Source organism: Salvelinus fontinalis, chromosome 6 (genome assembly GCF_029448725.1).
Source record: "Salvelinus fontinalis isolate EN_2023a chromosome 6, ASM2944872v1, whole genome shotgun sequence".
Lineage (NCBI taxonomy): Eukaryota > Metazoa > Chordata > Actinopteri > Salmoniformes > Salmonidae > Salvelinus > Salvelinus fontinalis.
The window spans coordinates 54,345,687-54,417,009 of NC_074670.1; the positions used below are offsets into that span (position 1 = coordinate 54,345,687).

General features: G+C 42.8%; 4 protein-coding genes across 6 annotated transcripts; 2 read left to right on the top strand and 2 right to left on the bottom strand.

Annotated features, from left to right (window-relative positions):
- Window positions 1-3,862: 3,862 nt before the first annotated feature.
- On the bottom strand, window positions 3,863-11,136 carry LOC129858152 (ADP-ribosylation factor-like protein 9). Its single transcript, XM_055927157.1, has 4 exons — window positions 10,715-11,136; window positions 8,032-8,200; window positions 5,543-5,718; window positions 3,863-5,222 (listed from the first exon to the last, which is right to left on the bottom strand). The coding sequence occupies exons 1-4, from the start codon at window positions 10,940-10,942 to the stop codon at window positions 5,043-5,045; spliced, it is 753 nt and encodes a 250-aa protein (XP_055783132.1). The 5' UTR covers window positions 10,943-11,136; the 3' UTR covers window positions 3,863-5,042.
- A 723-nt stretch (window positions 11,137-11,859) lies between these two features.
- LOC129858153 (signal recognition particle subunit SRP72-like) lies at window positions 11,860-20,538 on the bottom strand. 2 transcript variants are annotated; one of them, XM_055927158.1, is made up of 20 exons: window positions 20,483-20,538; window positions 19,321-19,492; window positions 18,205-18,325; window positions 17,932-18,055; window positions 17,647-17,790; window positions 17,388-17,499; window positions 17,233-17,264; window positions 16,989-17,113; window positions 16,818-16,875; window positions 16,547-16,678; window positions 15,888-16,016; window positions 15,697-15,769; window positions 15,169-15,233; window positions 14,966-15,061; window positions 14,733-14,836; window positions 14,532-14,609; window positions 14,110-14,247; window positions 13,972-14,009; window positions 13,096-13,255; window positions 11,860-12,918 (listed from the first exon to the last, which is right to left on the bottom strand). In XM_055927158.1, exons 2-20 carry the CDS (start codon window positions 19,418-19,420, stop codon window positions 12,726-12,728), a joined length of 2,022 nt encoding a protein of 673 aa, XP_055783133.1. In that variant the 5' UTR covers window positions 19,421-19,492; window positions 20,483-20,538; the 3' UTR covers window positions 11,860-12,725. The 2 variants fall into 2 exon arrangements, with proteins under 2 accessions (XP_055783133.1, XP_055783134.1); XM_055927159.1 differs by lacking the exon at window positions 20,483-20,538 and having other exon boundaries at window positions 19,321-19,510.
- LOC129858155 (leptin receptor overlapping transcript-like 1) lies at window positions 19,649-23,725 on the top strand. 2 transcript variants are annotated; one of them, XM_055927163.1, is made up of 5 exons: window positions 19,649-19,782; window positions 20,660-20,735; window positions 20,885-21,071; window positions 21,424-21,536; window positions 22,952-23,725. In XM_055927163.1, coding segments are annotated over exons 1-5 (393 nt in total). In that variant the 5' UTR covers window positions 19,649-19,766; the 3' UTR covers window positions 22,953-23,725. The 2 variants fall into 2 exon arrangements, with proteins under 2 accessions (XP_055783138.1, XP_055783137.1); XM_055927162.1 differs by having other exon boundaries at window positions 19,652-19,782; window positions 21,424-23,725.
- Window positions 23,726-23,824: 99 nt separating this feature from the next.
- LOC129858154 (uncharacterized) lies at window positions 23,825-30,460 on the top strand. Its single transcript, XM_055927161.1, has 7 exons — window positions 23,825-24,914; window positions 25,324-25,481; window positions 27,591-27,784; window positions 28,557-28,757; window positions 28,849-29,001; window positions 29,238-29,340; window positions 30,116-30,460. The coding sequence occupies exons 1-7, from the start codon at window positions 24,818-24,820 to the stop codon at window positions 30,152-30,154; spliced, it is 945 nt and encodes a 314-aa protein (XP_055783136.1). The 5' UTR covers window positions 23,825-24,817; the 3' UTR covers window positions 30,155-30,460.
- The last annotated feature ends 40,863 nt before the right edge of the window (window positions 30,461-71,323 follow it).

Genomic DNA, 71,323 nt, shown 5'->3' on the forward strand with positions numbered 1-71,323 from the left:
TAGTGTCTTCTTCGAGGAGCTCATCACCCCCACTTTCCTGCAGGAAAATATGAGCACTTACTGTCCATGTCTTTGGGCTAAAGGATGTCTCATCATGCCAGAGTGAAAATACATAACCTCCTCTTTCAATGGACAAATGGAAGGGTTAAATGCATCACTAATGATGCAAGTGTTTTAGAGGGGTGAATAGACAGATCTGACTCTGTTGACCCTGAACAACATGTCAATAAAGAGTTTCAGTGTTTAGCGAGATATGGATTATGACACATTGTGAGGGTGACATGCCCACCTCTCTTGCCTAGAGGCAGCACCCAGGGAACTAATCTCATTTAGACTTAATGGTTTAGTCATATCTGGTTTAGTCATACGTAATGTGGTGCAACTACAACCACTTGGAACACTTGAGAAAAGTGTTTCTCTGCAGCACATTAAGACATGAATTCAATGAGCACAGAAACAATGATGTCAGTTTGCCTGTGGCCACACTGGCCATTCAATCTCACTTACTGGCAATTGTTGCCTTTTCAATTCAATGAATGGCTTATTTAACAAGGCAGGGCTTCCTGAAAAGAACTTTGATGGGATTATTGGTCTAATGTTCCTTACACATTTAGCTTGACAGCTGAGAAACAAAAAAGTAAGTAGGAAATCTACTAATCTACTGGATACACATGGTATACAACATCCAATGAAATGATTACTTGCAGGTTCCTTCTGGACAATGCAGCAACAATAAGAAATAATCAAAGAAAAGAATAGGAACATAAAGTAAATTGCTCAGTAGAATAGAATAAATATTTTAGCATAAGTATAATACAGGAAGGCACAATTTATAGTCCAGAATGTACACTTGTTTTGTGGAAGGGGGGATTGGGGGGCAAGTGTTAAAATTGTGCAGTATTTAGCAATCCTAACAGGAGTCTGGTAGCAGCAGTTGTAATGTGTGGTAGCATGAATGTGTGTGGATGTGTGTATGTCACTTTATTTGGGAGGAGTATTTCCTGCACTTGTTAGGAGCCCAGAGCCAAATCTACTGTATCTGATGCAAGCTTTTAGAACAGACCAATATTTAGACTTAGCAAACATTTTCACATTTGTGTAGTGACACTGCACAATCAAATGGTAATGTATTGAGCACCTACATGCTTTTCTTCTTACAACAGTTGGCTCATACTTTTGATAGGGTCATCAATAATGTTCAGCCTGGGTGTAATTAGTATACAATTCCCTTAGGTGTTTCTCCCATGCTGAGAAGTCTCTTGTGCTTAGCTAGGTATTGGATTATTTCTGTTGGAACTACTTCCAGCGCTGAGTAAGACAGGGCTCGACTCCTTGTTGCCCCGGGTAAGCATTGGATTAGATCAATGAGAAAATAGACTTCCAATGTGTGAAATTCAATAGGGAAAATATCTCAAACATGTTCACTATGAATGTTGATGTAACAAAATAGTAATTGGTTGAACTTTTTTCCACTGATAGTTTTGTAAAAATACAATTTACAAGTCTATATCTAATGTCATGAGAATAAAAATATTTGCAAATACTGATACTCAAAAAGTAGCCTACTTACCAAGGTGTTGTGACCCCCAGCGTTTTGGACTCTTTGTGTTGTGCCATTTCCAGGATCTTACAAGAATGTTTCAGTTCATTATCACCTGTTCTAATTTATCCTCACAATACAAAGAAAATCAATAACAACGTAATAGTTTTTGTTCCTTGCTTTCAGTTTCATCAGGGAATTCATAAAGAATACGATGTCCCCCTTAGATGGAAGAGATCTGTATTCCAAATCCTACAAGAGAGAAAATTGCTCAGAGAATACTATGAAATTGGGTTTATGCCCTTATGATAAAAAGAAAGGGAAATTCTCCATAACATTTTGGATAACATAATGATCAGCATGCACATTTGGACAACATGCCCCGTCAAACGTACCTGTTTTTCCAGATACCATGTTTGCCTGGTGGAAAGGCTTTATAAATGCACCAGGTTGAGTTCACCTGCTGGGTCACAGTGGTCTGTGTTGTTGTTATGACATTAGGAGTCACAGGGCAGGACTGAAGTACAGTTGAAGTCGGAAGTTTACACACACCTTAGGCAAATACATTTAAACTCATTTAATCCTAGTAAAAATTCCCTGTGTTAGTAGGTCAGTTAGGATCACCACTTTATTTTAAGAATGTTAAATGTCAGAATAATAGTAGAGAATGATTTATTTCAGAATTTCTTTCTTTCATCACATTCCCAGTGGGTGAGAAGTTTACATACACTCAATTAGTATTTGGTAGCATTGCCTTTAAATTGTTTAACTTGGGTCAAATGTTTCGGGTAGCCTTCCACAAGCTTCCCACAATAAGTTGGGTGAATTTTGGTCCTATTCCTCCTGACAGAGCTGGTGTAACTGAGTCAGGTTTGTAGGCCTCCTTGCTCGAACATGCTTTTTCAGTTCTGCCCACAAAGTTTCTATAGGATTGAGGTCAGGGCTTTGTGATGGCCACTCCAATACCTTGACTTTGTTGTCCTTAAGCCAATTTGCCACAACTTTGGAAGTATGCTTGGGGTCATTGTCCATTTGGAAGAACCATTTGCGACCTAGCTTTAACTTCCTGACTGATGTCTGGAGATGTTGTTTCAATATATCCACATAATTTTCCTCCCTCATGATGCCATCTATTTTGTGAAGTGCACCAGTCCATCCTGTAGCAAAGCATCGCCACAACATGATGCTGCCACCCCCGTGCTTCACGGTTGGGATGGTGTTCTTCAACTTGCAAGCCTCCCCCTTTTTCTTCCAAACATAACGATGGGGTTATGGCCAAACAGTTATATTTTTGTTTCATCAGACCAGAGGACATTTCACCAAAAAGAACAATCTTTGTCCCCATGTGCAGTTGCAAACCGTAGTCTGGCTTTTCCTGGCGGTTTTGGGGCAGTGGCTTCTTCCTTGCTGAGCGGCCTTTCAGGTTATGTCGATATTGGAGTCGTTTTACTGTGGATATAGATACTTTTGTACCCATTTCCTCCAGTGTCTTCACGAGGTCCTTTGCTGTTGTTCTGGGATTGATTTGCACTTTTCCACCAAAGTACGTTAATCTCTAGGAGACAGAACGCGTCTCCATCCCGAGCGGTATGACGGCTGCGTGGTCCCATGGTGTTTATACTTGCGAACCATTGTTTGTATAGATGAACATGGTATCTTCAGGCGTTTGGAAATTGCTCCCAAGGATGAACCAGACTTGTGGAGGACTACATTTTTTTGGGCTGATTTCTTTTGATTTTCCCATGATGTCAAGCAAAGAGGCACTGAGTTTGAAGGTAGGCCTTGAAATACATCCACAGGTACACCTCCAATTGACTCAAATGATGTGAATTAGCCTATCAGAAGCTTCTAAAGCCATGACATCATTTTCTGGAATTTTCCAAGCTTTTTAAAGGCAGTCAACTTAGTGTATGTAAACTTCTGACCCACTGGAATTGTGATACAGTGAATTCTAAGTGAAATAATCTGTCTGTAAACAATTGTTGGAAAAATTACTTGTGTCATGCACAAAGTAGATTTCATAACCGACTTGCCAAAACTATAGTTTGTTAAAATGAAATTTGTGGAGTGGTTGAAAAATGAGTTTAATGACCCCAACCTAAGTGTATGTAAACTTCCGATTTCAACTGTACTTGAGTGTGGCGGGTTGAAACCGGAGTGAGTCTACCTTCTTCTCAAGACTTCCGATAAAGGAAGTCAAATTAAAAGTGATATCTGAGGTCAAAGAATGACTGAAGTATTTATGGTTAGCTGTATTTTAACTCCAAAAATAAGTTATATGTCACCATAAGCCTATATACAAAACTTTGAGCCACACAGACATTTACAACAAGGGGTTTTTATTTACATCACCGGGTGTGACAAAACAGAAAAATATTTGCAAAAAAATAGTTTTTTATGCTTAAATGACAGAAATGGTTTGGAGGTCTGTTATAGTCATGGCATACAAATGAATTGTTCAGTAGTGCACTTCAAACCTGCTTATTACTCAAGATTATACCAGTAGTTTTACCAGTGTTAAACATGAAAACGAGAAGCACTTTTTGTGCTTATATGTAGAGTTATTCCTGTAAAAGCTTCAATTAAGTCCAAGGTAAAACATTGTTAGCCAAATAAATATGCCTAGACACATGAAAAATTGTACTTTGGCATTTTTAAAATGTTTCAAAATAAATATGTGGATGGATTGCTTTGGTTACACAACAATCAAATTGGTTTTAAGAAAATATAACTATGTAGCAAGTTCCCCTTTAAGACGATATAGTCAATAATTAACTTTTATTATGCAAAATAACAAAAATAATTCTATGTACCTCGAAAGAGTCTTCAACATACTACCTAGCAGCACTGACTCTAAACATGTAACCTACATTGTGCTCTACAGTGGTAGATAGCACTAAGAGAAGATCTTTGATGACCACAAAGCATTATCAATTAAATCCCTATAGGTAAGGATGTTGAGAACATCCTTGAAATATTGTGTCAATGTGAAAAACAAGTAAACTATCAACTCTGTGCTTTTGTTCATTTGTTCTAATGCAATTAATGAATTAATGTAATTGCCAGGGAATGAGTTTGACCATAAGCACGTTGTCAGCTTTTGGCTTCTCTGGAATCATCATCATTCTACAGATGTGAATGAGGCCTTTCACTATCATGGTGTCTGTCAATATAGCTTGTAACTAGTGCTATCCAAACAAATGACGGCAAGCCAGAACAGGGGTGAAATTGAAGTAAGATATCCCCTCTCAGCCAGTCATTCATACAGATGTAGAATCTTAATTTGAGCCAGTTTGCTACAGCAGGAAAATAATAATAATAATTATACATTTTTATAGAAGTTGATATCTTTTTCATTCGGGCAAATCAAGTCAAACATTTCAATTGGAAATTACCAACTTTATAAGCCTTTTTAAAATGCAAATGCACAACAAGTTTCTCAGCAACAAAAGAGTGATCAAATTAAGATCCTACATCTGTATCTGATGACTAGATGGTGAGTTTATCTACCATCCTGCACCATTTGAATGATCAGGTCCCGTGCGTCCTGCACAGCAGAGTTCACCTCCGTGTCCCACTTCCTGACATGGGTGCCAATGAGGAAGAGCTTGCGCTGGTCCCCCACTTCCTCCAGGGACAGGGCTTCATGGAGCGTTGTGATACTGCAGGCCCCTTGGTTATCCTGGAGATGGAGGAATAACCGGAACAAACCCGAGGTAAGACACTGGAGCAGGTGCAGTATCTCATAGGGATGAAAAAAAAAGAGGCGACGAGGAAAGGAAACGCCCACAAGACTATTGAGATGCAACCCTTTGCCCTTTCTCAATTGTCTTTCCTCGATTCCTCATGTCCTTTCTGCTTATCTCGTTCTTAAAATGCATTGGAGAAGATCTAGGGTTACGCCCCTTTGCGTTTTCAATGCGTTTTGAGAAGGAGGCCAGGAGAGAGGACGTGATGAATCAAGGAAAGACACTTGAGATGGGAGTCTTATGTCAGTCTCACCTGCTTGTTGGCTAGTACCACTAAGGGAAGGTAAAGGTCGGTTTCTAGCAGCTCGTGGAGATGCTTCTTAGCCAAAGGGAACTGGGCGGCATCTGAGGAGTCCACCACAAACACCAGCACCATAGCCTTGCACATGTACCTCTTCCAATAGGGCTGCAGGTTCTCTGTGCCGCCAACTGCAAAATATGCCATGTTTTTTTATTTAATTTCTTCACCACAAGGTATCATAGAAGTCATTTTTGTACATTTGTGAAACACAAGAAAATACTATGAATGCATATTGAGTGATGAACTCATTTGACATTTTTCATATTTAACAGCTTGAATTAATGTCTCCACTAATGAGACCCATTTCTTCTTATCATGGTCATCCAGATAATTAGCAGTTACTGTACTCTGATCATTGATGCACTATAATTTAGAATTTCAATAAGCATTTCTCTACGGCTGGCCATGCGTTCCACCTGGCTACCCCTACCCCGGTCAACTGCCCGGCACCCTCCACAGCAATCTGCCAAAACCCCCACCATTTCTCCTTCACCCAAATCCAGATAGCTGATGTTCTGAAAGAGCTGCAAAATCTAGACCCCTACAAATTAGCCAGGCTAGACAATCTGGACTCTCTCTTTCTAAAATTATCTGCCGAAATTGTTGCAACCCCTATTACTAGCCTGTTCAACCTCTCTTTCGTATCATCTGAGATTCCCAAAGATTGGAAAGCTGCCGCGGTCATCCCCCTCTTCAAAGGGGGTGACACTCTAGACCCAAACTGCTACAGACCTACCCTGTCTTTCTAAGGTCTTTGAAAGCCAAGTTAACAAACAGATTACCGACCATTTTGAATCCCACCGTACCTTCTCCGCTATGCAATCTGGTTTCAGAGCTGGTCATGGGTGCACCTCAGCCACGCTCAAGGTTCTAAACGACATCATAACCGCCATCAATAAGAGACATTACTGTGCAGCCGTATTCATCGACCTGGCCAAGGCTTTTGACTCTGTCAATCACCACATTCTTATTGGCAGACTCGACAGCCTTGGTTTCTCAAATGATTGCCTCGCCTGGTTTACCAACTACTTCTCAGATAGAGTTCAGTGTGTCAAATCGGAGGGCCTGTTGTTCAGACCTCTGGCAGTCTCTATGGGGGTGCTACAGGGTTCAATCCTCGGGCCGACTCTCTTCTCTGTATACATCAATGATGTTGCTCTTGCTGCTGGTGATTCTCTGATACACCTCTACGCAGACAACACCATTCTGTATACTTCTGGCCCCTCTTTGGACACTGTGTTAACTAACCTCCAGACGAGCTTCAATGCCATACAACTCTCCTTCTGTGGCCTCAAACTGCTCTCAAATGCAAGTAAAACTAAATGCATGCTATTCAACCGATCACTGCCGCACCTGCTCGCCCGTCCAGTATCACTACTCTGGACGGCTCGGACTTAGAATACGTGGACAACTACAAATACCTAGGTGTCTGGTTAGACTGTAAACTCTCCTTCCAGACTCACATTAAGCATCTCCAATCCAAAATTAAATCTAGAATCGGCTTCCTATATCACAACAAAGCATCCTTCACTCATGCTGCCAAACATACTCTCGTAAAACTGACCATCCTACCAATCCTCGACTTCGGTGAGGTCATCTATAAAATAGCCTCCAACACTCTACTCAACAAACTGGATGCAGTCTATCACAGTGCCATCCGTTTTGTCACCAAAGCCCCATACACTACCCACCATTGCGATCTGTACGCTCTCGTTGGTTGGCCCTCGCTTCATACTCGTCGCCAAACACACTGGCTACAGGGTATCTACAAGTCTCTGCTAGGTAAAGCCCCGCCTTATCTCAGCTCACTGGTCACCCACTCGTAGCACGCGCTCCAGCAGGTATATCTCACTGGTCACCCCCAAAGCCAATTCCTCCTTTGGTCGTCTTTCCTTCCAGTTCTCTGCTGCCAATGACTGGAACGAACTGCCAAAATCTCTGAAGCTGGAGACTCATATCTCCCTCACAAGCTTTAAGCGCCAGCTGTCAGAGCAGCTCACAGATCCCTGCACCTGTACATAGCCCATCTGTAAACAGCCCATCTATCTACCTACCTCATCCCCATACTGTATTTATTTATCTTGCTCCTTTGCACCCCAGTATCTCTACTTGCACATTCATCTTCTGCACATCTACCATTCCAGCGTGTAATTGCTATTTTGTAATTACTTTGCCACCATGGCCTATTTATTGCCTTAACTCCCTTATCTTACCTCATTTGCACTCACTGTATATAGACTTTTTGTTTTCTTTTGTTGTACTGTATTATTGACTATATTTTGTTTATTCTATGTGTAGCTCTGTGTTGTTGTATGTGTCGAATTGCTATGCTTTATCTTAGCCAGGTCGCAGTTGCAAATGAGAACTTGTTCTCAACTAGCCTACCTGGTTAAATAAAGGTGAAATAAATAAAATAATTGTTATGTGCAGGTTGCATTCACTTTCTAGGAACTCGATCTGCAGGTCCTCCCTATTGATGGACACGGCGTTAAAGCCCTGTGTTGGGGTCACATCCTGCTCCAGACTCCCCGTGGCAAAGCAGTGCAGCAGGCTGGTCTTCCCTGCCCCTTCAAGGCCGAGCACCAGGACTTGCTTTCCTGTGGGCTTCACCTAGAAGGACACATAATAACAAAGAGACATCAGATGCAACCATCCAGATGTATAGAGATCACAACGTTGTATCTGTGCCATTATGGCATCAGTGAGAGCACGGGAAGTGCCATTGAGGCCATCTCCATTTTGAAGTAGTCGATTTTCTTCTTATTCTACTACTTCTATAAGTTGGTAAACAAACTGAAAGGGTGCACACTGCCACCTGGAGTGTGTTGTTTGAACAGGTATAAAGCCAAGGTTGGCGATTTACTGCCACCTCCAGTTATGGAATGTTTGCTCACAAGTATAATTGAGTTATTCCTTCCTTAAGCCATTGGAAGTCCCACCAAGTTGACTACTTCAAAATGGTGAAATTCCTCAATGGCAATGTCCATTCTAAAACAGGCTTTTGGGCACTAGAATCATCTATACATCTCTGTGGCTGCTAACCCATAAGCAAAGATGGAGTATATAAAAGGCAAAAATGTCACTCATGTGGAAGTATTATCTGCAAGTGCTGATCCAGAGTAATGAGTTAATGTTAATTAAAACCATGATACTGGGACATTCTAGAATCTTAACAGGTGCTTGCAAATGTCTACCCACACATACTACACTGACACTAACACACACAGCTGCTACTCTGTTTATTATATATCCTGATTGCCTAGTCACTTTTACCCCTACCTACATCCATATACTGTATTACCTCAACTGCCTCGTACCCCTGCACATTGACTCGGTACTGGTACACTTTATATATAGCCTCGTTATTGTTTATATTGTTTTACTTTTTCCTTTAGCAAATATTTGTCTTACTTTTTAACTCTGCACTGTTGGGAATGTCATAAATAAGCATTTCACTGTAAAGTCTACACCTGTTGTATTTGGCGCATGTGACCAATCAAATTTGATATGATTGTGAATAGTGGAATAATTTAGGCCTAAAACAATCACGTTTCTTGCTTTATCTTTACTTCAGCCTTTTATAGCATATAGCAGAAGTCAATGAGACTGAAGGGGGCTGAACTGAACTGTCACATCATGTGGTCAGTACAAGCTGACCCACTGCCTGAGAATAGACTATAGGGCCAGGTTACCACTGTATGATGATACAGTCTGGCAACATTATTATAATGTCAAGCTGACCAAGCGACAATAGTCGTTTCAGCCACTCGTGACTAATCTGTCACAGGAAAGAAGCTATATCGGAGTGAGGACCTTACTTATTACATATTTATAAACATTACGACAGACATATGACTAGTTTCACAATAGAAATTGTAAAGTTCTTTCAAATCTAGGGTTAGTGCAATTTTGGGATCATTGGGACGTCGCTACCCTAACGCTACCCTAAACTCTAACCTTAAGTCCTATTTTTTTAATTTATTAACAACAAATCAATACAGAAAGTACATGGGGGGAACACAAGTATATATAAATAATATACAAAGGACAATTGGGCTAGGGGCGGGGCTAGAGGGTACAATATCACATTACACACGGACCTTAAGGGACATACATACACTTAGAATTATAACAGCTTTTTTGTTAGTAATTGTCTTAAAATATAGTTCAATTTCTTTTTGTAAGGTAAGAAAATGTTGTGTTTTGTTTGGAAATGTACATTTGTGATTATGAAATTTGCCCAAAAGAATAATTAAATGAATTACATCAAATAGTTTCAACTTATTTCTATCGTGGGTAAAGAATCCAAGCAGTACATCTCTCCACAATAGTGTAAAATCTTCATAAATGTGTTCAATTATAAATCTACTGATGTCTCGCCACAGTTTTCTTACATGCATACAATGCCAAAAAAGATGCAACACTGTTTCTGGGTGGTCATTACAAAAGGAGCAATCTGAGTTTGTTTTTCTTAAACTTCTTCATATAGTGGTTGGCAGGATAATATTTATGAATAATTTTAAAGTAAACTTACTTAATTTTGTTAACAAGTAGGTATGTGTGTGGCAACATCCAAACTTTTTCCCCCCAACAGATATTATCAATAAAACCGTTCCAATAAGGCATAACATAAGGTATAGGACACACCATCCTGCTGGAACAAGGTTCGTATCGCTCTGTTGTTGAATGGACCACAAGAGATACAAATCTTTCCTACTGATGAGTCAACAGGGTTAATGGAAGGTCGTTTCTGAGGGTCAGGTCTCGACACGTTCCTGAATAATAAAGCAACACCTGAGGGAATGGCATCTAAAATAATTACAAAATCTTTAGGTGTTACAGGGATCTTGTAAAGTGATAAGAATTCATTTATAACTAAGTAAAAAGCCATCTGAACCTTAACTCCTACACTTACCATAACCATAACTTCAAATGGGCTAACGTCAGAATTGGAACCTCCCAAGAATCCCATTTCGACTTCACCAAAATCGAGACAATTTGCGGTGAGGTTATTTCCACTAGCAACCACAAACATCCGTCAAGTAGGCATGCCTCATAATCCCTGAGGTATCAAAAATAAACATTTTACAAGAACAAGCACAAGTAGAACAAAAAATAGCCTACCTCTGTTACTACGACTGTTGGTGTTTGGTTTGCGCGTTCTGGTACTTTTCGTGCAGTTTCATTTCTAGTGTCCTTTTCTATTTTCTCTGGTTCTTGCTCTGGCTTTGGCTTTGGCTTCGCCTTCTTTGCCTTTAACCCCGAAGACACAAAAGTCCAGATGACATACCCAACTCCTCCGGTTACTGCGAGAGTAAAACCTACGACCGCAGCTTCTCTGACACCAGGCATGTTAGAAACAATTTTGCGAAATGTTGAATACCTGCTTCACATGTCTTTATACATCGTGATAATGGTTATTATCTAGAAGTTTGCATCCCCGGTTACAGCCTGGTTCTAATGTCTTCGGTTATCGTTACAACAAGTGGATTAGTCAAACTACCTCAACGCGATAGGGGATATCCGGGCGTTTAGGAGCACACAGGAAGGAAGTACCAGACAAGAAAATATTATTAAAGCAGGATCTAGAATATATTGAGATATACTATATATATATATAACACCTTTAAAAAATAAACTAATATTCAACAATTTAGCCAGTTTTTGCTACATTACACACTAACTTGCTATCCTGTCCGCGGTGATTTAATCCCTTCATATACAGTCAATGTTAAATTAATCCTCATTTCGGCTCATCAATTTGATTGACATGTAGAGAAACCACCCTATGCACACTTACTTTGCGTATAAAATTGTCATGGCTAGATGGGATACAGCTAATCTCAAATTGCCGTCAAAAATTGATTTTGTGTGTGGATTTCAGCCAACCCTAACCCTTTTCCTAAATGTAACCTAATTCTCCTAACCTGCTACGAAAAGATTCTGACTAACTGTATACTATCTAGTCAAAACCATTTAACATGTCTTGGCTGGGGAGTGGGGGAATGTAGCGTCACAACTTCAAATGTAAGACTGAAAAACGACTACAATGACAGAATGGAACAGAAAATGTGCAACACCAATGATGCAGAATTGCATCTGAATGATCTTTTCTGCTTTGCACTTCCATAGTAAATCCACCAGGTGGCGCTTGATATTAAAGAGGTCACACAGCATACAATGCCGATGAGATGTTCCATGACCATAAATCCAGATAACACTTTCCAAAGCGAAATTTAAGTTTAAAAAAACCAAGAAAGGAACATCAGTTTGTCAGTTGTTAAGGAAGCCTATTTATTAAGAACAATGGGACACAAATTTTTAGCAAAAATAGTTTGCTTCCATCATTGTAAACAGTTCCTAATTATGTACTGCTAGCCAATAATTAAAAAGGTAGACTCAGCGAAATGACATTGCCACGAGCAGCAACACAGATAGAGATGAGCAAGATGCAACACTTCGCTCTCACACAGTATCTGTGCACGGGTTCACTTCACGCTGTTACAGCGTGGTAGGTAAGGGACCAAAACAGCAGAGAAGTTGAGCAACGTGCTTCAACGCTCTTAGTTGTTGCAGAAATTGATCCACTTTGCTGTGTACTTTCTGCATCTACATCATATCGCTGAGTCTACGTTTAAAAACAGACTTTTTACTTTAGCTGAAAACGATGCAGGGATTTAAAAATAAATATACTTTAACATACACAGCTTGCCTCTTAGGTTGAAAACAAGGTCAAGTGATTGAAATTGAGTGGGCAAGTCAAGGAAATTAGTTCTCGGTCAAGGAACCGTGTTCAAATACTCAGACTCAGGGAGAAGAGAAAACACAAACAGTACATGTTTTCTGCACAGAATATATGCATTACAAACTAGCAAGACCCCCCTTGCCTACAACACAAGGTCTCTTAGTTCACCGACATTTGTTTCTGCATCTTAAAAGAAAACCTAACCGTGAAGAAAGCATTGGGGCCTATTACTAAATGTATTGCAACTTATTCAACAACCAGAAATTGGACACCATTATTTGTTTGGTAAAAAAACAACTTAAAAAATGACAAAGCTCATGATTCTGTGAGTTCCGGGCCATGTGGTGGTGGTCACCAATGTGTTGCTCCATATCTGCAACGTTCTCCAGGCTACCAGCCACCCTTGCCTCCCTTTTTCTTCTTCTGAGGGGCCTTCTTGCGGGCCCCTGGCCCTGCAATGGCAGGCTTCTGCTGTCGCGGAGGGACAACGTTGCTGGCAGCGGGGGCCGAGGTGGAGGCAGAGGCTTGGGCTGACCCTGGCCGGGGGGAGGTGGGGGGACTGTTGGCTGTCTTACTGGCATCCCTGGAAACACAGCAAAATTAAGTGATTACCAACCAAATGCAACACACTACATGACAAAGGGTGCCAACTGAATGAATCTGGAGTCAGACAGATGTATTAAATGTTCAACTATTAGATTCATATACCTTTTTAAAAGTGAAAGTGACAAACGATAAGAGACAAGGATGCGTTACTCACAGGTCGGACGCGGCTCCTGACGTGGCCCCCTGCGTGCCTTTACCCACTTGTTCCTTCTTCTTGCCCTTCTTCCTGCCCCGGTAGTAGGTGCGCTCTCTCATGGGCAGCCATCTCTCCTGGTCAGGGTTCGCCGTGGGGTCGTAGTTCTTGGGCAATTTTCCTAAACAGAGGCGAGAGTAAAATAGAAATTCCCCATCCAAATCAGAGATGTTGACTTTATAAACCTCTTAAGAATCCGCCCCTTTCCCCCCCCCAATTTTCTAACTGCCTGTAGCTCAGGACCTGAAGCAAGGATATGCATGTTCTTGATACCATTTTAAAGGAAACACTTTGAAGTTTGTGGAAATGTGAAATTAATGTAGGAGAATAACACATTAGATCTGGTAAAAGATAATGCAAAGAAAAAAACATGCATATTTTTTGTTATTGTTGTACCATCTTTGAAATGCAAGAGAAAGGCCATAATGTTTTATTCCAGCCCAGGCACAATTTAGATTTTGTCCACCAGATGGCAGCAGTGCACATGCAACGTTTTAGACTGATCCAATGTGCCATTGCATATATATTCAAAATGTTTTATCAAGACTGCCCAAATGTACCGAATTGGTTTATTAATTCAAGTTCATAATGGTGCACTCTCCTCAAACAATAGCATGGTATTCTTTCACTGTAATAGCTACTGTAAATTGGACAGTGCAGTTCAATTAACATTAATTTAAGCTTTGTACCCATATCAGATATGCCTATGTCCTGGGACATTTTTTTGTTACTTTCAACCTCATGCTAATCACATTAGCTCAACCGACCCTCAGGGGGAGGGGGTACACCGATCCCATAGAGGTTAATAAGACATTCACATACAACATGACAACATACCCTTCTTTTTCTTCCTCTTCTTTTTAACATCCCCCTGGCTGTGGAGAGATAATATTGATAGTGAAAGCCTATGTATAAAACAGGTATTACACAGCTTAATTAACGCAGCCTTTAATTAAAAGCATTTGGTCTCCTTACCCTTGTTCTTTTGGTAGGTTGTCTCCGGGTACTTTAGCGGCCTTCTTTCTGACGTAGTTGGCGCCATGAGAGTTCTCCAGCTCATCTACGTCCACGTTAAACAACATGCTTTCAGGGGAAGGGAGGTGCTTGCTGAGGCTGGGACAAAGGACTAAGGATATAATAAAATATGCTTTTCCATTCACTAAACAGTTCTAGGCACTTTATGATATCCCTGGTAAAATCACCTTGACTGTGAATGAGAACTGGACCAAATCAGAGATAGTCATTCAAATACTCAAAGATTTGACATTGCAGTTCTGACAGTTGTGCTATGATAGTGGCAACGGCATGGATTGCTGGATCAATTGCAAACATTCGTTCCAAATAAAGTTATTATTTATGTGTAGTTTCAAATACAGAGAGAGAGAAAAAAAGGATACGACTTGGCTTTATCTTGATCGACCAAAGAATAGGCAGAGATGAGTTGTGCCAAAGTGTGGATGTCATTGGTGTTTTGTCTGTGGAGCAAGGGAACAGATGAGTTGTTACACTGAATACCACACGTAGAGCAAGCAGGACATACACCAGCATCACCACTGCAGAATAGTAGAAACAGAACAATCGTTAAGAGCATCACTCACTTCCACAGTTGTTCCAGGTCACTGATGGCTTCCTTTTTCCGTCCATACTTCAGCTTGAAATCGGCGGCCTCTCGTACGAGTGCCAGGTGAATAGAGGAACCAGGCTGGGATGGAGGAAGACAAAGTGGAATAGTGGACAATGCAGTGTTACTATGGAAACAAATAGTAACACACACACTCCAGGATTTAAAAAGTTAAATTGAATTCTTTATAATGTGCTTGTTGACTAATACCTGTTCAGATTGGTAGTGCTGAATAGCTTGGCTGAAGACATCAATTGCGCTGTCGATGTCCTCTTCGTGGTTGTACATCGTTACCAGAGCTGAGATCTGTGAAACAATTTCAATTTGTTAGCAGGAGTGTTATGATGTAATGTTCGTTCAGAACATTTTAAATCTATGATTATATGTAGAATAATAGAAGTGTAACAACTAACCATTCCTTGTTTGTGCTTGAAATCTTCGATCGACTTCAAGATGTCACATGCTTTGGTAACGTGACCTTTGGAGAAGACACCAATGAAGGTTTATTTATTACGAGGTTACCTTCTACTCGGTCAGGTGCTCAAACACCTGAATTCAGACAGAACAGGAGTCACTTGCTCATCAAATGACATGATAGCACAGCACTAGGTATCAATCAGTAAGTACACTGTTAAGCACTAATCTAACTTATCATCTTCAATAGGCGGCAGGTAGCCTAGTGGTTAGAGCGTTGGGCCAGTAACCAAAAGGTTAATGGATCAAATCCCCGAGCTGACAAGGTAAAAATCTGCCGTTCTGCCCCATGAACAAGGCAGTTGTTCCCTGTTGGCCGTCATTGTAAATAAGAATTTGTTCTTAACTGACTTGCCTAGTTAAAGAAAGGTTAAATAAATAAAAAAAAATAAGCCTATTTTCTGCTTGTTACCCAGCGAGCAAAAAAATAAAAAAATAAAAATGGGGATATGGAAAGACAACCTTACCTTGAGTCAAATAGAGTTGTGCCATTGTTAATTTGATGCCAGATGCACTCTCTGGGTGCTGGTCTGCAAAACACTTTACAACAGAAACACACACAGCTAGCATTATACATACAAGAGCGTTCAATAGCTATTTATGTATTTATACATCAACTACACGTATCTCAAGTTAGGATCTGGTCAACAGGTAGTACCTGAAGCAGCTCCATGGCCTTGGAGTGTTGCTTCTCTCTGCACAGCTGAGCCACCTGGATCAGAACGGGCAGCGGGTGGCCTGGGTTCTGGGACTGGAGGCCTGACGACAGCTTTCTGCACTGGTCCGCCTGTGGGGTGCACGTAACAAATCAGCAATGACCGTTGAGATTCCCAGTCTAACCTGTTCACCATTCTCCCTGGTCTGGGACCAAAAGGCTCCTGAACGGCTTCAACCCCAAAGCCATAAGACTGCTGAACAGTTCAATAAACGGCTACCCGGACGTTCTGCTTTTCACCCCCTAGCTACATGTACTTCAATCAATCACCTAACCAACTCTATATATACACATATTACCTCAATCACCGGAACTACCTCGTACCCCAGTACACTGACTCAGTACTCCCTGTATATAGCCGTGTTATTTAGTTACTATTTTCTTTTGAAATATTTGTCAATTTTCGTACTTTTTAACTACATTGCTCGTAAGTAAGCATTTCATGGTAAACGTCTACACTTGTTGTATTTAGTGCATGTGACAAATAACATTTGATTTCATTTTGATTTGACATGAGTATGTAGTGAAATTGTCAAAATAAAGCTGTGAATAAAGAGTGGAGGATAATTTTAACAATGAGTTAATGTATTCAAATCCGATACCTGGTTAGTGTACATAGCCAACAGGGCTTTGTTGAATTCGATGGCTTGCAGCTGTTTCTTGGCCAGCTTGTACTCGACACCGTCAGCATTTGTCAATTTCACCTTCTTCTTAGAGTCAAACACGTTTTGGTCCTGCAGGAGAAAAAGCATATGAGCAACAGCATCAGCCCCCATGGCTGCAACAATAAGAGAACACAGTCAATAACAGCTTAGCCTGTTTCAATGTTTAGTAGTTCCTAGTAGTACAGGGAAGGTTCATGCGTGTATCTACCTTGTTTATTGTAATGATGTTGTTCGCAGTCACAGCTAGAAGTCCCACATCCGATGGCCTAGGATTCAACAAAAAATAATGCCACTACTCTCTCGTCTTGTGCCTACAATAGCACATACTTTACAATTGAATGTAATGGCTCAATTGATCCCACTTTAGAGTAACACTCACTTGAGCTTGATGACTTGGTTATAGAGCTGCAGCGCCACTTCTGTCCGACCCTGTAACTGCATAACGTAGGCCATCTGGGAGTGGATAACGGCCAGCTCTGACTCAATATCCTCCTCGGTTATATCCTGCACAAACCAGACAAGCAAAGTACGAGTCACAATTTAAAAAAAAAAAGACATTTTTAAATCTGTACACTCGCCATGACATTGTGAACGTATTTATTTCACAGGCATAGAGCACTCACCGAATCCTCAGACAAGGAAACACGACAAAGCTCTGAAAAAAATGACGCAAACAAAAATTGTCAACATTAACCATGAAAGGGCTGGACAAAACCTACCGCACAGCATTACAAATTAAGGCCATGTCTGTAGAATTGCAATTGTCTGTAGTCCTAACCTTCTGCTTCCTGTAGTTTGTTCATAGCCTCCGTGAGTTGGCCTTGACCAATTAGAGTACAGGCAGCGTTGTAGCTCAGCTCATATGTAGTCTCTGACAGGCCAAGATCATCCTGCAAAAACAGGGTGGAATTAAATGTATTATTCAGTGTTAAATTGAGACTCAGGGAAGATGAAGGATACTAAAGGCTTCAATAACCAAGTGTCTCAGAAGATCAGTACGAATAGAAGTCTGTTTTAAATGGGTGCAGATGACCCACCGGAGAAGCTTTCTCCCATGTGCTCATAGCAGCCACCACAGCTGAGAGGTTTGTCTTCCTCTCCTCTTCGTATTCATCCTGGGAGTTCCTGATCAGGTCCGTGTAGACAGCCTTGCACTCGTCATAGCGCTCCATACGGTACAGCTATGGTGAGAACAAAGGGGAGGTCAGGGATCAGTACATTGGGCCAGTTTACTGTGGCTGGCAGGATCATCCACTGAAGGGTAGACAGGCAAGCAGTGCAAACAACATCTAATGTCATTTCTTATTTTCATAAAGTCTTACCACTTGACCATAGAGTTCTTTGAGCTTGTCTGTTTGTTCTGAAACACCTTCAATAGTCTTCAGAGCACTTTCAACTCTGTTCAACCGGTACTCACAGTAGGCCTTTTCAAACACAATGATTTCACTGAGGAAGCACAAAGAAAGTGTTAAACATTGGCCTAAGGGTACAGCCAGGAGTTTCTCAAACCAGACCAAGTATTTATAGATTTTGCATCGCTACAAGATTATCACTATAGAACATTATGTTAAAGTCACAAGTCATTTTCAACATACCTGCCAAGTATTTTTGAATATGTGTTCATGACATTCAGTGCCTCTTTGAAGCTACCATTTTGCAGCAGGCATACTATTTTACAGCGAAGGGCTGTCACATCTTCCTTGACTTCATGCAAAACTGTGGAAGAAATGAATAATTGAGATTAAAGGGGCAAACTGCAGTTCTAACAGTAACAAAGCATACACCCCACCACTGTTTTAGTAGAGTTTAATGATGGGGCTGGAGAAATGTAACCTGTCAAATTCATAGACAGAGCTACAAATGCAAGGACTCACCCTCCATGAGATAAAAATGATACTTTCAACCATGTTGAGGTTATATACTGTACAACGTTGGTTTACAATTACATTGTTGACACACATTGGAGTAAAACAAGCTTATATTGTGGGTTCTGATGATGTATGACAGTTAAACTATGAACTAAGCTCATGAGGCATTTATATGTTCTAGTCAAGAATCACTGAGTGTATAATATTAATCTAAAAGTATTCATATAAATAAATAAAAATTAAAGTGATGTAGCAATCGCAGATTCGCCCTTAGTGTAGTTACATAAAAAATAATACTTTTCCTTCAGGTCAGTCACCACCAACGATAATTGAATCAAATCTCAATTTATGGTGTGCAATAGAGAACTCAATAATGTTCCAATGAAAGTGCAAATCTGTGAATCACACTTCCCAGCAGATACAAGGCTGATAGCTACAGGATAGATAGAGTCAAACAGGGTAGTTGCTAGCTAGCCAGCCAGCCAGCCAGCCAGCCAGCGAGCCAGCGAGCCAGCCAGCGAATTGGGACACGTCACTGTGTTTACAACTCAGATCTGACTGACAATTTTGAAATATTATCCCTAGAGTAAAAATATCCTATTACTGTTCTCAATAAAATCTACACCGTGTTCCGATCATTGGGGGGAAATTGTAATTTAACAAAAACTACCTAACTAGTGATTAGCTTGATTATAGCTGCATATTTATTTTTAACTAAGAGTTGTAACTTAACGTTAGCTCGCTAGCTAACCAGCTGGATAGTAATCATTCAGCCCTGAAACAACACAGAGCATTTATTCAGATTTGACAGCTACAAACATGTGAACAAGAGTAAAACCCTACTTTTGTTGACAGCTTTGATGGCCCGAGTAAAATCTCCATTCTGTCCACAACGATTCACTTCTGTCCACAGCGAAGCAACTGTGCCTCCTCCACTCGCCATCTTTCACTCCATGCAGACTGCCAGCGGAAGCACAATTATGTTTCTTCCGGATTGATAGAATCACAAAAATGGCTAAAGAAAAAAAGTCAAGAACCCGCATGCATTTAAAAAGACAAACATCATAATTAGCAAACGTATTTAGATACAAGGTGGGTTTCAGCATACACATTGATTAGTCAGATTATCTATTTTATATGTTCTTCTGATTGATGGGATTCCGCGCGTGCGTATTGCTAGATACAGACACAGCTCTGTGGGTGAAATCGAATTCACGGACTGTATGATGCAGTACTAGTAAGGGTGTATTGTTGTCGTGGACTGTGTGACGAGTTTATGTCCTACAGAAATGGCCGGGATTAAAGGTGAGGAAGTTGCTGTCTTACTTTTAAATAATACATTCATTGGATTACAAGAAATATAGTCAATCACACATAGCGAGCCAACTAGCTATGCTTTGACATGGTGTGCTGCTACCTAACCACTGCCTGAGTGCTAGCCAGTTAAGCGAACTATCCTCCTTTGCTAGCTAACTAATTTGATGTCGGCTTATTATCTGCTAACTATGTAACGTCAGCTAAATAACTAGCTAATTATATAACGTCAACTAGCAAGGACGTTAACTAGGCACTCTAGCTAGCTAGCTAATAACATGATTTGTATTCTAGTTAGTAACGCGTTAGGTAGCTACAGTTAACGTTAGGTTGCTAGATTAGCACCCGGCTAGTTATGGTATTGATGATGGGCCATTTAACTAGCTCATGATGCCATTACGAATCGATGAAATACACGTTAGAAACTAGCCTTGTCCTGCCAAACCTAATGTTGTATTGTTATGGCTAGGCAATTATGACAAGCTAAATTAGCTAACGTTTGACCTCGCTAACAAGTGCGTTGTCTCAATTCTCTTTTATCTAGTTAACCATCTAGATATCTATATCTAACTTCTCATGACATGCAGAAGTTTACAAATCAATGTTCTAACTAGTTAAATGAATACACTTTAATGCTAGCAACTTTCTAATAAACATCTATGATAGCTGAAAATACTCTGCATCCCCTCACCCAATCCATCCCAGCCAGGCCCTGAATGTGAAATCATCTGATTTGTCACATGATTATTTCCTCCTTGGAGCTACAGCATTAGGGTCATGGTCAGATGATCAATTATGACCTAAGGAATTAGTATTGCACACACACAAACAAACACAGTGGCTTAGTTTATTTCCCTCTCCTTTCTAGCTCTGATCAGCCTGTCCTTTGGTGGGGCTATTGGCCTCATGTTCCTGATGCTAGGATGTGCTCTTCCAGTGTATGAGTAAGTATCTTCATCATATTCATGTTTCATATGTTAATGTCACGTGCACAAGTACTGTAAAAAGCCTTTCTTGCAAGCTTTTATAATATGATGCTGCCCACATCAAGTATTTTCCAAGTCATAACCGACGGGAACTTCTCTCTTCACAGTAAATACTGGCCCTTGTTCCTCCTCTTCTTCTACATCCTCGCCCCAATCCCTTACTGCATCTCCCGGAGAATTGTTGACGACACAGACTCGGCCAGCAATGCCTGCAAAGAGCTGGCTTTATTTCTCACAACGGGCATAGTGGTTTCAGCCTTCGGCCTGCCTATCATTTTCGCAAGAGCTGATGTTGTAAGTATACATCTTGGTGATTTTACTTGTGTAGGCTAAGGGGTGTTTGACAACACTCTGCTCTCATACCTGTGCAGTAACAACATTGCATTAGCTTTGTTGTTACAAGTAATTGCTTTCTAATTGCATACATTTTTGGTGTTACACAAATGCAATAAGGACCATTTCTTATAGGACTGTTGGGCTACATCTTATAGGCTACCATTTGTGTAATAACAAGAAATGCTCAAATCCGTTACTAAACAACACTTAGAAAAGGGCTGTGATTTGCTCAGTCCAAACAGATTGAAAGTATGCAATGCAGAATTTTGTAACATATGTTGACTGAATTATTTATGTTTGTTGTTTACAGATTGCCTGGGGAGCATGTGCGCTTGTGTTAACAGGCAATGTAGTCATCTTCGCAACCATTCTGGGATTCTTTTTGGTGTTCGGCACAAACGACGACTTTAGTTGGCAGCAGTGGTAAAATTGGGGTGTGGTGGGGCTAAGTCAGAATTGTTTATTACTAGCATTGTTATTATTATTGTTATGATTGTAATTATTGTTTGTTGTTATTTATATGACTGCCCGTCCATAGACACACGAAACCAGTGCAATAATCTGTTTTAACTGTCATGCGGAATGTCAGACTGACTTCAGGTGGATGTGCTGACTTTCATTTTGACTTTTATTTTTGGCTCCATGTTTGTGAGTCTTCTCCCTTCATGTACTGTACAGGCTTATTTTTTGAGAGTTGCGATAAAATATTGTTGAGATCATAAATGCCCATTTAATCTGTGCAAATGCAAAAATGTCCACCTGGACTCAGATTGACCTATGGAAGGGGTCTTTGGCTATTGGTTTGAGATTTTTTTCCATTGTCTGAAGGTTGGAAGCTTTTGTCCTGTGACAAAGATATCTTCCTGATAAAAGATATGTAACTTTGGGAGTGAGGGTATACAGTAGCATGCTGGTCAGTTTCGAGGGGATAGTCTCCCCTTCCAAGTGCTGACATGAAGCTGAAGCACTGGATATTTTGCATGGAGTAAAGGTTGTTTTTGAAGAGCACATTGAAAGCTGAACGCCTGTGAGTTTCTCTCAGCTTGAAACCATTCAATATGAAGGTAGATACAGCATATATTGATAAAATGCATTATCCAATGCACTGTCCCCCATTGCAGTGATCAAATTCTAATGACTCGCCTATTCACCGACATTAATTTGATACAGGCCTCTTGTGTTTGGTAGTTTAGCGTAGCGTAGCATATTCTGCCCCTTTTGAAAATAGTCTAGAAGTCATTGTAACCCTGTGTCATCTTTTCTCTTTAGATAGTCATCAAAAATCTTGGTCAGACAGCCCAGGATTAAGGCTAGCCGGCGTGAAATGTGGCCAACTTAAGATCTAGGCTACTTATAACCCGGGTCACTAATACCGCTAGCCCTAGATTTACCAGGTATCCAAGAGACCAATTGGTTTCTATACCAGTAATTGGAAACCAATGCTGCACTGTAGTTATATTTCACAGATAAATGTGGATGAACCCTAGTTTTTCCCAAGGCATATCATGTTTTGTTCTATATTTAGTACATCTGCACTAAGATGTTTTCCCGTCCTCTCCCTGAAGGAAATCAATTCGCCGTATAGGTCTAAACTACTTTTATTGTGGTCCTTGTATACTTGCATTGGGTGTGCTGATACCATACATTCACTCAGTGTAGTTTGCCATTAGTTAAAGGTCTCAGAGGACTGTGTCCTGAGCTGTGAAGTTTGTTGTTACATCTAACTGAACTAGTTGTAGCTAAGCAAGGTATTAAGCATCTGTCACCCCGTGTGCACTGGCCTGTTTAGCTGGGTGGAAAGGTTGCGTGTTTAAGATCTCTTTGTTTTTATTTTGCAGATGGAGCAGTTATCTGTGAAAAGTGGTCTCTGGAAGAGGCAACAAACAAAAAAAGACTGAAATCCATCTAAAAATATTCCAGAAGTAATCGGAAGCACTGATTCATCCGGTATCTCTTTCTGTCTCACTCAGATTGTGAGTAAGTTTGTCAACTTCTTATTTCCAGTCTTCCAGAGACCACAACCTCCATGAAGATAGTGATCATAATGAAAACCCTTTTGCACCTTTTTTAAGTTTAGTTGAACTTTTTAAATAATCATTGTTACCTTGATTATCAAAGGTAATGTTACAACAAATGGTTTTTTGTGTTTTTGTTATCCTTTTCTGTAAGTAAAGTTTAAACTTTCCATACATCAAAAACAAATGATAAAATATACATTTGTGCCTACAGCAATGCACTGATGGCATACCTACAGTTTTTGGACATCCAGGGTAGGCTATTCATAGCATTTTGAACCACAATTTAAGCATTATAGACCGAGTATTGCTTAGTGAAAGTTTGAGAAATGTACAAAGAATTTCAATATAATTCTATCAAACAAATGAACACACACAAACGGCATAATCAGGTCATTCTAGTCATGGGATGGGTTTGTCACTGATCTCTTTTGTGAAAGATATGTTGTTTCACAGACCTGGAAGAAGATTTTATTTATTGGTATTAGAGGACGCTTTGTGTAGATGTCCAATTGCCACTTTCTATCTACAACTGTTGTGTTCGAAGGCAGAGGTCAGCATGGGGGTTTTCTTTTCTAAATAAAAGCCTTTTTTGAACATCCTCTCATTGAATGAATTATGCATAAAATTCTTACAGTATCAACACTTCCGAGTTGCATTTGGTCTGAGACTTTTGAAGAGACTCATTTATTTATGTGTTCTAACTTGACTACGACACCTTCAGATCTCGCAACAGGATCAAACCATTGATTCTATACAGTTGCTTTGACACATTCTGCACTGGTGTGTATAAGGTAGAGAATGACATGTTCATTAACCTTCACACCTGGAAGCGGGTAGTCAAGCACTAACAGGAGGAATGTGTTTTGTCTCCCCCACCTGGCAAGGAACTGACATGTGAAACAAGGCCATGCGTAAGCGGAGACTTCTTTATTAAAGGCCCCAGACTCAGTGCAGTGATGTCCCCATTGTTGTGCTCATATTAGCATCAGAACTGTAAATGGATCAATGGTTGTTCAGATGGGTAAAACCTCACAGCCCCCCTTGATTCAGATGAGGATAAAAACATGTCACTAGATAATTATATAGCAATTTCAGTCATGGTACAAATGCAAAGCCGAGGAGATTGTCTGCCAGGCAGACAATACTTCCTCTTTAGGAACGTTTATGGATTTTACTACCCTGAAATAAAATCCAAAATATAAATGTCAAGTAAAGAATAGGGTACCTGTTTTAAGGTTGTTTACCAGAAGGTTAGTTATGTAAGTGTATATAGCTCCAGGGTGTAGTTTAGATATGCATCCAAAGGTGCCTGCTAGCTACAACTTGTCCAATTGCCATGTTAGATTTCATAACATTCACAGCCCGAGGGGCACCATTTAGGTAGATTTGCATATAACTTTGGATCCTGTACAAACTAGGCCCTGAAAGGTTAAATCTTCAATTAAATCCTTAGTATATCCAGCGACACGCATTGTTGGTATTTTTCCAATTCCGTCTCGATGTTAAAGTGACAGAAATAGGCCTATATCGGTGTTATTGCAAACACATGAAAACGGGAGGAGTTTCTGTCTTTAGGGCGCCACGTAACTAGAAGCTAGTAAATCAGTGGCTTGCCCCTGTGCATCTGACAGTCATGGAAGCTGAACGATACAGGTGAACCACAGTAAGGGAACGAGGGAGACGGGAATGAGGAGGTTTTTCAGAGCCCATAGCTACAGCGATGAAGACAACAGTCAGATCCAGTACCTGACGGCTAAGTGTAACCGCCTGACACATGAAACAGGTAGGTATTGGTAGTTATTGGGTCATTATGGGACTGGGAGGACTTATAGATCAACTACTTTGGATTATTAGTCTGTTGGCTATTCACTCAAAGAAGAATCTGCCTGTCATTGATCAATGTACTGTACACATGTCACCATCATAATCAATTTCAAGATAGATAAAGTGTAGTTCTACAAGAAAAACAGCAATACACTAACAAAGTTAGCTATTCTCAGGGTGAATGATGCCATGATTTCACTGTTTCTAGTTAAGCCATATAACAGGCACCAATGATTTTACAGGGTTCAAAGTCCAAACCTACTGTACAGTGACAGAGAATCATTTGAATAGGTAAGGGCAAGTTGTCCTCTGATGTGGGAACAATATAACCATTCCAGTCACAGGGCTGTTGTCTTCTTTTGGTATAGCAGTGCTGGAGAGGGAATGCCTGGGGGCCAGGGAGAGAGAGAGGAGCCTGCAGAATGAGCTGGAGGCTCTGTCCACACAGCTCTGCCAACAGGAGCAGGTTAACATAGATTTGATGTACAAACACGATGAACTGCTCGGCAGGGTCCATCATGAACAGGTACTGACGTCTTGTTTCCATCTTTTCACTGGTCAACCACAGACGGCTCTTGTCACTCTGTGAAGCTGTGTACCGACAGTATAATTACAGTGTACGTGCTAATGTAATATTGTGTAATTGCATGGATCGAAGTCATGCAATTTTCTACATCTTTCTAATGTTCTACTTTCAATTGGCAGAATGTAGAATCTCAATGCAAAAAACTCAATACATTCCAATGCTAGTGAAGCTAAGCAAAATTGCCTTGAGACATTCCTTGTCAAATCCTAATTCTGTTCAACTACTCTCACGTGTGGGCTTGCTAGCCACATTTATCTACACAGTGCCTTGCAAACCTGTAAACCTGTTTTGCTGCCTGTAATTAAACCTGTAATTTAAACCTGTAATTTAAATGTATTTTTATTTCATGTAATGGACATACACAAAATAGTCCAAATTGGTGAAGTGAAATGAAAAACATTACTTGTTTAAAAAAGGTATTTAAAACAGTAAACTGAAAAGTGTTGCGCACATATGTATTCACCCCCTTTGCTATGAAGCCCCCAAATAAGATCTGGTGCAACCAATTACCTTCAGAAGTCACATAACTAGTTAAATAAAGTCCACGTGTGTGCAATTTAAGTGTCACGTGATCTGTCACATGATCTCAGTATATATACACCTGTTCTGAAAGGCCCCAGAGTCTGCAACACCACTAAGCAAGGGGCACCACCAAGCAAGGGGCACCATGAAGACCATGGATCTCTCCAAACAGGTCAGGGACAAAGTTGTGGAGAAGTACAGATCAGGGTTGTGTTATAAAAACATATCCGAAACTTTGAACATCCCACGGAACACCATTAAATCCATTATTAAAAAATTTAAAGAATATGGCACCACAACAAACCTGCCAAGAGAGGGCCGCCCACCAAAACTCACGGACCAGGCAAGGAGGGCATTAATCAGAGGGGCAACAAAGAGACAAAAGATAACCTTGAAGGAGCTGCAAAGCTCCACAATGGAGATGGGAGTATCTGTCCATAGGACCACTTTAAGCCTACACTCCACAAAGCTGGGCTTTACAGAAGAGTGGCCAGAAAAAAGCCATTGCGTTTGGTGTTCGCCAATAGGCACGTGGGAGACTCCCCAAACATATGGAAGAACCCCGAGAACACCATCCCCACAGTGACGCATGGTGGTGGCAGCATCATGCTGTGGGGATGTTTTTCATCGGCAGAGACTGGGAAACTGGTCGGGATTGAAGGAATGATGGCTGGAGCTAAATACAGGGAAATTCTCGAGGGATACCTGTTTCAGTCTTCCAGAGATTTGAGACTGGGACGGCGGTTCACCTTCCAGCAGGACAATGACCCTAAGCATACTGCTAAAGCAACACTCGAGTGGTTTAAGGGGAAACATTTAAATGTCTTGGAATGGCCTAGTCAAAGCACCGACCTCAATCCAATTGAGAATCTGTGGTATGACTTAAAGATTGCTATACACCAGCGGAACCCATCCAACTTGAAGGAGCTGGAGCAGTTTTACCTTGAATGGGCAAAAATCCCAGTGGCTAGACGTGCCAAGCTTATAGAGACATACCCCAAGAGACTTTCAGCTGTAATTGCTGCAAAAGGTGGGTCTACAAAGTATTGACTTTTGGGGGGGGGGGGGGGGGGGGGGTGACTAGTTATGCACGCTCAAGCTTTCAGTTTTTTGGGGTCATATTTCTTGTTTGTTTCACAATAAATAAAAAAATTGCATCTTCAAAGTGGTAGGTATGTTGTGTAAATCAAATGATACAATCTGGAATTAAATTAGATTTTTTTTTGGGGGGGGGGGGGTTGTAAGGCAACAAAATAGGAAAAATGCCAAAGGGGGTGAATACTTTCGCAAGCCACTGTAGGTGTTTTTGGAAATGACACTTGTAAAATCTCCAGAGTTTGTCAACTGGATGACATGAATACTAACAGTATAATAGAGGGAATGTCATGAAAATTCCTCCCATTTCTGAGGGAAGTCTTACAATAGCATGTGCTGAATACATACAGCATCTGTGTCCTTGTGTTTACCCATGTGTTTCTGTTTGTGTGGACTGTGGCCCTCACCAAGGATCTGGTTGTGTTCTTGCAGCAACGGGTGCATCTTGTGGTGGAGGAGAGCTCCAGAGATGCTGCACTGCTGGGCCTACAGCTGGAACAGGTCAACTCGGAGCTACTGCACCTGCAAAGTTCTGAGGTGCAGCTGGAAGGCCTGGTGGAAGAGCTGCACACTGAGGACCTGCAGAGAGCTGTATTGACAGAGGACCTTCAGGTGCAGCTGCACAGGTAAGTCTACTGTCCTGCACTGTGGGAAGGAGAAAGTAAATGGTACTATTGTGTGTGTACCCAAAGACCCCCTTAATGTTTAAAACATAAGACATACTTTTTTTAAAAATGGCAGCAGTATTTAGCTATGGTTTATCCAGCTGTACAAATGGACATACTGTAAAAGTAAAGCCAGTCCAGAGAAGGGCGTGCACTAAGCAAATAAACATAAAAATTAATGAAACCCCTAACTTTTGATTACCATCTCCTACAAACATGAGCCAAGTGAAGCCGTCCCAACTGTTTTAAAAACACGTTGAACAGATCTCCAACGAGTCAGGTTGTCACACGTCAAATAGAAAATGTTTGGATTTGTGATTTTAAGTCTGCAAAAACACACGTGCCCTTAAGCATGCTGTGCTATAACTTGCTGACTTTGAATCCCCAGTTTGGAAAATTGGCTGACAGTCAGAATACGTTATCACATCGTGATTTCAGGGGTAGCATTGCACTAGGGGTATGATAAAGGGGAGTTTAACATGAGCTCAGCTCAAACCCTCAAGCTGAAATTCATTGTTTGCCTGTGAAAGATAAACTGGGGAATCATAGAGAAGTACGTTTTCATGATTGATTGTACACGGAAATGACCAGGAGGTTACATGTTGGTTAGATATATTGGCTGTTCATGCAACATTCAGGAGGGATGATGCATAATAGATTTTTTTAAGACCACAAATTAGAAACATTTCTAAGCACCTAAGTTCAGGGTCTCTTATGTGTCTTTGGCCGACAGTAAGGTATTGGAGTTGGAAGCGCTTCAGTGCTGCTACGCTGCCAGCACCCAGGAGCTGGAGGAGCTGCGCAGCGCCTGCCAGAGGAAGGTGCAGGGACTGCAGCGGGAGAACGAGGGCAGCCTGAAGAAGCTCCAGGAGACGGCCGAGCAGTTTGAGTGGCTGTGTGAACAGCAGCGCTACTGGATATGCTGCGTCAAGAGGTAGCTATGCTCTACCATCACTCTGTTGTCATTGGTTATTTAGAACAGACAGTGGATAACACCAGATTTAACCTCTGGATGAAACCTCCAGATTCAAAGACTGCCTGTCAGAAGAGAAGGACTCTCTGGTGCAGCAGGTGAAACGGTTGGAGAAGGAGGTAGCAGAGCTGAGGAAGAGCTCAGAGAGCACCACCCAGATGCTGTGCTGCCCCCTAGAGGACACAGTCAGCCAGCACTGTGACAGGTAACAGCAATTTGTCCTCAGTGACCCGAGGCCTCTACCTATAACAACTTGTCTCAGCTCAGTTTTTCTTCCTCAGTCATACCATTAACAGTCAGTTATGTGTGACACAGCAAAACAGGCCCCATAACAATTCTCAGACATAGCTAATGTAATTGGTAACAACGGTTACAGACACAGGCTTTTCTCAATCCCACATGTCCATGAGAACTTATTCCCTTCCCTTTCCGATTCTGCAGAATGCCCTCTTGGGAATCCGGTAAGGTGGCTGACCTGCAAACCCAGGTGGACAAATGGAGAAAGCTGTATGAGGACCTCTTCAGCCAGTTCACACCCCACCCAGTAAGCATAGCCAACACTAACTTTGACCAAACCAATGGCCATGAGTTGCACATCTCTAGTCTTCAGGGGCTACGTCTTGCTGTGTGTTGCCAATCAGTGAGTTTGTTTGCCTGCTGGATTTAGAATGACTACAGACGGGAGTTGTGCTTCACTGGCCTAAATGGACATGGCAATAGTAATATGACTGCCGAGGATCTGGAGAATCGTATGAACCTTCATTTCTTGGGGCATGGATTTCTGTCTTGTTTTCTCAGTCAGTCTGTGCTATGCATGGCTGTGTTCCAGGCAACGGGGTGCTCTTCCAAACCAAGGGAATGAGATGACTAATGACTGGAGGAGGTGTTTCCCAGAGGTCTCTGTGCTTTGTTCCCTTTTGACTAGCTCTGGAGTGCACATTTTGAGATAATTATTCTGATTGAGTGCAGATGATGCAGGCTGCAGTCTCTAGTGAGCCTGAGAGAAGAGGAAGTTAGCCGAAGCAATAGGGACTGCTGGAGGAGACGTATAGGACATGAGACAAGTGACCATGCTAAAATGCATTACCGTTTTATGAATTATATGGTTGATTCACACACCAGAGGACAGACTCATGTTATGACTCTTACATTTGAGGGAGATAAAAATATCATACTGTTCCTTACATGAAGGTTTGGGGAGGGAGCAGATGTTGAATTTTCCAGAATATTCTCACTGTAAATTGTGTAGGCCCTGTGTGTGTGGTTTATGTTCATTGCCTTTTGGCCGGACTCACCTATAGTTTATTTTGTATTCTCAGGGGGGGCACGTTGTCGACGGACACCAAAAACCTCCTTGAGGTCAGAAGACCATGAAATCCATCTATTTTTCTTCAACCCAGTGGAGGCACTCCTAACTTTTGTCTGTTTGTCTCGCTACTCAACTGTTTCTGAGAACCATACAACCTCCCCGTTCTATTGTTGTCATTGTTTAAATGTCTTGAAACCACTGCATGACTGTACTGGAGTGTGATATGCAACTTCGTTACAGTCTATTGTCTATATTTTGGTATGAGTGTTAGTGTTCTCCTATTTGGACACACTTTCCTGTCATTGTCTATTTTCAGACACACTGGTGGAACATAGTAAATCAACAAGTAAAAACACCTGGGAATGTCTGTCTTGTTGTTACTCTGCCAATCCTGATGATGACTCTAGCTGATGAGCAGAGAACCACAACACATGCTAATGTTTTGTCCTGGTGAACATTCCTGACATTAACTCCCATCATTTACAATTAACCAGATGTGGGATTAAAAACTCAACTCATGTAAAATATACTGTGTCTGTAAAATGTACATAGGTTCAGAACTTTTGTGAAACGGCACAGTTAAAAATATATGGCAAAATAGAACTCAAACTGGATGCACTTTAGCAATAGATGGTAGTTGAAGGATGGGATTAAAAACAAACAAAAGGGAACTATTGTAAAATACGTAGTCTGTAAAGTGTGTGTAGAAGCCTAAGTGGTGTTGTCCATTAGTTTACTCAAATTAGGAGAAGGCATGTTAGGTTTAGGGGGGAAATAATAAAGGAAAATATATTTTTAAAAGATATATATATATATATAGTAGCAGTCAAAAGTTTGGACACCTACTCATTCAAGGGTTTTTATTTTTTACTATTTTCTACATTGTAGAATAATAGTGAAGACAAACTATGAAATACCGCATATGGAATCATGTAGTAACCAAAAAGTGTTAAACAAATCAAAATATATTTGAGATTCTTCAAAGTAGCCACCCTTTACCTTGATAAAAGCTTTGCACACTCTTGGCATTCTCTCAACCAGCTTCACCTGGAATGCTTTTCCAACAGTCTTGAAGGAGTTCCCACATATGCTGAGCACTTGTTGGCTGCTTTTCCTTCACTCTGCGGTCCAACTCATCCCAAACCATCTCAATTGGGTTGAGGTCGGGGGATTGTGGAGGCCATGTAAACTGATGCAGCACTCCATCACTCTCCTTGGTTAAATAGCCCTTACACAGCCTAGAGGTGTGTTGGGTCATTGTCCTGTTGAAAACAAGTGATTGTCCCACTAAGTGCAAACCAGATGGGATGGCGTATCACTGCAGAATGCTGTGGTAGCCATGCTGGTTAAGTGTGCCTTGAGTTCTAAATCACTGCAGAGATCATCCGTTAACCTACTCTGCGTCTCACAAAGACACGGTGGTTGTAACAAATCTAAAATTTGGTCTCATCAGACCAAAGGACAGATTTCTACAGGTCTAATGTCCATTGCTCATGTTTCTTGGCTCAAGCAAGTCTCATATTTTTATTGGTGTCCTTTAGTAGTTTCTTTGCACCAATTTGACCATGAAGGCTTGATTCACGCAGTCTCCTCTGAACAGTTGATGTTGAGATGTGTCTTTTACTTGAGCTCTGTGAAACATTTATTTGGGCTGCAATTTCTGAGGCTGGTAACTCTAATAAACTTGTCCTCTGCAGAAGAGGTAACTCTGGGTCTTCCTTTCCTGTGGCGGTCCTCATGAGAGCCAGTTTCATCATAACGCTTGATGGTTTTTGCGACTGCACTTGAAGAAACTTTCAAACTTTCAAAGTAATGATGGAATGTATCTCTTTTCTTATTTGAGCTGTTCTTGCCATAATATGGACTTGGTCTTTTACCAAACAGGGCTATCTTCTGTATACCACCCTTACCTTGTCACAACACAACTGATTGTCTTAAATGCATTAAGAAGGAATTAAATTCCACAAATTAACTTTGAACAAGGCACATATTTTATTTGAAATGCATTCCAGGTGACTACCACATTAAGCTAGTTGAGAGAATGCCAAGAGTGTGCAAAGCTGTCATCAAGGCAAAGGATGGCTACATGTTACTACATGATTCCATATGTGTTATTTCATAGTTGTGATGTCTTCACTATTATTCTACAATGTAGAAATTAGTCAAAATAAAGAAAAACCTTTGAATGTGTAGGTGTGTTTTGACTGGTACTGTATATATTTACCCAAAAATATATATGTGGGATTGGAAATGTAATGACAATTACACTGAAGGAATCTACAATCTATCTGCATAGATTAAAGCTGATCTACCCCCTAAAAATGTTTTTGTTGAAAGACATTGTCTGATTCATTTCTATATCAACCACAACAGGATTCAACAGCTGCCGTGTGTGAAGTCAGATGACCTGAAGGTGTTCTGGAAGGCGAAGGTGTAGCCATGGATGAACTATGTGTTGCAGCTGGAAACTAGTTGAATTTGCACATAATAAATAGTTAAGAACCCAACCATGCAGAATCCAACCTGGGTTTATTAATGGTACCATTACAGGTATTACCAGAATAGCACATTTACGTTTAACCTTGGTCACAACCAGGGAAACACATTATATACATTCAACACCAGTATATATCCATTAAAAATGAGAATTTTGTTATGTGTGAAATAAATGTTTGTCTACTGACCTGCTTGTCTAAATATAAAGTCCTCACCTAGGGGTTATAAATAGAAATGGCTGAGACTAGGAGTTGTTCGATTCTTGTAAAAAGGCCACTTTATAGGTACACAGGGTCCATGTAAGGAATGCCTCTACGTGCCTCCTCAGAAAACACTCGTTCCTGAACTCTGGGTCTAACAAGCCACAGACATACGGTTTCTTGCTTACTAAAGAGAAAACATTGCCAAAATGTTGAGTCCTGTTTGATTCTGCACAATCTTACAGATGAGGTTTCACCCTACCCGAGGTGAAGGTTGTTGACTTAAAGTCCATCCATGTTCTCATGTTTGGTTAGACCAGATTGATTACTATGGATGTTTGGGAGAATTTTCTGTTGCTCTCAGAGGTAAAGAGGAACTTGTCGTTTGCTTGTTAATGCAAAACAGAGTGGAATTATGTGGTTGTTTGACACCGTGTTTAGAAGGGTATGTAAATGTTTAACGCTGACGTGAGTAAACACACACAAGGGGTTAGGTGTCAGGGTTTGGAGGGGGGCTGCAAGGCCAGACTGACGCCCATGCTCGCTACACTTCTATGAACAGGAACATCTCCGCGACACAACACTACCAAAACAAGATGTTATTCTAAATCTAAAACTCCCAGGGACATCGCACGAAGTGACAACAGTTTCCCTGGAAAAACAAGTGTGTGGCTCAGTCATGTGAGGATAGTTCTAGTGTTGATGTCGAGTGTGCTAGAAGAAGTACTCCTCCACAACCCCTCACCCTCAGTAGCTTCCTTTGTCCAGCTTCAATGAGCGCTCTCCAAATGAAGAGGACAGGGGCTCCTTCAGAGCTTCGGGGTGCAAAGGGAGAATGGGTTGGGGTTGGGGGGGACTCGTGCCTCGATGGAGGATTGTTGACACACCGTTGACCCCTCGTTGGCGAGCGACAGCAGCTTATTTTACAGCCGATGGGGTGACCAGGGGGTCCAGACGCCCGCTATGGGTCAGGCAGCCAGGCCACAGGGTGCAAAGGTGAAGTCACAGAGCTGGTTATTACAACCATCAGCTGGTGGGGAGGAAAGTCTCCCTTTACTGCTGAACAAGATGTATGTTAGCACACCTCCAACTCTTCTAGTGTGTCTGGAAGACAGATGTGCTTTCTACGTTTCACGCAGATTACCGTAGGCCTAGTTTTAGCACAATTGGGTATTTACCCTGGCAAGAAGTAGTGCGTGATATTACAGCTAACATGTTTCATTGTTATAAATTGCCAATCTCGCATATGGTCAGTAAATCACAAGAGAATGTGGTGTTATTTTCAAACTTTAAAATGCCTAACAAAAAGTCTCAGAGGTTACAACCATAGTATAATAGTAGGTTACCATAGTCTGGAATTTAGCAGGAATGTATATGACCCTCAGGAATGTATGATACATTCCCTTACTTCTGGATTTCTAGTCCTCTAATTTTAGCTTGTTATAATCCTTTTGGATTCACTATGGAGTTGTACCCATCCCTCCATATTCCATTCCAGGCATTGAGTAACATATACCCCTATGAGACACGTTTGGAACCATGTCTACTACTGTTATGTGCTATGATTTCAACGTGCATTTGAATGTGAAAACAGCAAGGTATCATTCCATCTGTCTGGCACCCATAGAGGGTACAAGGTGCACCAGGCTTGAGACATTTCCCCCTGCAACTTTAGGAGCCATCTGTAATCTATTTTCTCACAGGGCCTAAATACCTTAGTGCCAGGCAGGTTCTGAGGCATAATTTCTGCTCAGCTGTGTTTCTTTTCTTTTTATCTTCCCTAGCCTCCCACTCCTGATACCCAACTGGGATTTTTTCTCAACCATAAAAGGAGGAATGAAGGGAAAGGCTGCTAAGTATCCTGGGAAAAAAGCTGAAGTTTCTGTCTTATCGTTCCTCTCCTTCCCCTTTTCTTCCTCCCTCTCCCTCCACTTGTCCATTAAAACAAGTTGAGCTACCGCTCCTACCACCTGTCCTGTCTTTAGGAAAATCTATCATGGTGGTAGTAAGGCCTCTTCTCAGGGCCCGTTAAATCAAGATGCTAGTCCACCAACCTGTGGAGCATTGATGAAAGCAGGAGGATACTGGGTATCAACGCTTCACTGGGATGACACAGAACATTCATAAGCATTGAATAACCTTTTTTGAACACTGCACTGTTACACACGCCAAATGTAATGTTGACATAAGGTGTACAGTAGTAAACAAGGCTGCCGTTGTTGGTATACTTACGCCTCTGTCTGCCATAGGGGACGAACATTCATTTATGTGTTACTACTTGTAGAAGAGAGCCGAGAGAACAGCTGTGATAATGAGAATATGGCCAGCCAGGTCGTAAGCCTCAAAAGGGGTTCATTTGAATGGCATGTATGTGGCATAAACTCCATCTGGCTAACAGGAAAGACATCTGTACAACAACAATACTGTTCCAAAAATGGTCATGCCAGTAGAGGTCTCTCTTGCACCAGTGTTGCTGTCTGTGGCGCTCTTTGGCAGCCGTTGAGACATCTCTCAAATGTGTCTTCAATTATAGAGCTCTGCTCCACACCATCCACTGAATCGGAATGCCAGTTGAATTCAAGATAACCCAAGATACGCTTTTATTTGATCTCCCTCATAAATATCCAAAAGGTGCAAATTCTATTTGGACATCTTGATACATTTTGTTAAGCATATTCAAACTTATGAAGGCACCATTAAAACACTTTCCCCTTTAGCTTACTGATGATGTATGTGAAAACAAAGGAGTTATTTCCTTTATGGACATAAATATAGTATGACAGAACATAATATACTTATTTTCCCTGTGCACACCAGCTGCCTGATAACCTCTTAGTGAAGTTGAAGAAAAAATGAACTTTGTGCTCTGAGTGAGATTCTTCAGCAACAGGGTGCTCAGATGAAAGGAGGGTATCAGGACACACACACACACACACACACACACACACACACACACACACACACACACACACACACACACACACACCTCTCAAACCCCCATCTGCAATGTTTTTACAACATCTCCCACCTGTCTACCCCTGTCAGCGGGGTTGTCTGTCTCTCTATGGACTGACACCTTCTCAGTCTGCTATGCTCCTCTGTTCAACACACACAGTAGTCTACTCCCCAGCAGTAGAGGGGGCCTTGACTGGCCTGATGACCGTATCTTCCACCACAAGAATGAGGCCTCCCCTTTCGCTCCAAAATGAGGTATGACAACAAACCTTAAAACATTTGCTAAACAATATGAAAACTTGAGCCTCCCTGAGTCCCTGCATACTAGCACGACGCAGCCCACCCTCTCCCCGAAGGCATTCAAGGGAAGGCAAGGGAGCCCATTTCCTTTATTGGTCTCCAGAAAATGGGATTCAACAAACCTCACTTCCACGCCTTCACACGGTTTCCAAGAAGTATGTTTTAAATAAATCAAATTAGTGGCACAAAATATGGTGCGTGACACAATGACGAGGTTAACAATGTGAAAATATGCATGTCATTACAGGGGTGGAGAAGTGGGGACGGTGGGTGTGAATTCTCCTCCTGTTGCCCCTCTCTGCCACGCAGTCGGGTGACATGAGAATTGAACCATCTGTGTCTTTCTGTCTGTCGGCCTGTCGTTAAGCAGTCTGTAACTCAGCCCAGCTGTCAAGAATGGAAAAGATGCTCCAAACCGATTGGCAAGAGAGGTACAGAAGAAGAAAGAAAGAGTTAGAAAAAAAAACATGAGACAAGGCAGATGCAGATGTTACTTTCTTTAAGCCATGTTAACTCTGGCTGGATCTCTTCCATCATTCACGTCTGGTACGCGCTGCGTTGACCCAAACAAACCTCTGTAGCAGATGTCAAAATCCTGATCCTTGCTCGGACAAGACAGGACAGTGTCCAGGTTTGCGGACAGGTAGCCTAGTGGTTAGAGCGTTTGGCCAGTAACCGAAGGGTTGCTGGATTGAATCCCCGAGCTGACAAGGTAAAAAACCTGTTGTTCTGCAGTTAGCCAACCCACTGTTCCCCAGTGGGGTTGGATTAAATGTGGACTGAACATTTCAGTTGAATGCATTCAGTTGTACAACTGACTAGGTATCCCCCTTTCCCTTTCTGTCTTAGACATGTTGACGCTAACCAGGTCATCAATAGCTGAGAACATTAAAAAACATAAAACCCTCACCCCATTTACTTCTGAACAGTGTTTTGTATCAGGGACTTGGCTAGCCAGTAGTAGAGGTCTTCTCGGGTCCAAAACGTGAGACCCGGACCCGAGGACAATCAGACCCGGACCCGAGAATAATCAGCCCTGAACCCGAATAACGGGTCTGGTCTAGACCCGAGTGACAAAAAAAAGTGTTTGTCAGCCAAGTTGCTCTTCTGGTTAACAAATACGTCTTTATCAGGGCCGGACTATTGCATTTGAGACCCTGGGGCACCAGCTTACTTCCTGCATGTCAACACACGGTGCGTGACACACAGTGCAGAGAGAAAAAAAAGAATCACTGCACTTTCAACCATTTAAAACCACAGCAAAATTCTAAAATGGGAATACAATGTCTGATATTTTGTTTATTTATACATTACAACAGATTGTGATATCACTGTGCTTCATCTAATAGCAGAACCACATGACCTGGATTGCAGTTGAGATTACATTAAAAGTACTTGGTGCAAGTGATCAATACCATTCGAGATTCTGAGCAAATCTTTGCAGCAATTGTGAATATCTCCGCAGACCTGCGATGACCTATGCATGCTACTGTATCTTGAACACGCACACTTTATATGATTACATAAGAAGACATTTAAAGTTAAAAGTAACCTAAAAAGGTGGCCATTGATGTGTTACTAATTTTAAGGTTGAATGTTACGTTAGTTTGTAAGATAGCCTTAACTTCTTTGGGGTAGGGGATAAATGGCTGTGTTATTCTGTGAATAAGCACTCACCTAACATAATTGTTTGGTTTGCTTTCGTCGTAAAGCCTTTTTGAAATCGGACACCGTGGCTGGATTTACAACAAGTGCATCTTTAAAATGGTGTAAAATACATGTATGTTTGAGGAATTGTAATTATGGGATTTCTGTTGTTTTGAATTTGGCGCCCTGCAGCTTCACTGGCTGTTGAAGAGGTGGGACGCTACCGTCTCAAGTACCCCAGTTGGGATAGGGCAGTGTGCAGTGCGATGGCGATTGCATCGTCTGTGGATCTATTGGGGCGGTAAGCAAATTGAAATGGGTCTAGGGTGACAGGTAAGGTAGAGGTGATATGATCCTTGACTAGTCTCTCAAAGCACTTCATGATGACAGAAGTGAGTGCTACTGGGCGATAGTCCTTTAGTTCAGTTACCTTTGCTTTCTTGGGTACAGAAACAATGGTGGCCATCTTGAAGCATGTGGGGACAGCAGACTGGGCTAGGGAGAGATTGAATATGTCTGTAAACACACCAGCCTGCTGGTCTGCACATGCTCTGAGGGATGTTGTCTGGGCCGGCAGCCTTGCGAGGGTTAACAAGCTTAAATGTCTTACTCACGTTGGCCACGGAGGACAGCCCACAGTCCTTGTTGGCGGGCCACTTCGGTGGCACTGTGTTATCCTCAAAGCGGGCGAAGAAAAGGTGTTGGTATCCACAATGTGACCGGTTGTCCTTTTGTAGTCTGTGATTGTCTGTAGACCCTGTCACACACGCCTCGTGTCTGAGCCGTTGAATTGCGACCACCTTGTCTCTATACTAACGATTTGCTTGTTTGATTTCCTTGCGGAGGGAATAACTACACTGTTTGTATTCTGCCGTATTCCCAGTCACCTTGCCACAGTTAAATGCATTGGTTCGCGCTTTCAGTCTTGCGTGAATGCTGCCATCTATCCATCGTTTCTGGTTAGGGTAGGTTTAATAGTTACAGTGGGTACAACATCTCCTATACACTTCCTGATAAACTCAGTCACCGTATCAGTGTATTCGTCAATGTTATTATCGGAGGCTACCAGGAACATATCCGAGTCCGCAAGATCAAAACAATCTTGTAGCGCGGATTCCAATTGGTCAGACCAGAGTTGAATAGTCCTTAACATGGGTACTTCCTGTTTGAGTTTCTGCCTATAGGAAGAGAGGAGCAAAATTGAGTTGTGGTCAAATTTGTCGAAAGGAGGGCGGGGAAGGTGTCACGGATCCCCCCGGTACTAATGCTCATTCTGTTCACCAGTTCCAGAGGTCTACGTCACCGGCTTCTAGGCTTAACTGAGTGGGATTCATTATCATGAACCCCGGATTGTCTTGTCTGATTACACACACCTGCTTCTCATTTCCCCTGATTAGTATGTTATAAAAAAGAGAAGTCCTCTCACTGTCAACTGCGTTTATTTTCAGCAAACTTAACATGCGTAAATAATTGTATGAACATAACAAGATTCAACAACTGAGACATAAACTGAACAAGTTCCACAGACATGTGACTAACAGAAATGGAATAATGTGTTCCTGACCAAAGGGGGGGTCAAAATCAACAGTAACAGTCAGTATCTGGTGTGGCCACCAGCTGCATTACGTACTGCAGTGCATCTCCTCCGCATGGACTGCACCAGCTTTGCCAGTTCCTGCTGTGATATGTTACCCCACTCTTCCACCAAGGCACCTGCAAGTTCCCGGACATTTCTGGGGGGAATGACCCTAACCCTCACCCTCCAACAGGTCCCAGATGTGCTCAATGGGATTGAGATCTGGGCTCTTCGCTGGCCATGGCAGAACACTGACATTCCTGTCTTGCAGGAAATCCCGCACAGAACGAGCAGTATGGCTGGTGGCATTGTCATGCTGGACTGTCATGTCAGGATGAGCCTGCAGGAGGGGTACCACATGAGGGAGGAGGATGTCTTCCCTGTAACGCATAGCACTGAGATTGCCTGCATTGACAACAAGCTCAGTCCGATGATGCTGTGACACACCGCCCCAGACCATGACGGACCCTCCACCTCCAAATCAATCCCGCTCCAGAGTACAGGCCTCGGTGTAACGCTCATTCCTTTGACGATAAACGCAAATCCGACCATCACCCCTGGTGAGACAAAACCGCGACTCGTCAGTGAAGAGCACTTTTTGCCAGTCCTGTCTGGTCCAGCGATGGTGGGTTTGTGCCCATAGGCGACGTTGTTGCCGGTTCTTTCTGGTGAGGACCTGCCTTACAACAGGCCTACAAGCCCTTGGTCCAGCCTCTCTCAGCCTATTGCGGACAGTCTGAGCACTGATGGAGGGATTGTGCATTCCTGGTGTATCTCGGGCAGTTGTTGTTGCCATCCTGTACCTGTCCCGCAGGTGTGATGTTCGGATGTACGGTTCCTGTGCAGGTGTTGTTACACGTGTTCCGCCACTGCGAGGACGATCAGCTGTCCGTCTTGTCTCCCTGTAGCACTGTCTTATGCGTCTCACAGTACGGACATCACCTTGGCCATGTTCTGTTATAATCTCCACCCGGCACAGGCTATGAGGCTGGCCACCCCTCATAGCCTGGTTGCCCTCTAGGTTTCTTCCTAGGTTATGGCCTTTCTAGGGAGTTTTTCCTAGCCACCGTGCTTCTACACCTGCATTGCTTGCTGTTTGGGGTTTTAGGCTTGGTTTCTGTACAGCACTTTGAGATATCAGCTGATTTAAGAAGGGCTTTATAAATCTATTTGATTTGATTGCAATTTATTGCCCTGGCCACATCTGCAGTCTTCATGCCTCCTTTCAGCATGCCTAAGGCACGTTCACGCAGATGAGCAGGGACCCTGGGCATCTTTCTTTTGGTGTATTTCAGAGTCAGTAGAAAGGCCTCTTTAGGGTCTTAAGTTTTCATAACTGTGACCTTAATTACCTACCGTCTGTAAGCTGTTAGTGTCTTAATGACCGTTCCACAGGTGCATGTCATTAATTGCTTATGGTTCATTGAGCAAACATAGGAAACAGTGTATAAACCTTTTACAATGAAGATCCGTTGATCATGTGAGTACCTATGCATTGGTGCAGCTGTTATGCTGCATGCTTTATATACTGTGTATTACGGGTATTGTCTCGTGTCGTTTAGTGAGGTTTACCCTCGCTATTTTGTTTGGGTACAGCCCAGTGTTTTTGTATACGTTCTTGTTTTGGGTGTATTAAAAACCCCTATTGTGTATTCCTGCGCCTGTCTCCAAATCCTTTATACCAGCGTGACAGAATAATTGACCCGCAAAATGGAGACAAGGCCGAGCTGGCGACCATTGTAGGGACAGTACAGCACCACGAGGACTGTCTCTCCAGTCTCGGTATCACCATGGACAGTGTGCTGGCAACCATCCTGCGCTTGGAGGTGAGTGTGCAGTCCCTCCAGTCTCCAGCACCGATCCTAGCAGCTTCCACACCATGACCTACCTCCGTTCCATCGGAGCCGGTCCGTGGAATACTCCTGTCCCTCCCGGAGCGCTTCGACGGCACACCAGCAAGATGCAAGGGGTTCCTTCTACATTGCGACTTGTCCCTCGCTCGCTACACCGGGGCTGTTTCCGGAAGAAACAGGGTTGCCACCGTCATCTCGGCATTGACCAGACGGGCTCTGGACTGGGGCACCACGGTCTGAGTGCTACGAGCGCTTCACCCTCCTCTTCCGCTTGGTGTTTGATCATCCTGTGGGGGGCCGAGAGGAGGGTGAGCATCTACTCCGACTACGCCAGGGATCTAGGACCGTCTTGGAGTTCGCCCTGGAGTTCCGGACCATCCACCGGATGGAACGAGTTGGCTCTGGTCACCATTTTCCGCAGCGGTCTGCGAGAGGAGGTACAGCTGGAGTTTGCCTGCCGTGATGACAACCTGTCATTCAACCAGCTCATCAGCATGGCGATCTGGTTGGACAACCTCCTGCGATCCCGAAGAAGACCTGCGAGGAATTTGGAGCCTATGGCTACCCCTGCTCTGTGGCCAGAGCCGATGGAGGTGGGTGTGGCACGTTTTCCCGAGGCAGAACATAGGAGAAGGAGGAATCTGGGCACCTGCTTCTATTGTGGAGAAAGGGGTCATTTCTCCCCGACCTGCTCTCTATCCACTAGGAGGCGAGGAGGTAACAAGCCAGGGAATTCTCCTGCGCCAACCCAGGTAGGAGGCAAGGTCTCCTCTCATTGTCTGTCAAATCAAACAGTGTGTTTTCCCGTTTTCCCTGAGTACCCTTCACTGCCATTAGCTCTGATTGATTCCGGAACTCCTGGGAATCTCTTAGATAGCGCACTGGCCACTGCATTACGCATTCCTTTGGTTTCCCTACAGTCACCCATTCCAGTTCGAGTCCTGGACAATCGTCCAATAGGGACAGGGCTCGTACATCACATTACTGTTCCTGTTTCCTTGCTGACTCATGACACTCATTCAGAACAGATCCCTTTCTTGATTATAGACACCCCCACGCAACCCATTCTTTTAGGTCTCCCCTGGTGGAGTTTGCATAACCCGGTTATTTCCTGGTCCGAGAAGAGACTGCTGGGTTGGTCGCAGGAGTGTCAAGGGAGGTGTCTCGCGGTGTCTGTCAACACCACTATGGTGGAAAGTCCAGACTGTGCTCCTCAAGTGGATTTACCGGAGGAGTACCAGGATCTGCACCGGGTTTTCTCAAAGACCCAGGCTACGCACCTGGCCCATCGCCCCTGGGACTGTGCCATTGACCTGTTATCTGACGCAGCCCTCCAGAGAGGACATGTCTATCCCCTCTCCTATGCGGAGACCGAGGCCATGGAGACCTATGTACAGGAGAGTCTCCAGCAAAGTTTTATCCGCCCCTCTAAGTCACCAGCCTCCTCAAGCTTCTTTTTTGTCAAGAAGAAAGATGGGGGACTGTGCCCCTGCATTGATTATCGAACACTGAACAAGGTCACCGTCAAGTTCGGCTATCCTTTACCCCTCATCCCAACCATCATCGAACAAATGCATGGGGCGCAGTACCTCACGAAGCTGAACTTGAGGAGTGCCTACAATCCGGTGCACATTCATGCAGGTGATGAATGGAAGACTGCTTTTTCCACGACCACGGGTCATTACGAGTATCTCGCAATGCCCTTTGGCCTGTCTAATGCTCCTTCAGTTTTCCAGGCCTTCATCAACGAAGTGTTTCGGGACATGCTGGGACGGGGCATAGTGGTCTATATAGACAACATTTTGGTCTATTCTGCTGACCGTGTCCAGCATGTCTCGTTAGTCAGGTCTGTGCTGAGAAGACTGTTGGAGCATGATCTATATGTTAAACAGGATACATTTTTGTTTTTCCAGCGGTCCGTGTCCTTTTTGGGCTATCTCATCTCCACGGAGGCAGTGGAGATGGAGGAGCAACGCATCAGCTCAACATCCCCAACTCTGTGAAAGCAGTGTGACGATTCCTGGGGTTGGCCAGCTATTTCCAGAGTTTCATGCCTCTTACCTCCCTGCTGAGAGAAGGTGCCCAGCGGTTTCGTTGGACTGCGGAGGCGGAGAGGGCGTTCGAGACCCTGAAGGCACGTTTCACCACTGCTCCCGTGTTGACACATCCCGGCCCCTCATTCCCCTTCATCATCGAAGTGGATGCCTACGTAGTAGGAGTCAGGGCAGTGCTGTCCCAGCGTATCGGAACCCCTCCAAAGCTGCGGCCCTGTGCTTTCTACTCTAAGCAGCTGAGCCCCGCCCAGAGGAACCACGACGTAGGGGACCGGGAATTCTTGGCATTCAAGAAGGCTCTAAAGGCGTGGAGGCACTGGCTGGAGGGGTCCAAATACCCTTTCCTGGTGTGGACGGACCACCGCAACCTGGAGTACATCAGGGCAGCGAACCCTAGACAGGCAAGGTGAGCTCTATTTATCACAAGATTGCAATTCACGATTTCCTATAGGCCAGTCTCAAAGAATGTGAAGGCGGACTCCCTGTCTCGCCTCTATGAACCGTGCCTATGTGCCCACAGGTGTGTGGGACCGCCTCCTTTCCTGGGCGCACATGGCGCCTGTGTCGGGTCATCCTGGGATAGGCCGTACCATCGCCTGCCTAACGGAGAAGTACTGGTGACCCACCTTGGCCAGGGACGTCCGGGTTTACGTCTCTTCCTGCTCCATCTGTGCTCAGTCAAAGACCCCCAGATACCTCCCTTATGGAAAGCTCCTTCCCCTGCCGGTTCCACAACAACCCTGGTCTCACCTCTTGATGGACTTTGTCACTGACCTTCCCCCCTCCCAGGGGAACACCACCATTCTCGTCGTTGTGAACCGATTTTTCAAAGCTTGTCACCTCCTTCTTCTGCCTGGGCGAACCGCGGAGGCTCTTTTTACGCATGTCTTCCAGCACTATGGGATCCCGGAGGATATTGTGTCAGATCGTGGCCCTCAGTTCACCTCACGGGTATGGAAGACGTTCATGGAACGCCTGGGGGTCATGGTCAGTCTCACCTGACCAAGTAAATTGGCAGGTGGAGAGGGTCAACCAGGAGGTGGGCAGGTTCCTGCGGTGTTACTGTCAGGATCGGCCGGGGGAGGTGGCAGATTTTCTACCTTGGGCGGAGTATGCGCAGAATTCCCTCCGCCACTCTTCCACTAACCTCACCACTAACCTCACTCCTTTCCAGTGGGTGTTGGGGTATCATCTGGCCCTGGCACCTTGACATCCGAGCCAGACCGAGGCTCCTGTGGTGGACGAGTTGTTTCGGCACACTGAGGAGATCTGGAACCATTTCATTTGAAATCAGCCAGAGTTTGAAACCCTAGGCCTATATGTATTGTCTTTTTTTAGTTGAACCCTGGGTTGAATTTTAGCAATAGCTGTTGATGACTCCCTAAATTCTATATAGGCCTAAATAGTAGCATTGATGATATGAGTGATAAAGTATGGTTACATTTAATTTGCTCTGTTGAACCTACCCTTTGGAAATCCTTTGATATCAACAGTGAATCTATTTAGATATATCAACTCTCCGGTAGGAGGTGCTGCCTAGCCTATTGTTTTTTTCTGAAAGTGGCTATAACAATGAAAATCTGACATTGTTTTAAAGGTACAAATTCATTGTATTTTATAGAAGGTTTGTCTATGTTGAAATTTTGTTACCATGATGACATAATCATGTGGTAGAAATTTTACCTTCAAAACAACAGTTTACATTTATGACTTTTTAAAAATCCAATGTGTTTTTCACGTCGATTCCGTGTCACAATACGCTGACAAATTACATTTAAATACCGTTGATTCATCCAGTTTTAGCACAGTGGGTGGACACTAAAAGCGGATTCCCTTGGCGCATAGAATAAAAAAAGTTTTGTCAGATATTATTCATCCTAATCAGACAGATTTTTTACATGGACGATACATTGGAGATAATATAAGGCAAGTACTGGAAACAATAGAAGACTATGAAATATCGGGGACACCAGACCTGGTTTTCATAGCTGATTTTGAAAAGGCTTTTAATAAAGTACGACTGGAGTTTATATATAAATGCCTAGAATATTTCAATTTTGGGGAATCTCTTATAAAATGGGTTAAAATTATGTATAGTAACCCTAGGTGTAAAATAGTAAATAATGGCTACATCTCAGAAAGTTTTAAACTATCTAGAGGAGTAAAACAAGGTTGTCCACTATCGGCATATCTATTTATTATTGCCATCGAAATGTTAGCTGTTAAAATTAGATCAAACATTAATATTAAGGGATTAGAAATCCAGGGCCTAAAAACTAAGGTGTCATTGTACGCTGATGATTCATTACATTTACATTTACATTTAAGTCATTTAGCAGACGCTCTTATCCAGAGCGACTTACAAATTGGTGCATTCACCTTATGACATCCAGTGGAACAGCCACTTTACAATAGTGCATCTAAATCTTTTAAGGGGGGGGGGGGGGTGTCAGAAGTATTGCTTTATCCTATCCTAGGTATTCCTTAAAGAGGTGGGGTTTCAGGTGTCTCCGGAAGGTGGTGATTGACTCCGCTGTCCTGGCGTCGTGAGGGAGTTTGTTCCACCATTGGGGTGCCAGAGCAGCGAACAGTTTTGACTGGGCTGAGCGGGAATTGTACTTCCTCAGTGGTAGGGAGGCGAGCAGGCCAGAGGTGGATGAACGCAGTGCCCTTGTTTGGGTGTAGGGCCTGATCAGAGCCTGAAGGTACTGAGGTGCCGTTCCCCTCACAGCTCCGTAGGCAAGCACCATGGTCTTGTAGCGGATGCGAGCTTCAACTGGAAGCCAGTGGAGAGAGCGGAGGAGCGGGGTGACGTGAGAGAACTTGGGAAGGTTGAACACCAGACGGGCTGCGGCGTTCTGGATGAGTTGTAGGGGTTTAATGGCACAGGCAGGGAGCCCAGCCAACAGCGAGTTGCAGTAATCCAGACGGGAGATGACAAGTGCCTGGATTAGGACCTGCGCCGCTTCCTGTGTGAGGCAGGGTCGTACTCTGCGGATGTTGTAGAGCATGAACCTACAGGAACGGGCCACCGCCTTGATGTTAGTTGAGAACGACAGGGTGTTGTCCAGGATAACGCCTAGGTTCTTAGCGCTCTGGGAGGAGGACACAATGGAGTTGTCAACCGTGATGGCGAGATCATGGAACGGGCAGTCCTTCCCCGGGAGGAAGAGCAGCTCCGTCTTGCCGAGGTTCAGCTTGAGGTGGTGATCCGTCATCCACACTGATATGTCTGCCAGACATGCAGAGATGCGATTCGCCACCTGGTCATCAGAAGGGGGAAAGGAGAAGATTAATTGTGTGTCGTCTGCATAGCAATGATAGGAGAGACCATGTGAGGTTATGACAGAGCCAAGTGACTTGGTGTATAGCGAGAATAGGAGAGGGCCTAGAACAGAGCCCTGGGGGACACCAGTGGTGAGAGCGCGTGGTGAAGAGACAGATTCTCGCCACGCCACCTGGTAGGAGCGACCTGTCAGGTAGGACGCAATACAAGCGTGGGCCGCGCCGGAGATGCCCAACTCGGAGAGGGTGGAGAGGAGGATCTGATGGTTCACAGTATCGAAGGCAGCCGATAGGTCTAGAAGGATGAGAGCAGAGGAGAGAGAGTTAGCTTTAGCAGTGCGGAGCGCCTCCGTGATACAGAGAAGAGCAGTCTCAGTTGAATGACTAGTCTTGAAACCTGACTGATTTGGATCAAGAAGGTCAATCTGAGAGAGATAGCAGGAGAGCTGGCCAAGGACGGCACGTTCAAGAGTTTTGGAGAGAAAAGAAAGAAGGGATACTGGTCTGTAGTTGTTGACATCGGAGGGATCGAGTGTAGGTTTTTTCAGAAGGGGTGCAACTCTCGCTCTCTTGAAGACGGAAGGGACGTAGCCAGCAGTCAAGGATGAGTTGATGAGCGAGGTGAGGTAAGGGAGAAGGTCTCCGGAAATGGTCTGGAGAAGAGAGGAGGGGATAGGGTCAAGCGGGCAGGTTGTTGGGCGGCCGGCCGTCACAAGACGCAAGATTTCATCTGGAGAGAGAGGGGAGAAAGAGGTCAGAGCACAGGGTAGGGCAGTGTGAGCAGAACCAGCGGTGTCGTTTGACTTAGCAAACGAGGATCGGATGTCGTCGACCTTCTTTTCGAAATGGTTGACGAAGTCGTCTGCAGAGAGGGAGGAGGGGGGGGGGGGGGGGGAGGAGGATTCAGGAGGGAGGAGAAGGTGGCAAAGAGCTTCCTAGGGTTAGAGGCAGATGCTTGGAATTTAGAGTGGTAGAAAGTGGCTTTAGCAGCAGAGACAGAAGAGGAAAATGTAGAGAGGAGGGAGTGAAAGGATGCCAGGTCCGCAGGGAGGCGAGTTTTCCTCCATTTCCGCTCGGCTGCCCGGAGCCCTGTTCTGTGAGCTCGCAATGAGTCGTCGAGCCACGGAGCGGGAGGGGAGGACCGAGCCGGCCTGGAGGATAGGGGACATAGAGAGTCAAAGGATGCAGAAAGGGAGGAGAGGAGGGTTGAGGAGGCAGAATCAGGAGATAGGTTGGAGAAGGTTTGAGCAGAGGGAAGAGATGATAGGATGGAAGAGGAGAGAGTAGCGGGGGAGAGAGAGCGAAGGTTGGGACGGCGCGATACCATCCGAGTAGGGGCAGTGTGGGAAGTGTTGGATGAGAGCGAGAGGGAAAAGGATACAAGGTAGTGGTCGGAGACTTGGAGGGGAGTTGCAATGAGGTTAGTGGAAGAACAGCATCTAGTAAAGATGAGGTCAAGCGTATTGCCTGCCTTGTGAGTAGGGGGGGGGAAGGTGAGAGGGTGAGGTCAAAAGAGGAGAGGAGTGGAAAGAAGGAGGCAGAGAGGAATGAGTCAAAGGTAGACGTGGGGAGGTTAAAGTCACCCAGAACTGTGAGAGGTGAGCCGTCCTCAGGAAAGGAGCTTATCAAGGCATCAAGCTCATTGATGAACTCTCCGAGGGAACCTGGAGGGCGATAAATGATAAGGATGTTAAGCTTGAAAGGGCTGGTAACTGTGACAGCATGGAATTCAAAGGAGGCGATGGACAGATGGGTAAGGGGAGAAAGAGAGAATGACCACTTGGGAGAGATGAGGATCCCGGTGCCACCGCCCCGCTGCCCAGAAGCTCTCGGGGTGTGCGAGAACACGTGGGCAGACGAAGAGAGAGCAGTAGGAGTAGCAGTGTTATCTGTGGTGAGCCATGTTTCCGTCAGTGCCAAGAAGTCGAGGGACTGGAGGGAAGCATAGGCTGAGATGAACTCTGCCTTGTTGGCCGCAGATCGGCAGTTCCAGATGCTACCGGAGACCTGGAACTCCACGTGGGTCGTGCGGGCTGGGACCACCAGGTTAGGGTGGCCGCGGCCACGCGGTGTGAAGCGTTTGTATGGTCTGTGCAGAGAGGAGAGAACAGGGATAGACAGACACATTGTTGACAGGCTACAGAGGAGGCTACGCTAATGCAAAGGAGATTGGAATGACAAGTGGACTACACGTCTCGAATGTTCAGAAAGTTAAGCTTACGTTGGAAAAATCTTATTGACTAAAATGATTAAAATGATACAGTACTGCTGAAGTAGGCTGGCTAGCAGTGGCTGCGTTGTTGACTTTGTTTGAAGTGTAGCTGGCCAGGTAGCCTCGATAGCTGGCTAGGTAACCTCGGTAACTGGCCAGATAATAGTCTAACTACACAATTGTCCTAGATACAAGGACAGCAAAGACAACTATGTAGCTAGCTAGCACTAGCCAGCTAACACTACACTAATCAAATCGTTCCGTTGTAATGTAATAGTTTCTACAGTGCTGCTATTCGGTAGAAGTTGGCTAGCTAGCAGTGTTAGCAGTGTTAGCGGTGTTGACCAGCAGTATTGACTAGGTAGGGGAACGGCAGCGCGGTGGACGAAAATAGCTGGCTAGCTAACCGAAATTTACTCTAGACTCCACAGTTATCTTAGATACAAGGACAGCAGAGACAACTGTGTAACTAGCTAACACTACGCTAATCAAGTCGTTCCGTTGTTCCGTTGAATGTAGTAGATTCTACAGTGCTGCTATTCGGTAGCTAGCTAGCTAGCTAGCAATGTTGATTACGTTACGTTACGTTAAAAGGACGAAAATAGCTGGCTAGCTAACCTAGAAAATCGCTCTAAACTACACAATTATCTTTGATACAAAGACGGCTATGTAGCTAGCTAAGATCAAACAGTTGTACTGTAATGAAATGAAGTGAAAGTGTGATACTACCTGTGGAGCGAAGCGGAATGCGACCGGGTTGTTGAATGCAACCGCGAGCACTTATGTTTTCATGTTTTCTTTTAAAACCACAACTAGAGTCTCTCCACGGCCCCTTAGAGGATCTAGATACATTTGCTATCCTCTCTGGATTAAAACCAAATTATGATAAATGTACCATATTACGTATTGGATCACTAAAAAATACACATTTTACATTGCCATGTAGTTTACCAATTAAATGGTCTGACGGAGATGTGGACATACTCGGTATACAAATCCCAAAAGAAAGAAATGATCTCACTCCAATACATTTTTATAGAAAGTTAGCAAAAATAGATAAGATCTTGCTACCATGGAAAGGAAAATACCTGTCTATTTGTGGGAAAATCACCCTGATTAACTCTTTAATCATATCACAGTTTACCTATTTGCTTATGGTTTTGCATACACCTAGTGACCTGCTTTTTAAATTATATGAACAAAAAATATTCAATTTTATTTGGAACGGCAAGCCAGATAACATTAAAAGGGCCTATTTATATAACGAATATGAATTCGGAGGGCAGAAATGATTAAATATTAAAGCATTAGACCTCTCACTAAAGGCATCCATCATACAAAAGTTATACTTAAATCCAAACTGGTTCTCTAGTAGATTGGTACGAATGTCTCATCCTATGTTCAAGAAGGGCCTTTTTCCCTTTATTCAGATTACACCTGCTCACTTTCGGTTGTTTGAAAAGGAAATAATCTCCAAAATATCTTTATTTTTTAAACAAGCCTTAGAAAGTTGGTTGCAATTTCAGTTTAATCCACCTGAAAGAACGGAACAAATAGTACAACAAATATTGTGGTTAAATTCAAATATAGTAATTGATAAAAAAACTGTATTTATCGAAGAAATGTTTAAAAAAGGTATAATTTTTGTGAATGATATCATAAATAGGACTGGTGGAGTAATGTCACACATGCAGCTAACACATACATATGGAAATGTCTGCTCTACCCAAAATTACAACCAATTAATTGCAGCATTACCACAAAAATGGAAGAGGCAAGTAGAAGGGGAAAAAAGTAAGGAACTTGTATGTCGGCCCTATATTAAAGAACATAAATGGTTAAAGAAAAGTGTGATAAATAAAAACATATACCAATTAATTTAAGGACCAAAAAACTGACAGCTGTGCCATATAAATTGCAAAATAGTTGGGAAGAGATTTTCGATGTACCCATTCCATGGCACACGGCTTATGAATTGATACGCAAAACAACGCCGGATTCAAAACTTCAAATTTTTCAATTTAAATTACTGTACAAAATTCTTGCAACTAATAGAATGTTATATATATGGGGGATACAATCTTCCCAGCTCTGCAGATTCTGCTGTGAGGAGGCAGAGTCATTAGATAATTTATTTTGGTATTGTCCGTATGTAGCTCGTTTTTGGTCACAGGTCCAGGAATGGCTGAAGAATTGCAACATTTGCGTAGAACTAACGCTACAGATAGCAATACTGGGGGATTTGAAAAGCCATAGTCAATCAATCAATAATATAATAATTATTTTAGCAAAAATGTTTATTTTTAATTTACAATCCGTGGAAGCTATGAGAATAGGAAGATTCAAATCTTTTGTGAAGCATCACAGCACAGTTGAAAAATATATGGCAAATAAAAATCCGAAATGGATGATGTTGGAAGACAGATGGGAAGGGTTGAGTGGAGCTGAAGGGTGGGACTAATAACAAGATAAACAATGTAGGGCATACGGGATCTGTGAAATGTGTATAGGTGCGGAGCTTTTGTGAAATAGCACAGTTACAAGTGGAAATCAAACTGGATGGACAACAGAAATAGAGGAAGGACTAAGAACAAACAAGAGAGAACTATTATAAAGTAGACTGTGTCTGTAAAATGTGTATAAGATGTATAAATTGAAGGTAAAAACAGAAATGTTTATCAGTTTACTCCAATTGGGGGATCGGTGGTAGGGTTTGCGGGGAATAATAATAAAGGTATACTCTTTAAAAAAGTATGTATGTCTATATAGGTATGTGTATGTATATATGTGTATATGTATGCATACGTGTATGGATATATATATTTACCCCAAAAAATATGGGGGATTGGAAATGATGCAGACAATTACATTGGAAGCAACATTCTTTCTGCAATATTAAGCTGATCCACCCCTAAAAAAATAAAAATAAATTAAAAAAATCAGATTCCCTTGCTACAGTAAATCCTATATGGTTCTGTCACAGAGGCAAGGCCCAACTCGGCAAAGCCCACAAGCTTCCCATACATCTGTGCATAAAGAATATCTATTCAACTGAAGGCCAGTTTATTTTCTTTGTGGCATACCATGGTTTTAAAATTCTCCATGTTAGGCTTAAATTTAGATTTATAAAAGGATGTTTCTTTCCAGGTATTTTTATTGTCAATTAACCTTTATGGATTGGAGTCAAGGGGTAGCGTTTGATGTTAGCCACCCCCTGAGTAGCAGACATGGAGGAGACTTTCAGGCAGTAAAAGGGGAAGAGTCCACTGGATGCTGAACAGAGAGATGTGGTGGGAATTGGACTCCATATTATGCAAAGGTCCCACCATGGTGGCTTCAAACCTTCAGCTTCTAAACACACTGAGAAATTGGGTTTGCTGCTGTTGAGGGTCAACACTAGCAAATCTATCAGAACAATACGCTCCATGTCTTTCCACAAGAGGGCTGGTGTAACAAATTGATGGTGATTAAAGTTAACTACCACAAGAGGGTATGTCTAGGGTGCATAGCTATTGTATGTCAATCTGTGGTTGTTGACCTAGCCCTTTATGGCCGTTTGTATAGTGTTAGCTAAATTGTTGAATTTTTTGTAAATACATTGTGGTTGACATGAATAAAAATGATTAATTTCTAATAGGATGCAAAACAGTAGGTTGCATAGAAAGGTTAGATCGTATGATGTCACACCGTTCCAATCCAAATCTGAGCACAGTATCCATTTGAAGAAAACAGTAACTCCTTATTGTTTATTGCCACGATGCATATCGTAAAGTATTTAGCAGATTCCAAAGAAACAAGTGTTTTCCAAAATAACAGTCACACTCCCAAAAACCGAATTCTTGACTATGGAAACAATCACTGATGGTTTGAATGAGGGACAGAATGTAACATATTGAGAGCTGGTTAAGGATGGAGGACATGCTTTGAAGTTACATGTATTGGAATGGACTGAGGTGGCTACGTTCCCACTGTAAGCCGTGACCTCTGTGAAGGTCCCTTTTTCAGGTGGATCCAGAGATCTCACAGTGCTCCACTCTCTGTGTGTCTGTCCCAGCGTCTGTCTGTCTGTCTTCCATGTGGGGGTAGTGGACCCCTCACTCACAAGAACCCAATCTTACCCAATCTCTGTCAAGTATCCTGCTGAGAATGTGGTTTGACATGACAGGAAACTCAATTCTCTATCAAATACACACACACACACACACACACACACACACACACACACACACACACACACACACACACACACACACACACACACACACACACACACACACACACACACACACACACATGCTCTGACAACCCACAATGCCCCATCATAATTACATACACACTTGGCCGGTGAAACATCTCAGGACAATCTGGAGTGTGTATTTCGAAATCCTTTTTCAGTGAGCTAATCAAAAAGCCTGGTAATAAAAGTCTCCCTGAACAAGGAGTGTGGAAACAATGAAATAATCACACAGAAGGCTGTAATGAGAAAAACAGAGTTATAATAACACCAAGCAGAGGTTGAAACTGGTTCAGGGAACAGAGATCAAAACTGGAAAATAATGGATTTTTTTGAGGAACAGAACCAGAACTGGAAAATAAAGGGATCAATACTGTTCTGGAAAATAACTGTTATTATAAAAACATGGGAACCGGTTAATAAAGTTATTTTACTTTCCGGGTATTTTTTTCAGTCGCACAAAAAACGCAACAAAACGTCTATGCAAAGCCCTCTGTCACTCAGAAACCTATTCCAGTGTCTGCCTGTGAGCAGAAAATCTTTGCCTGTGTGTGTGCATGCCTAGGCAACCTGCCCCTCCCCCTCCAAAGCTAGGGCTACTATAGCCTACTGACATTACAATTCAGAAATTAGGGAGAGATTTTTTATTAAAGAAGAATGGATTTACTTTTTCGATGCTAGTTATGGATACTATAGTTATCACGTTTCACATTGGATTTATTCAACTACAAATAGGTAAGACGTGTTTTTAATTCTGGTGCCGCTTTGCACACACAAGCTTGTTAGCTAGTTAGCTAGCTCTTGTCCAACCTAAGACAATTCTCAGAAGTTCCAAATTCCTCCATAGAAGCCGCTCCTACGTAGGTATAAATATGTAGGCCTAATTCAGATATTGCATGTAATAACAAGATGCCCAGCGCTTCAAGCAAAGCCGAACTGCACCCTCTCTTGTTCTCTCCCCACCCCCACATTTTTTGTCGCATCTCGCGCAAACACTTGTGTGTCCAATGTGCATGTATACAACTATAGCACATACACTATCTGCCGCCTAGGCTAAAACAACTATAGCTTGCCCGCTCCATAGCAAGCTGCTCTATCAGCACTGATTGATGAAGTAATTTAATGTTGAGCTAATGTAGAAAATATATATATTTCAGAGGTTTAAAAAAGAACAGAAAGGAACGATTTAAACCAGGACTTTTTTTGGTTTGAACCGGTTCTTAACTTTATTTTGCAGGTCGGAACAGTGGAATGGAACGGAGCGGAGAAAATAATGGTTGACTTCAAAATTAAATGATTGGAAAACAATTTTGTTTAAACCTGTAGTGAGCAATCGGCATCCTGTGATATTGGGCGGAAGCATCAACCCGGACACCAGATAAGGTGAGAGGTGTGTATACGAACCCCGGGTGGACCTTTTACCTCTTCGACTTTTCCATCAGAGACAACATGTGAAGGCAAGGGAAAGTCTCCCATTTTTATATCACTTGGAACACTTTGGGTACAGATTCATTTCAGTGTTTCTATGCGACTCATTTCAGGAAACTAGGCGTATGTCGCGCCTCACTACTTCACAGGAGAAGCATTTGAACGTAAACTATTTTTTTAATCAAAATCCGTTTTTTGTCAGAATTGCCTTCAGGAACATGTGAACTTCATGTGCCTTAATAACAAACGTGTAAGCCATCTGTAAATAGGAATAAAATTGTTAAATTACGAACCTAGTTGGTTTAGCCACGGAAAAAGCCAGGAACCTTCCCTCTAGCAATAATTGGCTGAGATAATGGATGGGCTGGCAAGCGTCAATAAAGGACTAAGATTGAATCCTACTACACCGACTCTGATGCTTGTCGGATGTGGCACGGCTTGCAAACTATTACCGGCTACAAAGAGAAACCCAGTCGTGAGCTGCCAAATGACACGAGCATACCAGAGGGGTTAAATGCCTTTTATGCTCGCTTCGAGGCAGGCAATACTGAAGCATGCATGAAAGTGTTTTCACTGACATTTTCAACCTTTCCCAACCCGAGTCTGCAAAACCTACATGTTTCAAGCAGACCACCACAGTCCCTGTGCCCAAGGAAGCCTAAATGATTACCGCCCCGTAGCACTCACGTCTGTAGCCATGAAGTCTTTTGAAAGGCTGGTCATGGTTCACATCAACAGCATCCTCCCGGATACCCTAGACCCTCTCCAATTCGCACACCGCCCCAACATATCCACAGATGACGCAATCTCAATCGCACTCCACAGTGCCCTTTCCCACCTGGACAGAAGGAACACCTATGTGAGAATGCTGTTCATGCTGACTACAGCTCAGCATTCAACACCATAGTGCCCACAAAGCTCATGACTAAGCTAAGGACCCTGTGATTAAACACCTCCCTCTGCAACTGTATCCTGGACTTCCTGACGTGCCTCCGCCAGGTGGTAAGGGTAGACAACAACACGTCTGCCACGCTGATCCTCAACACTGGGGCCCCTCAGGGGTGTGTACTTAGTCCCCTCCTGTACTCCCTGTTCACCCACAACCTCGTTGGCCAAACACGACTCCAACACCATCATTAAGTTTGCTGACGATACAACAGTGGTAGGCCTGATCACTGATAATGATAAGACAGCCTATAGGGAGGAGGTCAGAAACCTGGCAGTGTGGTGTCAGGACAACAACCTCTCCCCCAATGTGAGCAAGACAAAGGAGCTGATCGTGGACTACAGGAAAAGGCATCGACGGGGCTGTAGTGGAGCGGTTCGAGAGTTTCCAGTTCCTTGGTGTCCACATCACCAACTAACTATCATGGTACAAACACACCAAGACTGTCGTTAAGAGGGCACGACAACACCTTTTCCCTCTCAGGAGACTGAAAAGATTTGGTATAGGTCCCCAGATCTTCAAAAAGTTCTACATCAAGAACATCCTGACCCGGTTGCATCACTTCCTGGTATGGCAACAGCTTGGCATCTGACTATAAGGCGCTACAGAGGGTAGTGCGTACGGCCCAGTACATCACTGGGGCAAGCTTCCTGCCATCCAGGACCGCTATACTAGGCGGTGTCAGAGGAAAGCCCAAAAAATTGTCAAAGACTCCAGTCACCCAAGTCATAGACTGTTCTCTCTGCTACCGCACGGCAAGCGGTACAGCCTTTGGACCAAGTCTAGGTCCAAAGGCTCCTTAACAGCTTCTACCCCCAAGCCATAAGACTGTTGAACAATTAATCAAATGGCCAACCAGACTATTTACATTGACAACCCCCCCCACCCTTTGTTTTTACGCTGCTGCTACTGTTTATTATCAATGCATAGGCACTTTACCACTACCTACATGTACAAATTACCTCGACTAACCCTTACCCCCGCACATTAACTCGGTACAGGTACCCCTTGTGTCACGTTCTGACCATAGTTCCTTTTTATGTCTTTATTTTAGTTTGGTCAGGGCGTGAGTTGGGGTGGGCATTCTATGTTGTTTTTCTATGTTTTGTTGTACGTTATATTTCTATGTGTTTGGCCTAGTATGATTCTCAATCAGAGGCAGGTGTCGAGCGTTGTCTCTGATTGAGAATCATACTTAGGTAGCCTGTTTTCCCACTATGGGTTGTGGGTAGTTATTTTCCGTTTCAGTGTTTGCACCATACGAGACTGTGTCGGTTTTCATTTATTCTCTTGTTCTTTTTTTTGTATTTTGTATTCATTCTCGATTAAACGATATTATGGATACGTACCACGCTGCATTTTGGTCCTCCTCTCCTTCCACCAACGAAAGCCGTTACACCCTGTCTATAGCCTCGTCATTGTTATTTTAATGTGTTACATTTGATTAGATTTTTTACTTTAGTTTATTTAGTAAATATTTTCTTAACTCTATTTCTTGAATTGCATTGTTGGTTAAGGGCTTGTAAGTAAGCATTTTACGGTTGATTTGATTTGACATCCCGAGAGATGAGTCCGGACTGGTCTGCAGCCCGCTTCTGTCTTCCTTATCGTCTCCTGCATCGATTTTCACAGAATGCTGACACCACTAAAGGAAGCATCAGTGAGTTTTGTTTTTGTTTTGATTGGTGACGTCGGGTCCGGTGCCATCGCCGATGGAAGCAGGGGTGCCTCAGCTAGCTTGTCGGGCTTCCACGCCTTAGCTGGCTCGAGAGGTCTTTTTGCCTCAGTTGGTTTGGCAGGCGCCCACCCCACGTCATGCTTCAGCCGGCCCATCAGGCTCCTACGCCTCAGCGGGATCGTCAGGCTTTTACGCCTCAGCCGGATCGCCAGGCTCCCACGCCTCTGCCGACTCGTCGGGCTTCTACGCCTCAGCCAGCTTGTACAGCGCCCATGCATCGGCCGGCCCGTCAGGCTCACCCAGGTGGGACGCCGGGTGGCGTCCCTGTTCCTGTTCTGTTTCATGTCATTAAATGTTCACTCCCTGTACCTGCCTCTCATCTCCAGCGTCGATCCTCACAGTCATAACAGTAAGCTATTTTCGGTAATTTGTAAATAATGATCTTGTTGTGAGTTTATTTTCCTGTAATTTGAAGACAAATGAGGTAAAGTGAAGATGTTGTCAGCTATATGATATGGTCATTATTTGAACTGGCTAGCCAGCTAACTTAACAATAGTTAGCTAACAAGAACCAGAACATTGTTTAGAAAGTTGCTTTGAGTTGACTAGCGGGTGGAAAATGCATGTGACGTTCCATGTCAAAGGTTTCTATTTTTCCTCAAACCTACTGATGGAGTATTGTTTGTTTTTCTTTGTTCAGAACCTACGGCACGATATATTCGTATTGTATAAAATAGAAGTTGGAAGAGCCTGAACGACCCGACGAATATATCGTGCCGTAAGTTCCGAACAAAGAAAGACAAACAATACTCCATCAGTAGGTTTGAGGAAAAATAGAAACAAACCTTTGACATGGACCACCTTGGAGGCAAATGGCTTTATTTGTACACTGGAGCTGATTGATGCTGGACACAAAAGTTTGTTTCGTAGGGTTCTTGGCGCACAGGCACTTTGGGAAGATGTCTAAATGGTGGAAGTCCACAGCAGAGTAGCAGTCTTCATGTGAGAGCAAACACCATTGGCTGTGCTACTGCTGGCTTAGGCAAGGTGGTGGAAGGGGAAAGAACAACATGGCCGTAATAATGTGCATACACTTTCCCCACACAACCTGTATTTCTCTGACATCAACCTGCACTCACCCTTATATTCCTAAACCATTATGGCAGCGGAATCTGAATTCGGACCAACAGCTGCTGTTTTCTTACCAGGAATAAATTTCTCGAGCTTCTAAAGCAATAAACAACAGCTAAATATTAACCAGAAGTGTCAAGAATATGGAAACAGTTATTGTAGAAAAAGGAGGCACGTACTGGTAATATAATGTATGTCTATACTCTCAATGCCATATTGGGCTTTCAGTTTGAACAATACAAGTATCTAATCCAATTTAACACAATGCACAAAGCCAGTAGGCTCGGCCCAGTCCGTGCTCTTCAAACAAGCAAGGCCTTTTTTTCTCTCCTAATAAGGTAAGATTAGGGGTTGGATCAGAACTGGCTCTCTGTTAGACACATCTGTGCTACAGAATCTCCAAGATAGATTGATGTCACACCTTGAAGCCTTTGTCAAACAGTGTACAGCATATTAGAATCAGGTCTCTTCGAGTTCAGACTCAAACACTTGGTCATTGAGGAACGGTCTTCGAACACATTAAGAGATGGAAAAAGTGAATGGTCTCTTGTTTCATACATGTGGCCCTGCTCTGGACTACGAAACATTTAATTCACTGTCCAAGAACTTGGTCTAAATGAGGCAGATCATTCATAAAAATGGTAATGCTGCCAATTAGTTGAATTGGTACAATTCTGGTTTTCCGAGGTTTATTAATGAGAGCCTATGTGGACCCCTTTATTCTGAATTGTCCAAAACCAACTGGACTATTTTTACCCTCTCTTGAGGAGTGAGGACCCCAGAAAAAACATAATTGAGCAATTGAAAAACATAATTGAGCAATGTTTCTTGCCAGCCATGTTTTTCAGGATTGCTCTTCTACATTTATTTAGTTTGACTGAACCCTGTGGTTGTAAATCAAGGTCCTGTCATCTTTCCATTTCTAAGGGAGCTTCCTTCCAAAATACACAGCATGGAGGGTCTTCCTGTGTTTCCCCTCACCAGACTGAGACTAACTTAAACAGAGAGGGCCCATGTCACCTCACCGTTGACCTGATTTCAGACACAGACATTTCTCAAATTTCACCGAGACAGGTTGAACGATTGTGTGGTCTTGGTATGTTGCCTCATCCTTCTCATTGCCCGGTTACACGTTTGTGTATTCTAAGCCACTGCAGAGACGTACACCTGGACGGTATTTCGGGTGTGCCAGACAAAAGACAAAACGAGTTAAACCCTCTAATAGAGAATTAGTACTAAAAACAACAAACAGACCTAAATACACAGGAGGAAGACAAAATAAGCAACACATGGCAGACACTCGTCAGCTGACATAAGGGGTTGGATTGACCTAGTTAATCTGCGAGGAAATGTATTGGGTAAGAAAAACAGCTCCTAATGGGTAAAAAACGTAACTGGTGAAACTGTCTCTCCAAAGCTCTCATTATTAAACCACATTTGGAAAATCAGATCAATATGTTTATAATACTTGTTTTGAAATGGACACCCTCATAGCGTTGACCTGGAGAAGGTGTCAGATGCTTATCTTTTATAAACAGGACTATCGCAAAGGGGTCTATATTCAAGGCTTACCAGATTTCATCAAATTCAATTATCAGCTGCTAATCAGTACTTCCAAAAAGGAAAAAAAGTCCAATCAAAACCTTTCATTTTGGATGACACGTGAGAACTGGAAGATTAAGGAAGAATAGGCGTTCTCTCATACAACATGTACTTTTGTAGGTAGGCCATTCAGAGAACAAAAAGTTGCCAGAGGATTTGGGCTTGGAAAACCGATTCGGATATGCCTCCCACAGTAGTATGATGTGGATTTGTTTCATGGGTGGTTTGGGAGTCTGTATGATGGAGGCCACCTAACATAAAATAAACAGTAGCTCAATAAAAAGGCAAAAGTCCTCTGTTTTCTTGTTAGAAGCTGCTTTGGTGGTTACATAAGAAACACATTGTCTTGTTCCGTTTCCAAACAGGTTTTGAGCACCAACAACCATCATTACCCCTGGCACCTATTATTAAGCATAAGTACTCCTTTTAAAAAACTGTTGTGTGTGTACATTTTCACATTAGCTGAAAGCAAGTTATTTTCACTATATTGTTGTGTCATCTCTATGTCAACAGGCAACAGTGACCTTTGTACCCGGGCAGGAAAAGGGCCATGGCTGAGTTATAGCTTTGGAACTTCAGTAGGTCCAATTCAGCACAGCTTTCCAAAACAAATAACTCAAGACCCATGTTCTTTGAACCGGACTGCTCAGCAGACCTCCAAGGGTAACCCCACTCTTAATTTGGTATATAGTTTAACATTTGTCGCTTTTATACAGCCTTTTACTCTTGAGGTCACGAGGGGTCATGTCACTCTGTTATTAAGTACAGTCTAATCACACTAACGTGTTCATTTGAAATTGTAATGATCCATGGACTCTTGCCTATTATGGATGGTCTTCTATTTGAGACAAAAGCACTACCTATGTGGTACTTCATAGTATACTTCAATACAATACAAAAATTGTAGACCAATTAAGTTATTTCAAGTCCTCAATTACGGTGGGCTTGAATGACTGTATGTGTCCTTATTACTGGTCTGTTACAGGATAATTACACTGGTTATTGCACTGGTTATTATACTGGTTATTACACTGGTACAAGGCCTATATTATGTAAAGTGTGTCCCTTTTCCATGTCATAACCCCAGCAAATACAATCCTCATTTACAACATTTTGTGACTGCTTTCTGACTATCATTAATGCCATAGTGTACAGACTTGTAAAAATACTGCAGGCTCTAGTGTTGTGTATGGGAGAGCAGTAGAAGTCCATGGAAAAAGGGTGAGTCATGAATTTATGTGAAATGTTTAGGGGAGAAGTTGAACCACAGCGACGTGTTCGAGTACGTGAGGAAATATATGCTCCGAGGAGGCTTCCTAATAGTGGTTGGTGAAGTCATTACACCGCTGCTTGCTATCAACACTGATGTACTACTCTTGGATTGGAAAGTTATTAGGGAGACATCTTGGCTTTCTCAAAGCACGAGATAGCATAGTATAGCATGGGGAGTTTTTGGTGGGAAACTGCTCTTAGGTATAACAAACAGCTCAATAACTTTGTACATGAGCTTTTAGGTGAACCAGTACAGCTGCGGTCAGGAAGCTGGGGTTATTATCGTGGGGCCTGTTATTGGCCACTCAATCTTTCCATCATTTGTTATGAGGATGCAACGCAGGTGCTCTTCCATCAGTACAATAAAGAACCTATCTGTGGGACTTGAACCAACTCAAGAGGTCCAGAGGGACCTGAAGCTGCAGAGGGTCATTTTCTCGCTACAGTGCATGTGCATCCTGTCTGACTAGAGATAGAAAATGATTGATAATAACTGATTGATAAATGATTGATAATAACTGATTAATAAATGATTGATAAATGATTGATAATAACTGATTGATAAATAATTGATACAGTAATAACGGTAATAATAATAACTACAACGATGATGTACACTATGATTATGAAAGGCACATTTTGACCTTTGAACCCCGGTGGAAGTTTACATCTGACCTCAGTCGCCTCAAAATGATCCTGTTTTCTGCTCCTGTTGTGTGGACTAGGAAACAGTGAAGGGGCTGATTTCTCTCTGCCTGGTTCAGGATAAGAGGGAAGCTGCGGTACCAGCAAAATCCATCCCATATGGCAAAGACGTGAGGGCTGGAGGATTGTAATAATTGGGGGCCAAGACTTTCTAGCCATTCTGTCTGGTTACAATGAAGTGTAGTGGACTTTGCCTGATGCTACCAAAAGGTTATCACAAGTCATCCTGTGAGGGCTTTTGACCGCCAGAGCAATTGGTATTGTGCATTTAAAACAACAGTTTAGTCTTCTCTACAAGACTTAAGAGTGAGGTTATTCTCTGGAGAGTGATGGCATACACGCTTGGGGAAAATTGCCAGGGATCTTCTTCCTGTTTCCCTGGTTCATGTCCTGTTTGAATGGAGCCAGGCAAGAAAACCCACAAGGTGCCGGTATCAGCAAACTCCTCTGAGGCAATAAAACAAGAAGAATAAGGGTCTGCTTATAGCAGTGAGGAGGGGAACTCTGATCCGTTGCAGCTGGGCTTATCCCATGCTTTTGCTCTCACTGCACGGAGAAGCAAAAATGTCTCTCGTGCTTTGGGAAAAATTATTCTCTCGGACTATACATTTTGACTGGAAATTGTTTGTAAGAAGAGGTAAATGAGCCATAGGGCAAGTATTGGCATAATTACTTAATTCGCACATGGCCTTCACAGCTCTGTTGAGATTGACCAGTGACTGTACTGTAAGTTTGTGACGTGTACAGCTCTTAATGACTGCCTCTAGGCCTGATATCCACAAGCGGAGAGGCTTTTGGCACCGCAACAATTCAAGTTGGTGTGGGACGGAGCCCAGGGACTACAGAGAGAAAATGTATCTATATGATGATTGTCCACTAAGTCCCGAGTTCATCTCTAGGGCTTCAGGTATTGCTCTCCATATTGCTCCTTTGGAATAACATTCAAAAATATTGTTGCGTTTATACATAGTAAAGGCCAGTTGAATGAAAACATTGGACTGTGAGATACAGTATTCACCATTACTTCCATCGTGCGAACATCCCGTTTCCCTTAGTTTACGAATAAGGCAGTATCACAATATTGTCGTACCAGATAATGCCTAGGTTGGGACAGAAAAACCCTTTCCTAAGCACTGGCTGTGGATCACTTGGAGCGAGGGTGAAATCTCTTGCCTGCAAACAGGACTGAGTCCAACCAGACCAGCTCTTCACCCTTAATGGACACCCCCTTGTAATATCCTCTCCCATTGTCTGGTCTGGCCCTCCGACTGCAATTACACCCCAAAAAACACACCTTCCTTGCTCCTCTCTGGAATCATCAGACGTCCAGAACATGTTCATAATAACGACCTGGCATAATGATGGATGGAGGTCGAGACCAGAGTGTTGGCTTGGTGTCTGTTTGAATTGGATTGCCTCTCTAAGTCTGTGCACACAGATTCTACCTCCTAGCACGTTAGCTTTCGCTCTCTCTTTGATCGTTTTCATCTATGGCCACAAATCTATCGGAAAGAAGGAAGGACTGTGGTTGAAAGTGCTAAATTTAACAAATATAGCAGGGAGAATTTTTTGCATCAAGGTAACACGAAACTGGAGTATTTTTTAGATTTGTGGTTTTGGATATGACAAGGCTTGACAATTAAATCACAAGGTAAATGATAACCTCACAAGGAAGGTTTAATATTTGAACTTCATACATTTTTTTGGAATAACATTCAAAAATATTGTTGCGTTTATACATAGTAAAGGCCAGTTGAATGAAAACATTGAACTGTGAGATACAGTATTCACCATTACTGTAACGTCCTGACCAGAGTTCTTATGTGTTTTGCTTGTTTAGTGTTGGTCAGGACGTGAGCTGGGTGGGAATTCTATGTTGTGTGTCTAGTTCGTCTGTTTCTGTGTTCAGCCTAATATGGTTCTCAATCAGAGACATCTGTCAATCGTTGTTCCTGATTGAGAATCATATATAGGTGGCTTGTTTTGTGTTGGGGATTGTGGGTGGTTGTTTCCTGTCTCTGTGTTTGTGGTCTGCACCAGATAGGACTGTCTCGGTTTTCACGTTTGTTATTTTGTAGTTTGTATAGTGTTCACGTTATTGTCATTTTTTATTAAACATGTTGAACACTAACTGCGCTGCATTTTGGTCCTCTCCTTCATCCCAGGAAGAAAGCCATTACAATTACTTCCATTGTGCGAACATTGCTATTGTGGTAAAAGGGGAACGTGAAAGCTATCGAGCACCAATGAGTATTAGAAGCAATCAAGAAAGCTGAACTTTGATATTGGATATTTAAATGCCATTTGTGATGTTTATAGGGGTCGGTTGTCTCACGGGTTGGTTGTCACATTGCTTATTGCTCAACATTGAGTGGGGCCTCCATGTGGTCAGTTCAGGTCAGGATCGCAAAACATTGAGGTGAGAGGAATATTTGAATTGTTCATGGGTGAAAGTAAATATGAATATGCTTGTTATTTCTTTAATAAATAGTTGTATGATGGCAGTAGCCATAAACAATTACTTGTATTACAAAAAGAAAATGGAGAGCTTCATTTCAAGCCTATCTGTGAGTTCCATAGATCAAGCCATGTGGTAACAAGCGTCTTAATTAGCATTGGGGATGGTTGTCACGTAAATTCTGTTGTTGCTTGTCACAATCTGACAACCATCCCCATGTACCCAGTTAGCTAAATGATGTTGAAAAGACGCATTGAATACTTATTTTCCGGACATTGAAAAGACTTCTGTTTCACAAGTTTGGACAATACAGTACAGCACAGTACAGTCCAGTATTGTGTAATTGAGCAGAGTACAGCACAGTGCCATAGAGTACAGTTGAGTTGAGTTTAATTCAGCAGAGTATTTTTTAGTAATGCTATTTTATTAGGATCCCCATTAGCTGTTGCAAAAGCAGCAGCTACTCTTCCTGGGATCCACATAAAACATGAATCATGACATAATACAGAACATCAATAGACAAGAACAGCTCAAGGACAGACCTACAGAACTACATACATACATAAAGGCATACGTAGCCTACATCAATGCAGACACACAAACTATCTAGGTCAAATAGTGGAGAGGCGTTGTGCCGCGAGGTGTTGCTTTATCTGTTTTTTGAAACCAGGTTTGCTGTTTATTTTAGCAATATGAGATGGAAGGAAGTTCCATGCAATAAGGGCTCTATATAATACTGTACGCTTTCTTGAATTTGTTCTGGATTTGGGGACTGCGAAAAGACCCCTGGTGGCATGTCTGGTGGGATAAGTGTGTGTGTCAGAGCTGTGTGTAAGTTGACTATGCAAACCATTTGGGATTTTCAACACATTAATGTTTCTTATAAAAATAAGAATTGATGCAGTCAGTCTCTCCTCAACTCTTAGCCAAGAGAGACTTGCATACATAGTATTTATATCAGCCCTCTGATTACAATTAAGAGCAAAACGTGGCACTCTGTTCTGGGCCAGCTGCTGCTTAACTAGGTCTTTCCTTGCAGCACTGGACCACACGACTGGATCAAGATTTGACAAAACTAGAGCCTGCAGAACTTGCTTTTTGGAGTGTGGTGTCAAAAAAGCAGAGCATCTCTTTATTATAGTAGAGTACAGTTGAGTTTAATTCAGTTTAGTACAGTAGGATAAAATGCAGTACATTATATTGTACTCTACCCTACTGTGCTGTACTGTACACACTCTACTTTTATTTACTGTACTGTACTGTTCTTCACTGTAGACTGTGTTGTCCAAACCTGTGAAACAAAGATGTCTATGTTGGTTCAAATTTGGTCCGGACCTGCTTGTCAAAACTGTGTCACGCGACTCCGACAGAGATTCTGCACGCACGCACGCACGCACGCACGCACGCACGCACGCACACACGCACACACGCACACACACACACACACACACACACCTGTTAGAGTTTGGAAAAATAATTCCTTGTTTTTAACAAAATGTTATTTAATGCAGATGTTTACAGCTTTACTTTTTTTCACTTTATGAAAATAGTTCATTTTCATCCAAATATCAGATGGTTACTGTTGTTTGTTTTATTAAGCATTACTAAGCTAAGGATCCTGGGACTAAACACCTCCCTCTGCAACTGGATCCTGGACTTCCTGTCTGGCCGCCCCCAGCTGGTGAGGGTAGGTAGCAACACATCTGTCACGCTGATCCTCAACACTGGAGCTCCCCAGTGGTGCATGCTCAGTCCCCTCCTGTACTCCCTGTTCACCCACGACTGCACGGCCAGGCACGACTCCAACACCATCATTAAGTTTGCAGATGACACAACAGTGGTAGGCCTGATCACCGACAACGACGAGACAGCCTATAGGGAGGAGGTCAGAGACCTGGCCGGATGTTGCCAGCATAACAACCTCTCCCTCAACATAACCAAGACTAAGGAGATGATTGTGCACTACAGGAAAATGAGGACCGATCACGCCTCCATTCTCATCGACGGGGCTGTAGTGGAGCAGGTTGAGAGCTTCAAGTTCCTTTGTGTCCACATCACCAACAAACTAGAATGGTCCAAACACACCAAGACAGTCGTGAAGAGGGGCACGACAAAGCCTATTCCCCCTCAGGAAACTAAAAAGATTTGGCATGGGTCCTGAGATCCTCAAAAGGTTCTACAGCTGCAACATCGAGATCATCCTGACTGGTTGCATCACTGCCTGGTACAGAAATTGCTCGGCCTCCGACCACAAGGCACTACAGAGGGTAGTGCGTACGGCCCAGCACATCACTGGGGCCAAGCTTCCTGCCATCCAGGACCTCTACACCAGGCGGTGTCAGAGAAAGGCCCTAAAAATTGTCAAAGACCCCAGCCACCCCAATTTTTACCCCCAAGTCATAAGACTCCTGAACAGGTAATCAAATGGCTACCCGGACTATTTGCATTGTGTGTGTGGGGGGGGGGGGGGGGGGGGTGTTAAAAGCCACAACGCTCAGTCTGAACATTAACACGCATTCCTTGTGGTACGATTCTGGAAGCATCAGGACCTCATCTTTCATATAGGCGATAAATAATAATAATAGAAAAAGGTTGTATTGATGCACACCTTTATAGGGTTAGTGTTCCCACACAGCCATATTTCCATATTACAGTGCTGGTTTGTGGAAAACAGACAGAAGACAGAGTGGAATACCTCTGCCAATTTGCTCTCTGCGTCTCCAAACACCTGTGTGTAAACGGAAGACAGACGCCGAAACGCGTTTTCACTGAAAAATACTGTCGGCTGCAACTGTGATAACGCCTGTTAAAACAGTGTACAGTAAGTGTATATTTATCATTTGTGAAATTATTTTGATGTGATATGAAGGTCTAGGGATTTATGTTTCCAGAACCGCACCGCAATAGAGAATCAATTCGTGTTTAGATGGAGTATTTAGCTGTTTATGCTTCCAGTGCCAATTCCCCCTTTAAACAGAACATGTACGATCCTTGTACTAAGTAGTTAGGCTGCTTTATTATAATAATGGGCTAAGCCAAGATAAGTGATCTACAGCACGCAAACAACCTTCTGCTATACCAGGTAGGTACCTTTCCTCACAAAGCTCCTGCTACAACTGGTTTACAGTGGGGACACACACTTTGGAAGGCAGAAACAGGAATTTTGAATAAGAAATGCTATTTGTGGTAGAATTACAGTAGTAGGATTTTGCATCAGATACACATGTAAGGCGTATGGATATGGTCTCCTTGGAGCAGGGCTTCTCAGCACAGCACGAGCCAATGTGTTCTTTATACAGCTGCCAAGCCTAATCAAAGAACCAAAGCTCTGGTGTGATCTGGCATTTATTTATGGCTGCATCCACAGCCAGAACATATCATCCTTCATTCAAAAAGCATGGTCTTGTCCCTCAATGCTATTGCATGGCTACAATCATCCTGCTACTTTGGACACAACTTAAACATGTGAGCTCATCACAACTGTGGATCTAGTCACGTATCTGGTGATTGCATTGACTGGCTTAGAACTCCACCACCATGAAATGACATTGTGAATGCCAAATACAGGCGCTAATAACATTGACACCAGGGGAGTGAAGCGTTTTATCCCCTATTGCCCAAGTCAAATTTGTGAATCTGATACTTTCGGTAATAAAGAAATGTTCAAACATGGTGAGGCCCAAAACTCTTAAATGACCCTCAAATTTAAGTTTAGTCTTAAATATGATGATGGCATATATGATATATGATATTCATTTCATGGCTCTTCTAAAATCTATGACATTAGGCGGCCAATTTGAGGATAAACTTTACTACTATAATTAGCATGCACTGAATGTGCAGCCCTTCACTCTAACCCCATTATAAGCTGTCTCCACAAAAACAGATCTGGAGATTAACATTGTTGATGAGAGGCTAGTTTAGGGGGATGAGTTTAGCTTGCTCGTTCAGCAGCCTTGATCTTTATAAACATAAGACTTGGAACAATAGCAACTACACCCTCATTCTGCCTTGTTTTGCAGGATTGGTGAGGTTTGATGCCATAAAGGAAGTGTTGCTGTAACAAGGCATGCGGGCAATGGAAATTAAATTACTACCTCGCACCTCGACTTCATCACACAGCCTGCAAAGCAAAACAAACCAGTCTACTTTTGCTGTAGAGGGAATGTTTTGTTCTCCATGAAGTTGTTTCAAACAATTGCTCCCACGAGGATAATGTCTGGACAGGTCTTATCAAGACGTAGCCCCATTTTGGATTTCCTGTTGTGGTTTACCAGATTGGGCACGACTTTGCTTCCACTTGACTTCTCAGTCTGTATCCATATTGTATAACAGTACACATACACTCTAGGAAGAGTGTTATAAATAGACATTAAAACAATACATACATATTTTAGCAGCTGAAGAAGGAGATGAGGAGTTATTGTTGGAAGGATCTCATTTCACAGAAATTGAACGCCGGGACAAAACGTCTGCTTTTGGGGATGTTCCTCTTTACCATAATATGACAATACCTCAAAGAGTAAAATGGAAAAATATATTCATTCTCTGACTGAAGTCTCGCCCATGCTTGCCAGAATTGTAATGTTAACTAGTCTTTGATGCTAAATTCAGCACATTTGACCACTAAAATATAATTCCATGGCATAAGCCCCAATGTAGCCATTGAAACGCCTGAAAGCAGCCTTTTTTTGTGTGAAATCTGTTAAAACATTTGATGATTAATTACAAATTAATTTGCAGACACACATCTGTTAATTCTTAGTGTGTGTAATATGATATGACCATCTGCTATACCGTAATCTTAATCATCTGTTGATAACCTCTGCTGCCCTGTTCAATACCCCCAAGCTTATGTGCTTTCTGTAAGTAATTAAGAATAATTTACTCTCTGACTTTATGTAAACCATGTTGATATTCCTCCCTGTTTCCTCTGGAGAAGCGTGCTGGGGAAAAACATGGACTTAAATGTTGTAAACATGAAGAGGAGCCCGTTAGAAGATAATTACAATCATTACGATGATTCATCCATTGTGAAGTATGCAGATCGTATTCATGAACTCAACAACAAAATAATGATACTGATTGATGTGAAGGAATGTTAGGCCTCTTTAATTAATCACATAGACTATAGTAAGGCTAACTGTGTCAAAGTATACACTGTGGGAGCTGGAGGTAACCAAGCTTCCAATGATGAAAGGACACTTCCCCCTTACTTATGTGGTGCTTACAAAGGCATGACCTCAATATCACATCACTGAGGCACATTCATCTTGTAATCTCAAGAGTATCATTCGGTCAAAGATGCGACCGAGTGCGGTTTGGGATAACAAGATGGTTACTGTGCCATCATAAGTCTGAGGTAGTGCGTCTGTCTGTAAAGGACTAGTGTCTCACCACACCACATAGTAACCTGCCTTTGCTTCCCCGAAGTGGGGCCCCTATGCTAACTCGGGTCTGTGGCTTCAGGGGTTGTCGTCTTCCCTTTAAAAACGTCATAACTAAGCCGGTCATGTCTGTGCCGTGTCAGGACTTGGAGCCCCGTTTCCCATCCCGCGGACCGGGGGCCATGGCATCTTGGCCTAGAGCTGCCTGCTCCCCTCCACAGCACGTCTTTGTTCTTTCAAGGCCGCGTCGGGCCTGCTAATGCAATCAGCGCGAAGCTGAATGTAAAATAGAATAGGGAAAGGAGCAGGAAGAGTTATAGGGCTGGGACGAAACGTTTCCCCTTTGAGTTAGTTCCGTCTTCATTCAATTTATTGCCCTCAGCCAGCTCCTGACCAGAGAGTTCTCTTTTTCTGTTTCTGCTCTGAGCCGAAGGGTCCACTTAGTTTGTATCACGGTGAACACATCTGTTTAACTAGACCCATTTTCTACCTGTCCTCCCCCAGCCACTGATGTGACTTAGTAGAATCCATTTAATCATAAACACTTCTACATGTTGTCATTTAATGGCCATACTGTAGATGAATGTACGTTTAAAGGTGTTTCGTTCCATGTTTTGTTCTACATTCAATAACATATGAATTTTGAGATTTCTTCAATGTTTGGATACATTATTCCAATTCATGGGGAAACAATTTTTTGCAACTCGTCTTGTCCAGGTGCCTTCCTTTAGATTGTAATATAAAGGTGCCATTGATGCAATAATGCATGCTGGTACATATGGACTTCTGCTGTCTGCACTATTCCTCATCCACGGATACATCATTCGATGTAATTTGTTGACAAATCCAAACAAACTGGAAACTTAGCCTTTTTATACAGCCAGTATTAGCCCAAGACTGTATGTTCCAGTTGGCATGACAGCGCTGCAATATATCAACATTATTAACTGCTAAATGTATTGACTCATACTTAAGAACATTAATAAGCATTAGCAGTGTTGCTTTGGAACTCTTCATTATGGAACCATGGGAGGTGTTGCTTTGGTACTGAGAAAGTGTAATAATCATTTGTCCATACGTAAATTATCATGCATCCAGAAAATCTCCTTTTGAGCTGAATGCAGTTAAACAACATCTTCTGGTAGAACAGTTAAGTGTGTGATTATGTGCTGGAAAAAAGCGACGGCATCGTTTGGCCTCCTCAGGATATAGACATTGTTTGGATGAGGGCCAACTGGAAGGGGTCACGCAGTGACAAATTACCTCAATTGGCCCAGTTAAGCTAACTTAACACATATGCTGATTAAAAAAAATCATATTGTAAATATGACTGTTTGATATCCACTGCGAGATGTGTTTAGGTGTGAAAACATTACTCACCTCTTAATGTCCCAAAACTGCAAAATATCGTCTTTGGACTTCCGAAACCTGCTGGCACTCACTCTCTCTACGGACCTAATTGGCATAGATGAAGAATGACATCACTAGAACACAAGGGTGCCTTTTGGAATAGGATTCTCTGGTTCCAATCTCTGTGAAACCGAATGCTTTCCATTGAGTCATGTAGGCCTATCCATATTTGAGTGCTGACATAGCCTAGATGTTGCTTTCCATAACTTCACCAGTTAGTTCATTGTTTCAATAGAAGTTACACTCGTGTTACTAGCAAGCTTGCTGGTTGTAGTTGCCGTTTACAAGCCATCACCTTGTAATTACATCCCTGTTACGTTCCCCAGTTTCTGTGTTCTGTTTTGTATTTTAGTGTGTGTGTTTCAGGAGATGGCTTCCTGAAGTACTCC

Bases quoted from the DNA above. Each gene is read 5' to 3' on its own strand.
- LOC129858154 (XM_055927161.1), top strand. From the start codon at position 24,818: ATGAGGAGGTTTTTCAGAGCCCATAGCTACAGCGATGAAGACAACAGT. The intron at 25,482-27,590 runs GTACTGACGTCT...GTGTTCTTGCAG, and splicing joins GCAGGGTCCATCATGAACAG to CAACGGGTGCATCTTGTGGT. The intron at 29,002-29,237 runs GTAACAGCAATT...CCGATTCTGCAG, and splicing joins GTCAGCCAGCACTGTGACAG to AATGCCCTCTTGGGAATCCG.
- LOC129858153 (XM_055927158.1), bottom strand. From the start codon at position 19,420: ATGGCGAGTGGAGGAGGCACAGTTGCTTCGCTGTGGACAGAAGTGAAT. The intron at 18,326-19,320 runs GTAGGGTTTTAC...TTTCTTCCACAG, and splicing joins CATCAAAGCTGTCAACAAAA to TTTTGCATGAAGTCAAGGAA. The intron at 14,010-14,109 runs GTAAGGAGACCA...ATCTCTCCACAG, and splicing joins AACCTACCAAAAGAACAAGG to CCAGGGGGATGTTAAAAAGA.
- LOC129858152 (XM_055927157.1), bottom strand. From the start codon at position 10,942: ATGCCTGGTGTCAGAGAAGCTGCGGTCGTAGGTTTTACTCTCGCAGTA. The intron at 8,201-10,714 runs GTAGGCTATTTT...GTGTCCTTCTAG, and splicing joins CAACAGTCGTAGTAACAGAG to GTGAAGCCCACAGGAAAGCA. The intron at 5,719-8,031 runs GTGAATGCAACC...CATATTTTGCAG, and splicing joins GCAGATCGAGTTCCTAGAAA to TTGGCGGCACAGAGAACCTG.
- LOC129858155 (XM_055927162.1), top strand. The intron at 20,736-20,884 runs GTAAGTATCTTC...CTCTCTTCACAG, and splicing joins TGTGCTCTTCCAGTGTATGA to TAAATACTGGCCCTTGTTCC. The intron at 21,072-21,423 runs GTAAGTATACAT...TGTTGTTTACAG, and splicing joins TTTTCGCAAGAGCTGATGTT to ATTGCCTGGGGAGCATGTGC.